Source organism: Azolla caroliniana, unplaced genomic scaffold, assembly GCF_043228905.1.
Source record: "Azolla caroliniana isolate FFs.n. ecotype wild unplaced genomic scaffold, voAzoCaro1.0.p SCAF_1, whole genome shotgun sequence".
Taxonomy (NCBI): domain Eukaryota; kingdom Viridiplantae; phylum Streptophyta; class Polypodiopsida; order Salviniales; family Salviniaceae; genus Azolla; species Azolla caroliniana.
In genome coordinates, this window is record NW_028230436.1 from 8,657,532 (window position 1) to 8,729,101 (window position 71,570).

Sequence of the window (71,570 nt, forward strand, 5' to 3'; positions counted from 1 at the left end):
AGCTCAGTTGGTATGGTTGCCCAATGGAGACCAGGTGGTCATGGGTTCAACCCCTACATTCCATAGTGGCATCTAGTGAATTAAGAGATATATAAGACGTATATAATAGACAGGTGAGGAACTTGGGTTTCGAACCCAGAACGCAATGCTTGTAGTGCTAACAACTTACCACTAGGGTAAGGTAATTACGATAAGAGAGAGAGACCGACTTGTTACTCCCTAGTAACACGGTCTAAGGTTGCCCAATGGAGACTAGGCATAAGTGGCTATGGGTTCAACCCCCTACATTCCACAATGGCATCTAGTGAAATAGAGAGATATATAAGAAGTATATAATAAAGAGGTGAGAAAGTTGGGTTTCGAACCCAAGACACAATGCTTGTAGCGTTATTGACTTACCATTAGGGTAAGCTAATTATGATAAAAGAGAGAGAGAGAGAGAGAGAGAGAGAGATGAGGGCAAACATTCCGTATTAGAGGCTCGGGCTCGGGCGGCAAATGTAGAAGAACGGGGAGTGTGGCATCCAACCCCTCGTGGAGCAACGAGGCTAGAGATACGTATGTATATACATAGATCCACGAGGCTAGAGATAAGTATATACATACATACATACATACATACATATTGATATATGTATACACTATGTATATATGTAAATTTGTAATAATGTATGTATGTATGTATGCTCGAGGAAGCGTGAAGAGTAATGAAACCCCCAGAGAGAGAGAGAGAGAGAGAGAGAGAGAGAGAGAGAGAGAGAGAGAGATGTGAGTGAGAAAGTATATTTCTTTTTACTCCCATTATTTTCCTTCTTTTTCCTTTATTTCCCTTTTTGTTCCTTCTCTCTCTCTCTCTCTCTGTGTTTCTGTGTGTCTGTGTCTCTTTACTTTTTTCTTTTTTTGCCACTTTCGTGTATCATTATTAGTATGTATGTATGTCGTCATGAGCAACAAAGTAGAGCTCTCTGAGTTTTCTTCCTCGTTCTTTTCGCCATCGCTGCTTCTAGATCGACTGTCGGTAAGTACACACACCCACCCACACACACCCACCCACACACACACACACACACACACACACACACACACACACACACACACACACACACACACACAGAGGAATTAAAGAACAAACAAACGAACAAAACACAGTTTCCTTTTCTTCCGTAATCAACAGAGCTTTTTTGAACCCCCCCCCCCCCCCCCCCTTCTTCTTCTTCTTCTATAATAACACCGTTCCGTTCTCCATCTTCGATTCAACAGTAAGAATCTTGGTGTGATATTCGGGTTCTACTTCAGATGCTGTATCCGTCAACATCTCCAACAGATTTCTTTGTATACAAATCCTGGTACAGATTTAGCTGTTTCTCAATTCCAGTTTCAGTTGGACTTCCTCTCATGTCTGATGAAGAAAGTGGTTAAAGCTCGTGGTGTACAGATTTAGCCTTATCCCTATCTATTTTTGAATGCATTCAGTTCCGATTAATAAAGTGGTTAAATCTCTTCGAGAAAAATCTAGAGGTAGCAATAATGAAGTAAAATTATTGAACCTCAGGACAAGTGGGAAGCATTAGGGTTGAAAGTTTAAAGTTTGCAACAACAAGAAGAAAGTGTTAGCTTTGCAGTGGCTGAAATCTTTGTGCAACTTACAAGGATTAGAGTTAACATCAATGAAGTGTTTTTCTTACAGTTTGGTACAAGTGCCGAGGATTAAATAAAGTTGGAATAGAGTTTTTGTTTAACAGTGATTGAATTCTCAGTACCAGTGTCTAATACCAGAGATTAGGGTTTCGTTTTTCTTCTAAAAGAAATATAGTAAATACAATGTGTATTTTATGCGTGGCATCGAGATGGTCACGCCGCATCATCACATTACTACCATGGCTAGTGATCCCGTTGATTATACTGTGGGCCCTATCACAACTATTACCACCTAGCTTTCGGTTTGAGATTACCTCACCAAGATTAGCTTGCCTTGCAGTGCTTCTAGTGAGCTTATGTTGGTATGAATTAGTAATGCCGAAGGTTTCATCTTGGAGAGACCGAAGAAGAGCTCTCTTGAGAGAAAGAAAGAGAATCGAAGCACAAGAAGTGGCAAAATGGAGGAAAGAAGCCATTCGCAGATGTCGGAATTGTTATATGCCTTATAAGGATCAGAAGACCCCTGGCAGTGGCCGATTTATGTGTACTTTTTGTGGTCATGTCTCGAAAAGACCTGTACTGGATGTACCTGATGGAAGCACACAACAAATGGGTGGGAACATGTTTTCAATGGCTGGATTTAATATGGGAGTTGTGAATAATGGTGGTGGAATTTCGGCTTCAAGAAGCTCAAGGATTTGGAATGGTAGAGTGTCACAAGATAGATCTAGAGGTTGGATTGAAGGGGTCAATTGGAGTATGAATAGTAACACATGGTTTGGGGGTCCTTGGCCAAGTAATTCCTTCTACTCAGGGACAACATCCGGTTGGACTGGTGCAGGGGCTTTTATCAGTATGGGTATTTTTGGACGAGAAAGATGCTCTGCAGGTGAATCATACTTTGGAATCTTTTGGTTCCTATTCAAAGTTATATCCCAATTGTCTTTTTTTTTGGTTTGTACATTTGGGAAGCTATGGAAGATGGGCTATGATGGAGATGATGATATCGATGAGGGTCATCAGTCTTACCATAACAGGGGATATGCTATTCCTTCTCCTGAAAGAAAATGGGAGAAAGCTCGTCGTAAGGCGGAAGAGAAAAGATTAGCTAGAATTGAGAAAGAACAAATGGAGGCCGAGGAAAGGAAGCAAAGAGAAGAAGTAGCTAGATTGGTGGAAGAGAGAAGGAGGCAACGGGATGAGAAGCTTGAAGTAGAGAAAGAAAGTGAAAGAGAAGCAGCTGCAGAAAGGGAGAGGGAAATGAGGCGTGAGAGAGAGGCAGAGAGGCGAAAGCAAGAGAAAGCCAAGGAAAAAGAGAAAGTAACGACGAAGGAAAAAGTGAAGGATCAAGAATTGGAAGAATCGAGAAAAAGAAAAGTTAAGGAAAATGAGAAGAAGACTGATGTAGACAGGAATGAAATTGAGGATTCTGTCAAACCTTTGAAACCAGCTAAGGTGGAATTGTGTAGCAAAGGAATTGAGAGTGGAACAAAAGCTTATCTTTTGAGTAAATCAGCTTGCACAAAGAACCTAAAAAATAGTACATTTACAGAGTCGAAGAATGTAGTATCTTCTACTAAGAGCACACCCTCTTTCTGGAGAAGAACCTTTTCATCGAGAAGCTCAAATAATGGGGGAAAAGCATCAAAGGCAGTAATATCTAGTACATCTTCATCTCTCACAACATCAAATTCATGCTTGACTTTGACTGGAAAATCTGAGGGTTCTAGTTCAGCATGGAATAAAATGCATTGGACAAACGTTTGGGGCAAGGCAACGAAAAATGTTGCAGATGATGTTCCCAACAATCCAAATAATAGTTGTGAGAATCTAAATTATGCTCCTAAGAAGATGAATGAAGGATCCAAGAATGTAGGTAATGGTTCTCAGAAGTTAAATGATGGTTCCAAGAAGTTTGTGATGGTTGAAAATACAGAGAAGATTGCTGATCCAGACAAGAGTGGAGGTGCCAAAGATCTCATTGATGGAACCATTGTATCAACTTCCATGGTAGAGATAAGCATCTATTATGATGAGTTTAATGCTTAAACTTTTGTTTCAAACTTAAAAGTTCTAATTTTATGTGATTTTCCACCTTAATTTTAAAAGTTAAAGTTAAACGATCCACCTCACGTGATTTTCCTGAAACATCAAAATCTTGTATGGCCTCTATTTGTGCATCAGAGATTTCAGTTCCGTCTTATCTGCATTATAATTGAAAGAAATCACTGTCTATCCCTGAACGAACTGGTATAAGACAAAAACGTCTTGAGAGTGAAAGAATCAAGTCAAGATTCATGTTTATTGTGGATAAATAAACATGCATAATCAATTGATTGTAAATGTATGATCAATGTGCGATAAAGTTTCTTGCATTTTGATCATATATTATGAAGACCATGCTGAATGTTAGAGAATTGGAAGTGATGGGGGCATTGACATCTGATTATAGTGGCATTTTGTTAATGATCAGTTCAGTGTACCGTGTCAAATAGGCAAACCATTCCTATGCAATGTACATTAGCCAGCATGCTAGAGAAAAAATGAATAGGTTCCTGCTCTCTTTTTTGTTTTACCCTTGTCATTGGAGATTTTAAAGTAATTCCAAAGTTCTAGAATATTAACCCTGATCATTGTCTGATTTCCATAAGGAGTGAGATTATTATAGCACACTTACATATAGTGCCAAGATTCTAAATGTTGTAATCCCTGTGTGGTTCCTGCAAAATGACTCAGTGGGCTCTAGTTATAGATGCTCGCTTATGAAGTGTCATGTTTACATTGACCAGCTCACACTTGCCAGTCGCATTTACTGCTAGTACCCATCCCTCCCTATGTCTTGAGACATAACAAGAAAGTTACGTATGGTTGAGTGGAGTGGCTCACTTTCGTGGTACACAAGTAGCTTTAATAGGGATGTAGGGTTCCTTGTAAGTCTGAGATAAAGAACAATATGCTAAATGTAGCCACATTATGAACATACTGGATTATTTTGTAAGTTTGTGGCTGTGTACCTTTAAAATGTAAAGAAAGAAACCAAGGAGAGAATATGAAGCAGGAGTATTCCTCATGTACTAATTTTCTGAAAAAAAGTTAATGATGCACAAGTAATTAAGAAGGTAATCAATTAAAAGAGGCACTAAAAAGAGAATTAATGAAACGGGCTTTTGGAACTTCTAAAGGGCATAAAACTCCAACTTACCTAAATGTCATTGGAGAATGCTTCCTCAAGTTTGGGCTCATTGAGACTTCATTTCACATCCAAGAAGCTGAATTGCTCCTGAACATGGAACAAGGAAGTTGACATCTTGTTGGCGCCAAGGTGGGTGCCCTTTTCAGTGTTTCCTTATTGATGATAAATAGAAGAGAATAATATAAGATAGAGCCCAAAGCTAACAAATACACCAACAGTTTACAACAATATTCAGCAAGTAAAATCCTACATATGTAGCTTCCAAGGTACTCTCGCTGAAAATTTTAGAAAAAGATAGAATCAGCTGCGAGACTGAAGGGTGTCAGCAGTCTAAATTGAATTCCATGTTCTACATAAAGTAAGAGGCTTGTTGGAATAAGGCAAGTCTTGGTCATGCCACAAATCAAAACCAAAACAGAAAATAAGTTTTTGTCAAGATCTTTAATGAGCTCTACCAAAGGTATCTGTGAATTTACCATGCTCACTAACTTATAATCTCAGCAGGGTATAGAAAGAAATATAAATTAACATCTTTTAAGAGGCCAAAATGGCCTATGTCATTGACCATGGTGTTATCTCAACAGTCATAAGGACCTTAATTTCTAAATTTTTACAAGGCCCTTATTACTCGCTGACTGACCTGTTGTCCAAATATTTGCCCCCCACATTTCGTCCCAGATTTGCTTCATGTCTTTGCTTTAAAATGCTAATTGCCATTTTTAATGAGAGAAGTGCTTGATCTACATTTGTACTTCAGGCCGAAGAGTTTCAATCTTTATGTTCTTTTCTTGTTCTTCGATCTTATGGATAATGTACATGTTTCTTGTCCTACTATGTATATTGGTGCATGGGTTCTTGCCCGCACATCTGTTACGCAATTAGTGATTGTCTTATACTTCTTTGAATATAATTGATTTTGCTCAAACTTTTATTTTCATGTTTAGCATCCACATAGGGTGAGATACATAATCCTCAATGTATGGGAGACAACATGCATCACCCTCCCATGCTTCTTGAGAGAAGAAAGAACAAAATATATATTAACATCTTTTATGAGGCCAAAATGGCCTATAAGACCAAACAAGATATTACATCTTAAAGTGTTGTCTTGTCTTTGAGAATAACAAACCAAAATAAATGTTACCAAGTAAATAAAGTAAATAAGATAAAAGGAGACTAAAGAATCTTGTTGAGAGAGAGAGAGAGAGAGAGAGAGAGAGAGAGAGAGAGAGAGAGAGCTTGAGATTTGCAGAGTAATGTCTCACAACAACCAATAGCACCTCCATCAAATCTTTCTGATTCATGGGATAATCTCTTCTCTGGGCCCATGTGCTTACCACCTGTGGAACTGCCCGTTGGTTCAGCATATCAAGAAATAATGAAATCTAGGATGGGATCCAACATCCATCAAGTTTCTTATGCTCCCTCATCATTACTATCTGCACAATCATATTTCGGAGATACTGCAGGATCACCTTGTACATATTCTAATTTGACTAATTCTGCTATATCATCTTCTCTTCCTCCAAGTGTCTCAAGTTCAATTAATATGTTTGATTTTTCTGGGGAGGAAATTCAGGATTCTCTTGATAACATTAGCTCAAATGTTGAACTGAACCCTCTCTCGGCCTTGAATCTTGCTAGCACATTGAACCCACCATTGCAATACTCTTTCAATAGAAACAAAGATGATCTTATGCACATGTTGAAACCGTGGGATGCATCTACATTCTTAGGTGAGAGCACAAATGGTGATTCAAATGATCCCAGATGGAATCATTGGAATGCACCTGTACCCCAGCGACAAGAAGTAAACTTTTTACAGACATCACAATGGGATCCATCATTTCAGAATAGAAATAACCAGATGCAATCGTTCTCGCCAAATTTAACGGAATCAGGTTTCAACGTGGTTCCACCACCTTCATCTAGTTTTTTCTCATGTTCACAAAATGACAACATAAATCCTTCCTACAGTGAATCCTCTTGTGCTCCAATGTTTGGTAACAAAAATTGGTCGAACATGTCAGCATCAAATTCAATGATGCATGCTTGGGAAGATGCAGATATGAACCAAATTATCCCTGCAGAATTTGTGGATTGTATTACATATTCAGTCATGCAAGATCCAGTAATTACTGCAGATGGTCATTCATATGAGCGGTCTGCAATTGAAGCATGGCTCAAGTAAGAGATTTGTTTGTTGTTTTCTGAACCTTTTTTTGAGAAAGTATCTTTGCTATATGTTTTGTTTTTACCATAAATGTTTTTGCCTTACGGGGTTAATAAGAAAATATCTAATCTTGAATATAAAGGATTCCATTACAAACTGAACATATACGAAAAATGTTTAATGGAATTCACAAAAAGTGAGAATGCTAAACATAAATAAGGTGGTTGGTGGTTTATTGTTAGGTCTCATGGGCCATTGTGACCTCTTATAAATCATAGTCACTCCCTGTCTAAGTTTTTTGCATTTCAGAAGTAGTTTTCTCTCATACGCAGAAGTGACCTCTCGTTGACATTAACGTAACTTTCTTTATTTCAGATAAAAAAATTATAATTCCAATAAACAGGGGAGTATCTAGTCTGCAATTGAGTTTTGGAGTTCTTCTGATTTTTGGAAACACCAGTACACCAAATAATAATCATAATTCATAAAGTGAAATACAGGCTTGCTTTACTACTAATATATACTAACAGTCAGCTTCTTTATATTTGTCAAGCTACAACACATTTATCACACAACCCTTCCAAAGTACTCCCCACGTTTTTTCAGATTCCAAGTCATCTTCTAGATGCATACACTTTTGAATCCTATTATTGATCTTAATCATGTCAGAGAATATTTTTTGCATGTCCCTTCCTATGCAATTAGCGTGAGCTAATCTGCTTCCCATCAAAACAGGTTTAACATATTAGATAAATAGCTTTAAGGTTGTCAGTTGTCATTGTCATACAAAATTAGGCACTAACACTATTAACCCTGAAGGGAGAATTTGGAGTTTCCAATTTGAAGTCATCTCTTAGAGATGTGTCATACACTTTTGAATCCTATTATTGATTTGAATGATTTTGGACAATCTTTTGTGCATGATCCTTTCTATACAATTAAATTAACATGAGTTAGACTGGTAACTCTAAGGTTGGCACTTATTCTATTATCCCTGAAGGGAAAATTCTGAGTGTCTATACATTAGAAATAGGTATCTTTTGTCGTGTGTAAGCTTCTACTGCATGGATACAATAGAAGTGAATAAATCAGAATTAATTTTACCGGAGGTGATACATAATTGGGCATGTGCACTAGGTAGATTGGGTATGTGATATGCTAATTATGAGTTCGAGATGCTTTAGTGCTGTTTGTTTGCAATTATGTTTTATTGGAATTTGGACATGTTTCTGAGTAGTCTCATATTAATAAAAACCGACATATTTATGCTGGCAGATTACATGATACCAGTCCTAAGACAGGTGAAATTTTACCACCCCCGCCTGGAGGTGATGGGACTGGTGTTGATAAAACATTGCGGCCAAATCATATTCTTCGAGGCCAGATTATTGAATTCATGGAACATTTAGCGCGAGGGTAAGGACTTTTAAAATACTTTATTTACACTGTTTTCTTCATATGGTTAATTAATATATACATTTTAAGAAGAAAAGGTATAATTGAAGCTGTAGGGAGATGTATAATGGTTTTTCATCCCTAGATTTCTAGTTGAAATATATCAAAAGGGCATAGTTCTTTGACCAGCAGTCCCTTCTCTTTGATACCTTGGAAGAGAGATTTCTTCATTATTCTGTCTTGCAATTTCTGACTGACTGATAGAACCTGGCATATTGTATTTCCAATGGTTCTGGTGGCTCCTTGAAGTGGCCCTTCAATGTCTGTTAATTGTGTACTCTTCCTGAGATAAACTTGCTGACTATGCTTTTTCTAGTTTGCGTCCTGCAGTCATAGTAATAGTTGCAGCTTTCAGGCCAGGGAATGATTCTGATGGATTAGAGTAAATAGAATATTATGCTGACTCTAATGAGGAGAAAGCACAAAGATGTGGTGATCACTTATGTAAATCTGCATTGGATGATTATCAGGTGATCATACTCAAATACCTGCAATGAAGTGCCTCCACATTATCCATCAGGAGCCAGACATAAGCATATCTATACACAGATAATAGTTTGCAGATCATGACAATTGAATTTTCCAACTATCATATACTTGATGAGACAATCTGTCATACTATTCAATTGATCATTTTCTAGTTAGTATTTGTTGATAGCTTGAGCGATCTTTGCCTTTTGTACTTCAGACCTTTGAAGATGTTAAAATAACCATGTTTTTCTGTCCCAGAAACATAAAAGCATCATATTTCTTAAATATTCTTGTAAAGTTTTCTGTATCTGGAATATCTGGGCTTTCCTATCAGGTGTATATCTGTGACAATGCTCGTATCTGCTGCCCAAAGTACTTGTAGATATTTTCTGCTGAGATGACTTACGACAAATACCTGACATAGGATACAAATTCCATGCATACGGACAGTGGCCGTACATTTATGAATATGACTGCAAGGGTTTCTGTCAGTCCTATCCGTGTATATATTAAGGAGGAATTTGCACATCAGTAAAAGCTACACACATTTGACTAGTAGATTACATTAGCAGTTAAGATATCATAATCAATCAAGCATGAATATGTTGTGGACTGTTGCCAATGACTACTTTTTTGCTTTCTTTCAGATGAAGTCTGTCTGACTTGTATTCCAAGGCATTATCCATTTTTTAGTTGCACCTCTTTTAAAACCATATTCAATGCATCATTTCCCTGGTGTGATGCATGCACCTTGCTGCAGTGGCTGTGTTGTATTTTTGGATGCTTTTTAACTTCCTATCTTTCTGCTGTATAATAACAGCATCAAGAAAAAAAAGAGAAATGAAAGAGATGTTGGAAATAATGTTTTGTTATGCAGGATTGGATCACATGGATTTAGAATGAATTCTGGTTGGAAGGGCAGTACTTCTGATGTAAATAGCTCTTTATGGTCAGAAACTGAAGGAGATAAACCGCACATGAGAGGCTTTTATCCAATGCCAGGGTCAGAATGTGTTTGGTCTTATGGTGAGAGAGGAATCTGAATGGCCTTTCCTTTGTACATCTCTATTTGACTTGTGTTCATCAGTTTCTTACGGGATGAACTTAAGCCTAATGAAAATCTTGTTTAATTTTCGTCACATCTAGAATCCAGCATTGTGTGTATGTGTCTCTCTAAATTGCATGCTCAGCGTGTAAGGTAAATATGTGTCATCCTCAGATTTCCACCAAGAAGGCTGAGCACATGTGCGTGCATTATTTCATTTCGAGAGTTTTTACTACAGAATAGCAACCCCCTTTCTAAGGAAGGAGGCACATACAAGATGATATGTTGATTTGGTCCCATAGGTCGAAATTGGCTTCATCATGGAGTATGAAATACACTCACTCTCTCGTAATTATCTTACCCTAGTGGTAAGTCATTTGCACTACTAGCGCTATATCTTGGGTTCGAAACCCAAATTTCTAACCTCTCTATTACAGTATATATATCTCTTATTTCACAAGATGCCACTGTGGCACTCACTCTCGTAATTAGCTTACCCTAATGGTAAGTCATTTGCACTACTAGCGCTATATCTTGGGTTCGAAACCCAATTTTCTCACCTCTCTATTACACTATATATATCTCTTCTTTCACTAGATGCCACTGTGGCACTCACTCTCTCTCTCTCTCTCTCGTAATTAGCTTACCCTAGTGGTAAGTCATTTGCACTTATGATACTAGTGCTATATCTTGGGTTCGAAACCCAAATTTCTCACCTCTCTATTACACTATATATCTCTTATTTCACTAGATGCCATTGTGGAATGTAGGGGTTGAACCCATGACCACCTGGTCTCCAATGGGCAACCTTACCAACTGAGCTATCCATCTGCTCTCTCTCTCTCTCTCAAGCACGCTTGTGAGGATGATAACAACGTACAAGATATCTATCTTTGACCCGTCACCAATGACACAAGGAATGTTCTTTGTTGGTTTATATCATCATAGAACAAAACCCATAGAAGATCCAATTAGCGAAAAATTAGGAAACATGTTTGGTTTTTCACTTTAGCCCTTGTTTTTAATTTTTGTTTTACTATTTTAAATTTGCCCACGCACATGGATAGGGATAGTGTTTTGTAATGAATGTTGCAATGGGTAATGGTTGCCCTTAGTCGACATCAATATTCATTGTCATCATCTCTCGCACTCTCTCTTGCCTCAATGTAGTCCCATAAATTGTTTTTGGACTTTGGTAGATGTGAATGATCTCTCGCACATTTGTATGCTGAAGTGTTTTAAACAAATAGGGACATTTTTTGTCTCGGGAATGTAGACACGAAACACATTTTCAACATATTGTTGGTGAAAAGGATCATGAGAGAAGTCATCTTTTATTTCCAAATAAAATATTTGCATAAGTGTCATATAGGCATATTGTTTAGTCTTGCATGAAGTATCGTTCCATGGATGTATCAAATAGAACTAATATGCTTCTTGACAAGATATGCTATAATGAAGTTCAAAAATATTTGTAGATAAATTGAATCACATCTTACAAGAGTTTCAAAAAGGGAATGTTTGTGACATGGCCTCCCTTTCTCTTTCTATAGGGAAATGGAATTATTCAACATAATAGCTACACATGCACAATTGTAATAAATGACTTGTGTTGTAGATTGTAACTAGACTATGAATAGTACATAATGTCTCTATATAAAGTTCATTGGTTGCATTTCTGTTCAATATAAAAGGCGTAATGAAAATGCCACAAAAATAGTCACAATACTATATTGCTAATCACAAATATAGATTCCCATGAAAACATCAAGCAATCACTTCTCATTACATATTGTTTCTTTAACAATTTACAACTCTTCTACCGGTTTTTTGTTTGATTCTTGTTTATGAATAAAAACATATGTACATCATATGTGTACAAATTTACATATTCCTCTTTCAACCACCTCATCCAACACACTCAAAACCACATCATGGAATTGTTTGACCCACCGATGATATATTTGTTATCTTATTCTATCCCCCTATTATCCGCTTCTTCCCATCTCATGCTTCGTTCATGTATCTTAATAGTTGCACTTACTATTTTCCATACCCTACTACTCCCTTATAAAGAACACTTAACAGTTCTCATGAGTATATCCTTTGACACTGACAATGAAAGTGACAATCATATTTTCCCAAAAATATATTCTCCCAAATAATTTGAACTCAAAATTTAGATCACCCAATATAAATAAACTCCTTAGCAACACAACTTAGACAATGCTAGATCTCAAGCTGATTGAAGGCACAAACACTTGTGAGGAATATGCATAAGTACAAATTGGCCACGTTTCTCATGTTAGAGATTCACTATTGGAATATGTGAGCAAACAAGATAATCTCTTGCTTCTATTGATTCCAATGAAATCTCATGTGTTCCCTACACATGTTTCCAAGGACCCAAGATAAACTCTGTGAAATAGTTGAACATCTTAGTGATCCTTATTAATCTGATCTGTTAATACAATGTGAGCAATATTCAAGTAGCTTTAATCATCTCCTAACCCGGCTACATTATCCCTTTTGCAGATTGCAAGAAGGAACCCAAAGAAATGGGTGGGTTTGATCTTAATTTGCAACGTAAAGAAATTTATATCACTCATAAAGCAAGTAAAACTCATGATTTTATAACGAGACTTATCTATTTCTTGAAATAACAAGTGTAAAATATGAGCTGCTCAAAAGGGTAATCCATTCATAAATGAAATGAAAATGATAAGAAATCCATAAAACCATTTAGCTATATAGAAATATAATGTGAAAACAAAAGATAAAATGTTCTTCACTTGGTTATGATTTAATCTATGTATACAATAACTTTAAACTTTTTTTGCCAACTCTGGTTTTTTTGAGGAGATATGGATGTTGGTGGCATGCTTCTCAGTCTGGCACATTTGGACCAGACGATGTATGTTTGTTTTCCAGCAACGAAATCTCCCAAGCGGTGAAGTGTTGCTAAACATTTGGTTCAAGCTTGTATCTTGGTTGCGGGGACAATACAACTCAATTGAAGGGAACTCGGATGAAGCAGAAAGGGCTTGGTCAAAGTTTTTGCTGAAATGGGGTCATTCTCCTATGATGGTAAATTCAGCGTCAAGGCCTAAATGGAACTACCAAGCTCCGAGATGGTTGTTTCCGTCATTGACTTCCATTAGTGGACAGAAGATGTAAATATGTGGTTACCATGTAAAAAGAGTTAGCGGGATACTTTTGTTGTAAATAGCAGGGTGGGGATTATGCTTAGTTTTGTGTGGAGTAGTGTGAGTTTTGTTGATTATGGCTGAACTTTGATGTAGTTCGTTTGCTAACTAATGGGAAGTAGTGTATTTTTTGGAAACAAAAAACTTTAAACTTTTTCCTTTATCATTACTTAAATTATTATTGATGCCTTAAGCTAGGCAAAGTCATATGGTATTAATTTTAAGACAATAGAGAATATGTTTAGTTAGCTAAATTTCCCAAATCTCAAAAGTAATTTAATTAATGTACGTATTATAATGTTTCCTCAAAATACATGTACTTTGATTTACTTTAGAGCATACAAATAGATTATAGTCATTTAATATATGTGAATCCCTTCATATCTAGGGTTCTAAGTTCTAACGGTTTAAACACTATTAAATACTCTAAAAAATCAGCTTCTATCAATCTTAATTTTAGTTTATGCATGCAATGGTTCATTATAAAACTATTATTATTATATACAAACATATTTCTAAAGAGAATGTTCTTTTGATAAATCTAACCTACAATCCCATTTTAATTAGGAACCCATTCCAATGGCAATATAAACCCTCTTCCTTAAAGTATCCACCGAGGATAATACCATGACCATAATCCTCCAACGAAAACACTTTAGCTCTAAAGGGCAGACACAAACACCATCCCATCCATGCCAAGCACATTGTAGCACTGCGGTATATGATCTTTCTAATTCTCCACACCCTCATAACCTTCTTCTACCACATAAACTTGTCAATAAATTTGTCTCTATCTGCCTATATAGATAGACACATCTACGAATTAGGCCAAGAATCTAAAACACTACAAAGAAAACAAAAACATATTGTACTAGATTCAAAATATCATCTCAAAGTAAGGTAGTTGATGGAAGAAGATAAGGTACCTTTTTTGTTGAAGTATGCAACATCAAACGAGATGATGTTGGGCCCGATCCCACCCAACAATTTTAGGTCATATGAGCGGAGCGGACGAAAAGAAGGCTCTATTTGTGTAGAGCCAAACCCACGAAGACAAAAGTGATAGTGGAAGTTAGTTTGGGTCTACTAGAATGATTGTATCAACAAATTGCTGGTTAAAAAGCAAATGAGTTCCTATGAGAATATAAAAAGCAATATGAACACTTGTTATATAAGAAGCCTTACATTGTACTTAAATCACATATCTTTTGCATTCACTCCTACCACCATTACCATAATTATTAGCTAATAGTCCTTAAATTATAAGCTAATAGTCCTCAAATTATCAATAGCACTTAATGATCACCGCGGCCGACTTCTATGAAGTCATCTCTGCCATGGTACCGCTCTACGTAGCGATGCTCCTCGGGTATGCTTCGGTCCGCTGGTGGAGCATATTCAGCGCGGTTCAATGCTCGGGGATCAACCGATTCGTGGCCGTGTTCGCCATTCCCGTGCTAAGCTTCACATTCATATCCCAGAACGATCCATACAAGATGGACGGCCGGTTCATACTGGCTGATTCCGCTTCGAAACTCGTGGTTCTGGTCTGCCTAGGCATTTGGACGACCCTTCGAAGTAGTGGCGGTAGTAGCGGTGGCGACAACAAGAACAACAGTAGTTTCGATTGGACGATCACGCTGTTCTCGGTGTCGACCCTACCCAACACCCTAGTGATGGGGATACCCCTCTTGCAGGCCATGTATGGTGAGCTCTATGGTGAGCTCATGGTCCAAGTAGTGGTGCTCCAGAGCATAATCTGGTACACCCTTCTATTGTTCATGTTCGAGTTCCGGGCGGCGCGGCTAGTGCTCATGGAGCAACGCGTGACCGAAGAATTCTACGTGACCGATTTCTACGTGCCGTCCTCGCCGGGGAGGCGGTCGGCCTCGGTGATGAACATGGATCTCTATGGAGGAGGGACGGGGGCCGGTGGGGCCTACTTGATCATGTCTCCTCGGAGATCCTCGGCAGCGGCGGCTAGCTACTACAATATGCAGGACATAGGTAAGCATGGCGGACGGTACAGCACGAATTCGCCGCGCCGATCTTCGGTCACGAGCACGGCCACACCCATAAGCATGGTATTGCCGCCACCGGGCCTCGAGCTCGAGCTTCTAGACCTCGGTATTGGTACTAGTAGTAGTACCCTTGGATTTACAAGCACCTTCACTGAGCCCGCCGCCCGGATGTCGTCGGCCTCCGCCTCGTCCGCATATATTCTCCGGAGTGCAAGTGCCGGTTTCCATAACTGTAGTGGTAATGACGATACGAGGAATCGTTCCTCTGTAGATCATAAGGCCGGAGAGGTGGCCCATCCCAATATGTTCAATGTCATTGCTGACCAGATCACTTCTAGTCCTGATGCCACCAATGTATTTGATAAGCACAAGAAGTCCAATGTATTTGTCCAACAGACAACAGCTCCTTATCATTATAGTGGTAGCCCTAATAATAAGTATGAAGGTAATGTAGTAGCAGGTATGAATTCATGTTACAATGCTACTAGTAGCAGTAGTGCGTTATTCGGTAGGAGAAGAGACATGGATTTGCCTCTAGATGTGGATGCACAGCTATATTTAGATGCCCCTGCTATCATTCCTTCTTCTTCTTCTACTTCTTCTTCTAATTTTGGTCGACAGCAGCTGCACCATACGATCCATACAGGTATGGATTCCTCAAATCCACCCTCTTTCTCCCTTCCATCTCAATTCTATCTCGTCTCATCTGCAGCACAATTTCGTAGTATAATTTTGAGCTGAATCTTATGACTGGAATAAGAAGCTGATTCAGAAAAAACCACCACTTTTAGATCAAATGTTGGTTTAACTAAATTAAAGGAAAAAAAATTTAACTATAAAAGCATGTGCATTTTTTTAAAAATTGGTTCACCTATTTGAGCTTTGATTATCATCACCATTTATTTATTTTTACTTGAGCGCCATATGATAATAATCCTTAAAAAATATCATCAACATGGTCTGCATAGCAGCAACAAATTATGTGCAGTACAAAATCCCAGCGAGCCCAACGCTCGCACCGATCAATGTGAGACGAGATTTTAGTTTCAGGAGCAAGAAGCAGCAATTATTGATTGATTCACAAGAAACAGGTACTAATCATAACATGGACAGATCAAAAAACAAAATGGATGGGGAGCTACACTCGATCGCTGGCATTGAAGACGTCAATCGAGATAATTCGCCGTCGAAAGTTACACAAACGATGACGAATACTGGCGAGTTGCAACTACACGATTCTGCGAATAATAATGAGCATGGTGATCACAAAGAGTTACCATTGAAGCCAATGCTACCTTCTTCCACAATCATGCTCAAGCTCATCCTCAAGATGGTATTCCACAAGCTCATTAGAAACCCCAACACTTATGCGAGCCTAATTGGTGTGGCTTGGTCTCTCATTGCATTCAGGTGACATCCATCCTTATGTGTTCCCCATGATTAATCTTCATGAATAACAGTTATTAGGTCAAATCTTAGCTACTTCTTTATGCACCACTATCATTGGTAGTACCCATAATATTGAAAGGATATCATGTTAGAGGCATTTATTTTGCATCATTCAACTGGCAGCCACCTACTAGTGAATATGTTGGACCCAATTTGCTTTCTCATATTCTTTCCTTTGTCATCTAAAGTGTCTAATAAGATTCAATACCTCCACTATATGATCTTAGTATTGATAATACAAAAATTAACTTGGCATTACGAGCAAAATTCCATCGCTAATAATGATTGGGATTCCAATGGAGTGGCGTTGTCATAAAACACAACAACGTATCATTGTTGATAGCTTCAAAACATCCATTAATAAATATGAGCTCATGTGTCTCTACTCCATTAATCCACATGATAAATGTCCTATATTCTTCTAATGATGAGTGATATAATTTATATTCTTACAATGTCCCTCCATATTTGTATAAATCATGTTTTAGTGGTAGGTGCTAGATTTCCCTAGGTACAAAGACACGCCACATGTATTTTAAGGTGCAGATTCTTTGTATACGTGTTCTAGGAGTCCCATGTTAAATCAACTAAGGAGTGTCAAGATCGTTAGTTTGAAAATTAGTTTCATAGGCAATGCATGCCATAAACCAACCCTAGTTGTTAATACTTTTGTGTAGTTATAGCATCAAAACACCTACAAGTGCATGATATAAAATCATGTCCACGTCTCAAGACATATCACTACATCTTCACATTGAACAAAGGTGATCATGAATTATCAATAATGCCCCCCATTATTTTTGCCAAGGTAGATATTTATAGTTCGGTTTTCTTGACTTAAACTATATCCTCCTTTGCTACTTTAAGTGGCCATTCAATTTATCAACACTTTCTAGTCTATGATATAGTATCACTATTTTTTTAGGCACCCCCAAATTCATCATGCTAGCAAAGACGCTTCGTTTTAATATATGACATCAAAAAAATAATTTTATTTCATAGGTATGGAATAACAATGCCTAAGATAATCTCGGAGTCCCTCAAGATATTATCACAAGCGGGCCTTGGAATGGCAATGTTTAGTTTAGGTATATATGTAGATTTTATCACATTTCCTATTGCTTACATTCCTAGTCTAAGATATATTTTGTTGATGACAGGCTTATTCATGGCTTTACAGCCTAAGATAATTGCATGTGGCACATCCTTGGCAATATTTGCAATGGTTGTAAGATTTCTTATAGGACCTACGATCATGGCAACAACATCAATTGTAGTTGGGTTGAGAGGGGTTCATCTACATGCTGCCATTGTTCAAGTATGTCTTATCAACCACACTAACAAAGCACCCTTGTTTCTCTGTCCCTTTGCTTTGTTGTAACTTGTTGCCTTTCTTTGACCCCTCCCAACTTTTAAGAATAAATTGCATGTTAGGAATAATAGCTATTGTAAAAATAGACAAGATTACATATGACATAAAAATCTTAACTAATTAGTGTACAATTTGCTTAGAAACCTCACATGGAGTGATTCAGCGTAATATGAGAAAAGCCATGTAGACTAGCTTTTAAATCCCACGTGAATAGTGTGTATCCTCATGAAACCACTTTCTTTTCTAAGATGGATTTTTTTTTTCCAAAAAAACACTACTTCCCATTAGTTAGCAAAAGAAGTACATCAAAGATCAGCCATAATCAAAACAGCATAATCCCCAATATACAATTACAATATACAATTACACTTCTAAGATATATTATTACAATATACAATTACAATTGTTGAAACTATGAAATGATATAAATCTGTTAGTATGAAGAGGGTTTAGTCATTGCATATCATTATCATGTGTAAATCTTTTTCTAGAGTCTAATATTTCTTCCATTCACAAAAAAAAATTCATTCTTCCCATTCATGAGCAACACACAAAGTTGTTAAATATTTTTCTTTTTAATTCACCTTCAATGTATCTATCGAGCTTATCTCCTAAGGGACAACTAACAACAAAGCTATTACCAACTTCCAAGGCACATGAGAATCAATTATATGCGAGAATACAAAAAAACAACACCAATCCATGTTGCATATCACAATTGTCTTTCATGTTTTGCATGTTTTGATAATGTTATGAAATAATATTGGTAACTTTTAAGTACACTTAGTGACAATAAAACAAACTAAAAAAGACAAAAGGGAATTTGGGGAGCCTTTTGAAGCAGATTAGTACATTATGAACATTTTCCACTTTTTCACATGTGGACCAGTTTGTGAATATAATCTTTGCAAAGATTAATGTAGTGTGTTTTAAAATTTCAGGCCGCACTTCCCCAAGGGATTGTTCCATTCGTATTTTCACGAGAGTATGACTTGCATCCTGATATTTTAAGCACAGCGTATGTGCTCCCCTCATCTACAAAATGTCAATTGTTTCTACGTCATCTCAAGTTTATTTACTTGTTCCTAACTAAATATGCATTTTTGTATTTTGGTAAGACAGGGTGATATTTGGCATGCTTGTTGCACTCCCGACCACTCTTTTATATTACATTCTTTTAGGGATATGATCTTTTTAGCATTATGCTACTAGCATATGAAAAACAAATCAATACATATAAGAAAAACAAGGTTCAAGACACATTTTCAAACACATGTTTCACCTCAAAGTGAGACTATTTTGAAGCTATATTCAAGTAGCCAATAGACTCACTCCACTTAAGTCTTTCGTGGGAACTTGCACCATCCCATAGCGTAATGGAATGATGCAAGTGTCAAGGACCAATGGTTGTTCCTCCAAAAGAGTACATCCATGAGTCAATCAAATGTTAATTTTTTGTTTGTGACTTATTTACAAATTATTGTCATTTGCAAAGAATATTGAGGTTACCAATCAAGAGACAACGATGATGATGAGATAGAGCGAGAGATGATGATGATATATTAACATCCAGAATGGGGCAGTATGAAGCATGGGACAAACAATTACATATTGCAAAAGCACTCTCCCCCATGTTTTCACTAAGATTGTTCCTGAATTTCACTATGCGGACCTAATTTCTTTAACTCATGTCAACAAGTGATAAACATGTTTAATGTCGTTGACGATGGTTTCGTCTTGGTTACAAGTTAATTAAAGCAATTCTTTAGTTTCTAGAACATTGAGGCAACATAAATCACTTTTCTACTTTTATTCTTAGTATTCAGAAAGTGTTATTTTCAAAGTGTATGAACATCTTTGCACCACTATAATGACAACTCTCATTCTCTTAATCATTGGTGTTTGAATGTGAGCTTAGCCATCAATCAACTACCCTTAGTAATTTTCACAATATCGTGTGTATCATTTGTATATGTTTCTTATGGTTGTTGAGATCGACATATGCCATGTTTTGCTCTATGATTATAATTGTGCAGTGTTAAGAAAACATACGATCTAAAGTATTTGAATACCACATGCATTAGTGTCAAAATATAGGGATGGTGTTTGTGTTTTCTTGTGTGTGTGTGTGTGTGTGTCGGGGGGGGGGGGGGGGGTTAAAAACCTATTTAACAAATAAGTCGATGTTAACATCATAATTAATCACCTTTAATGCACATAAGCTCATCAATTTTGTTTTATCATAACATATGCATGCCTATCATGTTCAACTTGTCTTAATACCTAAATAGTCACTCTCTTTTTAAAGTTCACACAATTAGCAACCATTGACAAGATTCTTGTGTTGTAGGATACAATTTCTTTACCAAGATGTACATGTTCCAATCCCCATCATGAGGCACGATGGATTAGAATGTATGTTTGTTATTGATTATTTATGAGTTCCGAACATCCACATGGCTATTGCCATTGCCTTTTAAGGGGTAATATTATCATTTTCATTCCTTCTCTTGTAGAAAAACACCAATGACGATCTTATAAAGCCATTCCTCTAGGAACAAACTCTTAATATGCATGGCCTCAAATAAAAATATGGACTTTAATTTGTCAACATCGTGCTTAGATATGTAAAGTCTCACATCTAAATTTGTATACTTCTCATATTGTATGTTGGCACACAGTTATTTATAGATTTAGTGTACTATGCATGCCACGTATTTATATACTGCATATTTCCCAAGCTATTCAATGTCCATCATCTAGTCAAGTATGCTTGTAGACCCCCCATGTACATTGCATCAACCTATACAATGATTCATCTAATTTGTGACACGCACACAAAAGAAACAATAAAATAATGAATATGTAGTTGTGTGAATGTCTTCATATGGTTCAAAAAATATTATGGGCGTGCCTCACAAATTTTGCCCATGCCATAGCATCATATCTTCATGTTCATTGCCAAAATTTATACGATGCGCCATCTTTTAACGCTTCAAGCAATAAAAAAATGCCAATTTATAAAGCCTAAACTTCATAGCAAAAGAAAGATACTTGTAAGGATCATGGATTTAGGAAACACCTCAATGTTATGAGATGGTTTATTCACAACATATTGAGGTAAAAAGAACTCTATGATGTGAGATTGAATTGTGGTTCAAATGTGCTTCAGAAACATCATGCACATCAACTTTTGTTAAAAATGACATAACTCATAAATGTTAGTGGTCATCAACTCACATTCACAATGTACTTGGACTACCATCTAAACAATGGAAACATGACAACCACATTCACTTAAGAAAAGATGCCAATGTGATAAAGATTTGAAGATATTGGGAGAAAATCCAATAGAAAAGATGGCAAAGCATTGTGACAATTACATTGCAATTGCATTTGCTTACAGATATAGCTCAATGACTTAATGTGAGTAAGATGTCCAAGATTGTGTGTTGTATGACAAAGTTGGAGGTCCTTGAAAGACAACACACTTTAATCGACGACCAATAGATATGTTTCGTCAACATTTGTCATACTTCCCTCTTTCAATTTCCTTACAATACAATCTTCTTGCACTGGTTCCAAAGGGATGGAATGCTCTTGAAAGACCAACAATACTTCTAATTTGTCATAATTCAATATAGATATTCTTTTCTACCCACATTTCAAGACCACTAATGTCACCTTATGTTGTTCCCTAGTTTTTTCCTCTCCACATAGGACACCATCTCTAACATGCAAGGAAATGCTATCAATAACCTATGTCATACATCCCTTTTCTCTTTTCTATCTAAATTGGTTTCCTTATCGCTATGATCTCCAATTCCCACTAAACAAAGACCACGAATGCTAAAACTAAGATGTTTTCGCCAGTCTATTTCAACCACCATCAGTCATTGTCCACTACTCCCCTCTTCCACCAAATTATTTTGCACGTGGTGATTCACAATCATGACGTTTGAGTACACATATCATATATGTTTGTCTAGATATGGCCTCTATCGCAACTAGTTCAAATACGATGAGGCGCAATACCCATGGCACAATACATGTGACTTCATGCTTAGCCACACACATTTTTGCTAGTAAATCAAAGATCTGGCCTCTCTTCTTTTTACGTCTTTCATCACTTCTTGTCATACATTAGCAAACAAGAGAGGACATGAGGGGATTCGGGGATCTAATCAAACATAAGGGGTACTAGAGAGGTTTTTGTGAGCGGGTTTTTTCTTATAAGTTATGTGACTTTGGAGTAGTCTCTCCTAGAGGGGAGGGGGTTTCCATGACCTGAGGTGATTGATATAAAAAAATAAAAATAAAAAAGGCATGAAGGGGAATTTGGACTTAAAGTTGAAGGAAGGGGCTATTTTTGTAGTTATGTGAAACTAAGGGTCTAATTTTGCAATCCTTTTGAGAATTGGGAGGGAGATGGGCATGGCAGTTCCTCCGAAGATGTAAGAGACTGAAGAGAAGAAGAAGAAGAAGAACATGGGGTCTCCACAAAACTCTGCGCGGTTCGCTGAACGTGCGATGCATCGCCTCGAACATGACAGGTATGATCTTTTTAATCTTGAGAGAGACACGACAGAGAGAGACAGACAGACAGAGAAGGAGAGTAGAGAGTGCCCTAATCGTGCAAAAATACAGAGTACCTGTTTTTATTCTCTGCCCCTTTCTCTCTCTATCTACCTCTCAGGCCTTTTGGTTCCTCGTTTCTTCTTGATTTCTTCCTATTTCCTATGCCTGCTTACCCTTGACATTTTGAATCCTGTGTTATCTTTCTATACATCAATCCCCTTTATACTTTTTTGATCACATACTAGATTATATGTAGAACTCTTAAAATCCATTTGCCATTTGTTGCTCAACCCAAATGTGCATACATATATACAATGGAGGGGAAATTAGAAGCACTTGTCCAGAAGCCTCTTCTCCTCATAGAGATTGTGAGGAAGGCCGCCGAAGAGACCGAGTTTTTCAAACAGGATTGTGTTGAGATAACCCAGAAGATTGAGACCCTTGCTGAGCTCTTACAGAACTTTTCACGCCTCTTCCAGACAAACAATGCGTCCAGTTTATATGAACGCCCTGCCCAACGCATCCTCACAGAAGTATCTATCACTCTTGAGAAAGCTCTTGTTATTTTGAAAAAATGCAAGAAGACTGAAATGATCAAGAGAATGGTCAATATCATGGCATCTGCAGATATGGGTAGAGTTAATAGTGCAATGGACTGTGCTATTGGTGATGTATCTTGGCTACTGAGGATGTTTGCTAATAGCCAAGGTGGAAAGAGGGGAGGGATGGAAGGTTTGCCACCAATTGCAAGTACTGATCCTATGCTTGCATGGGTATGGGGCCAAATAGCTCTTGTTCATATGGGTAGTCCGACAGAGAAGGAAGAAGGAGCAAGCTATTTGGCATCTATTGCATCTGATAAGGATCGGAACCGTGTGCTTGTGATTGAGGAAGGGGGGATCCCGCCATTGCTTAAGTTGCTTAAGCATGGGATTACCATCGGGGGTCGACTTGCTGCCCTTGATGCCCTCGGAGCATTAGGATCCAATAATGAATCAATGCAGCAAATCTATGAACAAGGAGCAATTCCTATATTCGCTCGAATCCTTCAAGATGGACCAACGAGAGTACAAGCAAAGGTAGCTTGGGCAATAGCTAAAATGGCCTCTCAAGCTCCTGATGCAACTGCATTCTCGACTGAGACTATCATCAAGCCCCTGGTTTCCCTCCTAGCCTTAGAGGCAATGGACACGGAGGCTCATAAGCTGAGTCGAGGCAATGCCATGTATTCTTCTGCAAGGATCAACACAATATTGAGAAGCTCCTCAGTTGTGGAGGAGAAAGTCGGGTGGAACCAGATGATGATGAGCACGGGTTCTGACACTGGAAAGCTCGATGATCAATGGGACACTAAGTCAACTCATTCTGATATCTTCATAGATAAGAAATATCATGGGCTTTCAAGGAATCTCAGCCTAAGTACCTCAACACAAGATCTTACTTCCCAACATCCTCGCCATACTCGAGGTTTTAGTGACTCATACGACTTCCATGGGTTATCAAGACGAGAGCGCCAAAAAAAAGGATGGGAGAATGAAGACCCTGAGATCAAGAAAGAGCTCAAGATTCAAGTTACTTCGGCTTTGTGGAAACTGGCAGAGAACAATGTAAAAAATTGCAGGAAGATTGTTGAAACCAAGGCCCTTATTTGTTTTGCTAAGTTAATGGGAAAGGAGACTGATGAAGCCCTGAGGAAATCCGTGATGGCCGTAATGGAGATCACGGCGGCGGCTGAGAGAGATGTGGAATTCAGGCGGTTTGCCTTCAAGAAAAACTCCTTGTCTTCAAAAGCCATCATAGATCAGCTACTTAGGCTTATACAAAGTGGGCCAGCAGATGTGCAAGTTCCATGCTTGAAAGCTATCGGATCCTTGTCACGAATTTTTCCGGACAAGGAAACAAAGGTAATTCATCCTCTGGTACACCAGTTAGGAAATGCAGACCCTGAAGTGGCTGCCGAAGCTGCTCGTGCTCTTGAAAAATTTGCACATACCAGTAATTTTTTGCATCTAGAGCATTCCAAGGCCATTGTGGATGCAAACGCAGTCCCTCTCCTTGTTCAACTCGTCGGCTCAGATCATGACAAAGATATCCAAGTGCCGGCCCTGATTCTACTATCCTATCTAGCAATGCATGTGGGGGATACTGATGTTTTTCGTGAGTGTTTTATACTTAAAACACTCAAGAATCTTGCTCGCACCAACGTAGCTCAAATACAATCAGTCCATGATGTGCTTTCTAATGCAATACAACAACTTGAGCTCTATTAAGGAGCATCGAATTGATTGACTGCATCATACTCTTTGATATGGACATGTTAATTTACTCCAATAGTTGTAATAGGAGATGTCCAAGCATTTTGTTAGATTATAAGATTTCAGATGCCACATAAATATGTTTATGTTTGCATTTATAGTATATTAATTCACAATGATGGTCGGTGCTTAACTGGAGCACCAGTGTTGTGAAGGATGCTAATCTGCGTCTATCTTGTGAAGCTAGTCAGTATTCTTCCATTGTATGGATTGTATACGGAACAAGATTCCAATTTCTTAAAGCAACAAACCCATGATCACTAGGACAAGTTTCAGTGAGAGAACTCTTCTTATCTATTATCTTTACCTAAAAAAGAAATCTGTCTCCTAAGTTAATGGATAAAAAGCTGTCCATTTCAAGTCATTTGTTGAGTGCTCATCCAATCTAAGCACATCTTATTGTATCATGTTGAATAATGTATATTGTTCTATAGTTTAAAAAAGAAATCTATGCCCTAAGTTAAAGGATAAAAAGATGTCCATTTCAAGTCATTTTGTAGTGCTCCTCCAATCAAAGCAGATCTTGTCATATCATGTTGAATGATGCATTTTGTTCTGTAGTTTGACGTGCATTTATTGGGTCCTTTGTGATAACATACTGTGGCTGCAAAAAGGTTTGAAAGTTTTGTGGGAATAAGTTGACATATGTGAAATTGGCTGGAGAGAGTATACAAAAAAGCCGTAGTTTTGGAAAATATGCTTGATATATTTGGGAGTGGAGACTAAGAAGAGAGAAAGAAAGATATAGCAACGTCTCTTAGGAGGAAAAAATGGCCTATAAGACCAAACAAGAGATTACATCTTAAAATGTTGAGAGAAAGAAAGTTCTATTAACATCCATGGGAATGCAAATCAGACTGATCGTATCAGTCTTGAATCGAGGACAGTATATGTGCACTAAAATTGCTGCAATTCATATATATGTTAGAGCAATGAAAAGTAAAAAGCAATATTCTTGATGAGGGTACCATAAATTATCATGTGTACTCTCATATATATGGCTACATTACAATGATACACTGCCCAGTAACCTTGTTTTCTGCCTTCATAGACTTTTGACAAATCTTGCTTTCTATTTTTTAATTGTTCCACATCTCTACACTTATATGTCTTGAAGAGACTGTGTTGCTTCACTCGTTTGATTTTTTTCTTGTAGGTTGTATAATATTATCTGTTTCCTCTCGAGTCCTGACACCTGCAAGGGGATCACCTATGTCTATACCTATTCTTCAGGTGAAAGCAATTTATGGGTAAAGATGTTAATCACAGAGCACAGAGCACAGAAATGCACCATCATGGAGATGGCTCAAGCAATGCCATCCATCGCTGTATTGGATGTTCCGGCCTGAGGCTTCCTTCAAAATAGGCAACATCCAGAACTGATGGTCTGCCTCTGCCGTAAAAAATATTCTTTTGGATGCCAATCCACATACCCAAGGAGCAACAACAAAGGCTAGCTGCAAAGGTTGATTTTACTCAGGTATGGTGTGGAATCAAAAGGTTTCCGCCTTCATGATCTGGAAATGACATTAAGAATGGTAAGTCGTGATTTTATCTTCATTGAATCATGTCTCTCAGCCTCTGTTGATGGGAGCCATTTTCCATGAACACATCTATGCGTATTCCTCTGCCTTTTCTGATTATGACATCCCATCTCATCATCCTCTGTAAGGAGATACAAATTCATCATGGGATTATTCCTTTGTATCTTCGTCAGCTGGAGTTCATGAAATCAAAAACAGGATTGAAGTCAGTTCACTACTCTCAGCATGCAGAGGAGCAACAAATCTTTGAGGGGGGGCAATTTGTTAACTTTCCCCCGATGACCTGCATTTATCTACAGCAACCAAGCCTGCTTCAATGGATGAGGCATGAGATACTATGCAGGCAGGCTTGGAGGCAAATAATAGCAACGATTATTGTGAGGTAGTACATTGGCCTTCCAAGTTCAAGCTAATTGGTGTAATGTGTCTTTACAAAACCAAATACAGAGTCCACAAAGCATTGGGTAAGATTCAAGCACCTTGTGATAACAGGGCTATTCTCAACAGTGTGTGTGGATTTTGATGAAGACCTTTAATTACACAGATAATACCCAATCACAACATCTTATCTCTTGCTGCTAGTCATGGATGCCTGTGTTTCAGATGAATGTCAAAGCATGTCTTTCTCAATGGAGTTCTCAGGCAGGGATTATATGTGAGAACCATTACTTGGTTTCTCCATACGTGTTAATGAGGATTGTATGCTATTGGGTGTCAGCTAAGCTCTACATCAATTGAAAGTGGTGTGAGTCTTCAATTCAAGAGAAAGCGTCAAAAGTTTTTAAACACATAAGCTGGAACCAAAACCTTATTCTTGTGAACCTTGAAACTAGCTCAAAACTGAGAAAAGCGTATTCAAGATCCACCTTGGTGAGGTAAAAATAAAGCCTCAGCATGGTTAGGCTTCCTTGTTCAGTGGAAGTTAAACCTTACTAGTTTTGTCAGGTAAAAGACAACAGATGCAGAGCGTTGCTTTCAACTGCCAAATGACATGAGTGATATCTGAAGAATGAAATGTCAATATGTCATTGAACATATCCATCTGTATCGATGTGAACGATCCCAGAGTACACTCTCAGATTTGTCATTTGATCTCCTATCATCAAGTTAATGAAATTGCTTGTGTGTTCTCAATATCATTTGGACCTATAGAAGTAAGCTATGTTTGTTGTTTATATGGACAACTTTAAGTTAACACTTCTTTGTTCAACTCATCGGATATCTAATGAGAATATTCTTAAAAGAAATTTTAACCGATGTGATTGTGCCTTGTATTGCTGAGTCATCTAATCAATTTGTTTTTGTTCTGTTAGTGTAGAGCGCTGTTGGGTGCCTTTCCACCTTTAATGTAGATTGTACTAAAGAGTGATTAAGAGAAAATTGCATGATACATGCATATTTTGTACAGAGACTTGTGTGGGAATAATCTCTCCTTTGTTACACCATAAATCATGTGGACAATTACCTCTAACTACAATATAATTGGTATAGAAGCAAATGTGCAACAAAAGAGTAAAAGGCAAATTTGATGAAATACACGGAGGATGACCATATGTTTGAAAGCATACAAATATAGATTATAGATATTGTTAAGGTTACTACCTTGAAAAAATTAGTGCTTATAAACAATTCTATATATCAGTACTTTAACCATTCTATAATTTCACATTATACTATTATAGATTTAGATATTTACTTACATGTACATACATGGACAGCTGTCTGTAGTAGTGGAGTCACTTTAGATGTTCTTCTAGCATCTAAGTGGTCACTTGACATAGAGGCATTGGGCCATGTACATACATCTTTGTGCATTGTGCCACTCCAACTCAACAAGTTTTTTTTTCTCCAGATCTTATTGATATAAGGGTATAACTGTGAGAGCTTATGCATGTGACAAGTATCAAAAAGGTGAGGCAATCAATTATCAAACGTACATCACTGAATTGTATACCACATTAAGTTTCCCACTCATGGCTAGTTGCCAAATCTTAGTGCCAATATCTGGGAAGATCCAAGGTGTTTTAGGTAAAGGATGCCTATGAGACATCCCAATGATCATGGTTACTAGCAACCTCTCCATTGATCTCAAAACATCATAGGAACACTCAAATCAATTTTGGTGATCTAGGACAAGACCTTGCATTTGAATTCCATATCAACAAACCAGAACTTAATGTGGATCATGAAACTATGGCATGCCTCCTTATTAGCCCACCAAATCTTTACATATCCTAGTCTATTTATCCGCGGCCAATTTTCCCAAGCTTAGCAATTAGCCCATTGTACTTGTATCCACATGTTTCAGCATGCCCCACAAATTCTGCTGAAAGTACACACTGGCCACTAAGTAGTCTTTATGATCACAACATTAATACAATCTATACAAAATGCCAAAAGTAGTGAATTTCAAATTTACAGTGAGGTTACATTCTAGCCTTCTACCGCCACCAAATTGAGGTAGTAGTTATCGTATAATGTTCGTTCACCCTTCACAAGCACACCACAAGAAGGAAAAAAGGCATATATTTCCTCAGGTGAATCAAGTGAGTGACGTGCAAACCATTTAAAAGAAACTTGTTATCACCCTTAAAAAAAGTGTACTACAGAAAAAAAAACACTATTGCCAAGTCATCTGCTTGAAGCCAGGTCTATTATATTGGTCGAACCCGCCATCGGGATCTTTTCTTTTCAATACACCACCACCTGATGATAATGATGATGTCGATGATGATGACGACGATGATGATCCAGGTTGTGGGTAAGGAAATTGAATATTACATCCGCCATCTCTGGTACGCACATCAGGGCCAGCATTTAAGTCTAGGTTAGGTCTTACCCAAGAAGCAACACCCAAATCTCCTCCTTGAGTTTCTCCACCCATGCTGCTTATAAGGTAAGGCCGTACATAGTGTGAAACCTGGGCTGGACCACCTGTCGGAAAAGGAAGCATCATTGAAGAGGTGACGACATGGGGTGCTGTAATAGTAGCAGCGCTTCCATTGTTGTATGTAGATGTTCCATTGTTGTATGTAGAGGTTACATTGTTGTATGTAGAGGTTACATTGTATGAAGAAGCAGAAGGAGGAAATCCGACCCCAAAAGGAAAGCCGCCATATGAGAAAGTGGGTGGAATTGTCGTGGTGTAAGAGATACCTGAAGTAGCACTAGCTGGATATATGCCACCAGTATTGTGAGGCCCAAGGCTTTGGGCTGTGGTGAAAATAGGCCTTGAACTCTGTATAGAGTATACGGGGTCTGTTCTATGGGTAGAAAATGAAGGAACCATCATCGTTGAAGGAACAGAGCTCGCCGGATAATAATACCGGCTTGCATCTGCTTGATTCTGAATCAAGCCCACAACGCCAACGCCAGAAGCTGGCATTCTAGCATTATCAACATCCTTATGCTGCCGATGATACAGAGTAGCCTCTTCTTGATCCAAACCAGGCCCATCATTCAAATCAAAGTCAAGAATCACTCGAGGAGCACCACCATTACTCTCTGGAACTGTGTTTGGAAAAGAGACCATGCTCTCTTCACTTTCATCTACCTGATTCAGATCCAACTCCGGCCTTAATGATGTCAAAGGAACATTGTTAGATGAATCTTCCATGCCTCTTTCATCCACAATATTAAGGTCGATATCCAGGAACCGATTTGCTTGTTTAGCACTCTGGCAAGAATCAGCTGTCGTTGTATTGGTTGCATTAGTATCCAGAGCAAGTTGCCAAGTTTCGGCAGTACGGCGTGGCTCAGCAGGTCGAAATGCACTTGTAGCAGCAGATCCTTTCCAGCCTAGATCTCCATTCATTCTGACAAGATCAGATGGAGGTATGAAAGCCCCTTTGGTGGCTGAAACAGTGGCAACCAAGGCTGCAATTGAGTTAGTCTGAATAGATAGGTTTGATATAGGGGGGTCAGAGGACATTACAACAGGACTTGAACTTGGCTGCTCATTGTTATCAAGAGTGGCCTCTTCTGTATCAAACCCTTCATTCAGATCAAATACTGGTCTATCCACATCTTTGCTTCCAAGCTTTTTAGTACCAACGGATAATGAAGCAACCTCACCATCTATTGCAGCTTCCTCCACAGGGGGAAGCTCTGAATCTATAGATTCCACAGGTACTGTGGACACATCAATATTGCTTATCTCCTTGTTATCAGAGCCACAACCACAATCAAGTACATTTTCTAGATCTGACCTCATGTTCTCTTTATCGCTACAGTGTGAAAAAGATTCTTCTACTTCATTTTCGCTTACTGCCGTTTGAATCTTATCCATATCAGCCTCTCTTTTTTGTGGACGGCTTTCTAAGTCCACTGCACTAGCATCAGCATCTGATGCATCATCACTAAGAGGTCTTTCAATTCCTTTGTCTTCAACACTTACATCAGTGCCAGCATGAACAGTCAGACGATTTTTCATTTCCTCACAGGCAGGTTCCTCTTCATGTTCATCTTCGGAAGGCCTGGTTTGTCCCTCAAACTCTCTTTCATCTTTGCAAGGGCTAGTTGAGACATCATCATGTACCTTGGAGTTGTTTGTGCCTTTGACTTCCTGTTTGACTTCTTTCGCTGCCTGTCTGGATATCTCAAGAGGATCTTCTTCCGACTGTTCTGAGGGGTTAATCATGCCAGCATTTGTGAAAGCTAAAGCTTCTGCTGTAAAGGTATCCAAAATAGGTGATATTGGTCTTGCACCCTTTAAAGACGATGTTTGTGCATCATCAGGATTTTCACCCATAGATCTCTCACTATCAAAAGTGGTTGTGGTAGTTACTGTCAAAGTTCTCCCACTACCAAATGCAGTTACAGTGTTTTGTTTCAACGATCTCCTGCTATCAAAAGCGGTAGTGGTGGTTTGTGACAAGGATTTCTCACCATCAAAAGCGGATGACATCTTACGTCCCAAAGATCTCTCACTGTCAGAAGTGGTTGTTGTAGTTTGTGGTACTTCCATCAAAGAGTTAACATTACCCATATCAGTAGACAATACTGGTATGTTCGCTTCACTACCAGCTTCTCTTGTCAAAACTTCTGGTTGAATATTATGAACACAAGATTCCATCATTATAGACTGATCACACACTTCTTTGCCAGTTGGTGAAATTGAATTCTTGATGTCTGCTACGTCTTTTATCAATTTTTCGTTGCCTAACTCCGAACTATTTAGCATCCCTTGGGGGTCTACTACTAATTCGACAGCCTCTTGAGGTGTTGACACTTTCTCAGATGTAGCATTAGACTCCAAGGATCCATTTATGGTATCTTCTTCCTTGCTTTTCACACCTAAAAACATAAGACAATCAAATATCAGAATACATAGAAGCATAGTATGAACCATACATGCATTCGCATTCGAGTATGGTAAACACCCTCGAAGTATGATAAATACCATACTTTTGCATTTCTTATTTGCTATAAGGTAAAACCTTTTTTAAGGTAAAAAAGTGAAAAAAACATAAGTATGTTTTCATAACATACACACTTGTTTGCAAATGTTTGAGCAGAAGAATGTGAATATTACGTTTTATACATTGAAGTAATTATAATAGTAAAAGCAACAGACAATGCAATATATACCATCGTTCTGTTCTAGGTTGTCGCATGCTGGTTCAGTTGAAACCATCGCTTGCATTGTGGACTCCATTTCAAGGTGAGAACGCCCTTCTCTACCAACAGAGACTTTCTCATGTTCAGGCCCTTCTGATGTTGCTACACTTGCTAATAAACCAATCCCACCTTCCATAGTGTCAGTGGAATGTCTCTCGAGGCTTGGGTTAGAAGTATTCGGGATATCAGTAATGAGTTTAGAAATTGGGGGTACACTTTTTATAATTTCCGCATGTGCACTCTTTATTGTTACCATGTGTGCATCTGATGAACCTTTGCCACTAGTCTGTTCCCTGGGTTTTTTCTCAACACCAAATGATCTGCAATGGCCCTCATCCAGTGTATCAGTCTCTGACCTATCTATTTCTTCTTTACAATCAGCCTTAGAGCTCCTCCTATTGGTATAATTGCTACTGCCACCACATTTGGCATCCCCACTAGTGTCTGGAGAATGAACAGGAGCTTTGCTACTTACATTAACAGAATCATGTTTATCTATTGAACCTGGTGAAGACAACCTATTGTTGGCTACACCAGTTGTATCAACAAAAGAGCCACCATTAACACTATGAGCTGGACTTCGTGCTGGATTTGGGATCCGTACTATTAACCTTTGACTATTATTTGTTTCGGCTCGGCCTCCTCCATCACCCATTCCTTTATCCACCACTGTAGAACTGGCCTTATCCGTTGTAGAGGCTTTGTGCCTGCCACTTGTATCTCTTTGAAGTCTTGGAGAAAGAGTTGTATGACTCTTGCTAGAATGGCTATGGCCGGTGCGCACAGATGTGGCAGAGGATCGATTAGCCAAAGATGAAACGGGGGTCTTCGCTTCTTCCTTCAAGGACCCGACTCCTTTTCCCGAGCCACTACACCAAGACTGGCTATTAGTATGTGATTGGCTAGAGCTGCAGCTTTTCTCTTCCTTAATAGGAGCTAGCACTTCATTTGTCACACTAGTGTGTGGCTTCACAGCATTATCTTTAGGTGTGAGATGTGGAGATGGATTAGACTTCGTATCTACAGTAGAACCACAGCCATTTAAGGACAGTTTCATGGTTGGATTGGTCTTTGCTGATCGCCCTTTTATATTCTGAGTCTCATTAGCAGCCTTAGAAGACCAAGTTGTTGTGGTATTCAATCCAGACTTGCCCTCATCTGAAGAGTTCATCTCTGATTCAACTCGCTTTTTCCATGTGTCAACAAGTTTCCTTGCTTTCTTTTGGATTTCAGTATTCTTGTAGCTCTTGAGGTTATTAACAGACTTTCCAACCAAGCATGTTTTCAATGCATCCAAATCCACTGGCAATTTATCTAGTGCACGAAGTAAGGTCAACAACAGATCCTCTAATCCTTTGTCGCTCTCTTTGGGACTTCCATCTCCGAGCTTTCCCTTATGAGCTTCTTGCAACCAGTCATCTAGTACAGAAAGAGCTCCTAGTTGGACGAGGTGAGTGAGGCAGTCTTCCCTCTCTGTTGCCGCAATAATTCTTGCCAGCAATACTCTACGAGAAACAACATCAGCCATCTTTTTATTACCTTCGCTCCGTTCCTGGATCATCACTTGAACGAGCTGTTCCACTAATGATGTGTTAGAAAGGCCTCTTTCCTTATCCTTATCAGCAAAAGCTGCAAAATCCTCGAATCGCATCATGATGTTTTCTCTTTTCGAATCAGTTTCCTGCACCTTGACAAGCTTATCACGCTTTCCTGAATCCACATTCTGATCATTTCTGTCTCTCTTCTTTCCTCTCCCTTGATTAGAAAGAGCCACATCAGCTTTCGATGAAGTGGGTGTATTTGAAGCCTTCTGAGAGATCCCTTGTGAATGTGTACTCGTTTGCATCTCGTGTTTGGTTTTATCCAACAATTGGTCTACTTCTGCCTGATGTTCCTGTGGTATATTGAATAGTATAACAAATGTTGAGCATTTTTTGCTCACATCATGTTTGAATAATTCTAAGATACAGGTCTGGACTACTTACATCTGTATAGTCTTGCTCGGTGAGCCAATACAAGCACTTATTTGCAGTATCATAAACCCGCCTACATATGAATGAAGGAAGACCCGGAGGAAGGTCAATGCCCTTTCGAAGGAATGCGACTTTGCAAGGGTGAAGCAAATATGCTGCCGATATCTCATCCTTGTGAAAGGAATAGAAGATTTCGTTCGGTGCCGCCTCAACTGAAGCACCTTTGCCTAGTTTGAGTTCACTGGGTCTATATAGCCAATTCACACAAAGCTTCAAGTTTCCCTCTTTATCTGTTCTAAGCTTTCTAATTATCCCAATAAAAGGGGGAGCATTTTCAGCCTGAAACAGTGCACAATCTCCAACAGAAATCTTACGACCAGCCTGTTAATCAACATAAAAAATTAGATATCAAAGGCAACAGGCTTTGTTCAGAGTCGAAGACCCATTATCAAAACATGAAAAAAGTACATATAACAAAGATAAGTCTTTAGTCTCTTATGAATAATGCCTAAAAGGCGACGTAGATAGATCGCTCAACACAATAGAACATAATTTTCTTTTGTATGCAGTTAACCCAGAGATGAATATGCAAATATGAAAGACAGTTGCTTTTAAAATATTCAAAACATCCCAACTTTGTTACTATAATATCTGTTGCAACTTAAAGAAGTAACATTGGACCACTTATTAGCCCACTAATATATTGGGCTTTTGTAGCTTTGTTTTATAGGAAATAAATAAAGTAGTCATTAAATTTCATGAATCATGTTTGAGTGATTTATCTGTGCTTATTCTATGGCGATAAACACAACTAGTGTCAGCTAGCATCCAGACCATGAAGAAATTTACATCTCTTCAAAATCCAAAGACTGTTCAGATTTTTCATGATTACTGCAATTGAGACGGGGGCAACATCCAAGTTATGGTAAAGAGATTAATTAGGGCTACTAAATTTCAAACTAAAAAGAAGTGGATTCCTCCAACAGATAACCCTAAAAAATTTGGTATGGAGACAAGTTAGGCCTACTAAATTTCAAATTTAATAGGAGCTTTGATTAGGAATTTCATATTCAGCAATGAGCCTTTAACTACTTGCTATAGAAAGAATTTTGTAATCCTCATTAATCATAATTTCTATAATACATGAATAGAAACTCCTATCGATTCTTTCTATTTCACTCAATAACTGATTAATCGAATTGGAGCTCTGCTCCACTTTCTTGCCGTTGATCCACACCAAGATTAAACGTCAATTCCCATCCAGGATATTACGACTTAAAATCCTACCTTGGAGTTTACAAATTAAATTTTAATTTGAGAGGGCACATATTCCACCATTGGATGTTAGCTATATACATCAGTCATAAGTTTACACATTAGCTTCGCATAAATCATAAGTTTCCCCGTTGTTTATGCATCAATCACACATGTTTTTCCTAAATAAATCATAGTTTTTGTGTTTTCGTACATTAATCATATGTTTAAATGTTAGAAATACATCAATCATATGTTTATGTGCTGGATATTGCATCAAACTTTTATTTGCATCAATGATAAGACTACATGGTAGTTATGCATCAATCACCTAGTTGATATATTATACATAAATCACATGTTTATATGAGGTAAATTACGAAACAAATTATGAGAAGAATACTCACTTTAGAGAAAGAATTCAGTTGAGTAGAATCATAGTGTGCAGTAGAAAGAGCAGGAGGAGAGGAGAGCAATGGCTCAGACCACATGTGCCACTTCTGCTGCTTATCTTCACGGCGCTGCCCATGCATATCATTCCCTCAATTTCCTTCTTATCTTTTTCTTTATCTTTTCTTCATATATCTGTCAATATCTATGTATATGTATCACAACGCAAGATGGAATCTCTATCTTGATCTCGAAAGGCAGAATCTTGAACATGAAAAAAACACAGAGTCTTGTAGATCTGAGGATGGATTCTCCAGTACAAGAAAACAGAATCCCGGGCCAAAAAAGAACTTTAACTGGGCAAGATAGATGGAACCTCAACACGATTCTTGACCACTGGAATCTGAACCAGGCACACTAGATAAGACGGAATAATGGCCACAAAATCCGGAATCTCGCTGGCTGGGCGATGTCGAAATCTTACTGGGTCATAATAGAATCTTGCTCGGTGAAGATGGGATCTTCTTCAACCACAGGACTTTCTAAAACATTGAGGAAGCTTGTAAGATGATGACAGAAACTTGAGCACGGCTAAATCTTGTTGGTTCACAACCTCGGCAGAACCTCATTGGGTGGTCACAACGAAATCTTGATCTCTGAAAGCAACGCATAAGCATCAACGAGATAGAGTATATATCATCTGAGAAACTATTTCTTTAGCAGGATGACGAGGGGGGGAAATTAACTTGGTAAGCCAAAACAAAATGACAGATCGAAGAGGTAGTAATTCAAATATACGTATCGATCTGGACTACTATCTTAAATCAAGATGAAAAAGAATAGCAGAGAGGGAGAGAGAAAGAGAGATCTGGTCTGATAGTTATTGCACAGATCTGCACGAAGAAGATAAAAGGAAGAGGAATTCGTCAGACCAGAAAATACTTTCAGAAAGGCAAAGCTCTGTTTCTGCACGCCTCGTTTCGAGTTATCTGATTAAACGGGGAAGAGAACCAGAGAGAGAGAGAGAGAGAGAGAGAGAGAGAGATCCTATATCAAGAGTTAATGGCTTTCTTTTAAGAGAAGCGTTTTCTTCTTCTGCTGCTGCTGCTGCTTTCTTCTTCTTTCGACCGATAGCTGGCAATGGGTCGGTAGTCTGCAAACAGAGAGCTTCTGCACAGAGCGATCTAGAGAGAGAGAGAGATTAGGGTTTGTGAAAAAAAAGCACAGAGCAATTGGGTAGGGTGCAGGGGAAAGAGAGCGGATGAGAGAGAAACGAAGGGAGAGAGAGAAGAAGAGCGAATGGATGAATGAACAAAAACTTAGAGAGAGAGTGAGAGAGAGTGTGTGTGTGGGGGGGGGGGTGTGTGGGTGTGTGTGTGTGTGTGAGAGAGAGAGATTGTTGGTGTGGGTGTGTGTGTGGATTAGATTAGAATTTAGAAGAAGGGAGGGAGTGATTCTTCTTGCCAAGAGAGAGAGAGAGGGTGAATGGTGGGACTCGTCAGGGCGAATGAAATGGGTCTGGTCCGGCTTTCGCACGCATCTCTGCATATTTTTTTGTCCGCCCACTCTTCTCCCACATCAACGAACACGGCTCGAAAAACTTTGCAGGCTCACCAGCCCGACTACTCCCCGCCTTCAATGGATGCACTCAACCATTTTTATCTCGTTTTTGTCAACGAGCTTGTGTTGATTTCCCTGGAAGGAGCAGATCCCATGGCATTCCCTCCGTTAGCAGGCACTAATTTCTCTTCCTCAGCAATATGTCCACGCCAACTTGAATATATATACACACGCACGCACACATTTGGTGCAATTAGTGCTTATAACTTATATTCAATCCTCCGTATCCTTGATTTATTGACCAATGAAGCAGTTGGATAACTTCGTGGTTGATTTCCTTCAATTCGTTTGGCAGACAAAACACATGGAAAAGTCCTTACCTTGTGTAACATCATGTGTCGGGAATGGGCAAGTTTCTAACGACGTTGAGTATAAAAGTTCTATCTATGCATTGGCTTGAAAAAGTAACTCCACTCCTCTAAAGTTGTGACTATGAGGCTTGAAATTATCCATTGGAATGACTCGTTGGCCGGATTGATGGCTAGTATTGTTTGTTCTCTGTCTCAGTACATGTGTAAAGACCATGGTGAGTAGTGAGTAAAAGCCATAAGATTGATTGGGCCATAGATTCAAACAACTTATTTGGGATCCTATCCTCGTGCCTCCATTACTAGATGGAACGTGTGTTTGATTTCAACTCATGGTTGGCCTATACATAGTCAATTGCCCAAATATTTATGTATGAGATTGCAACATGAACCATGACTAGATATATTTTATAATGATGCATGCATGGCATTATGGAAAAATCATTGATGTTTTGGGAACATTAAGACTCAAAGGTTTTTAGGATAATTCATTGCCTCCAATGCAACATTTGTTTCCATGACCATGTTTACGTTAATCCTTCATTTTGATATGTTGTTACAAGCAATGGACGTTTACTTGATCACACTTGTTGGAGTGTAGATGAGCATGTGAAGCATTTCTTCGTTTACTCTCGGTTCATCGTTGTACAATACTTTAGTGGACATACTCACAACCTAGTTTTTTAAAGATTCTAGTGTCAACATATTGTAAAAGTTCTTTGTGGGATTTTATCTTGAACTGAGCGTTCCCACCAATAATATAATGCTCAACTAAAAAAAGTGGAAGTGTGTAGATAAATAGATGGTCAATAATGGGGAGTTGTTTGGTGATTGTATGTTGTGACTTTTAGTGCAAGAACTATAGAATGATTCAAACAGAAAGATGAATTCATCCTCATCTTGGCGATATGTTAACTCTAAAGAAAAACAAGACCAATTTGCTTTTTTTAATTAGGGATCATTCTCATGCTCAAATGACAATATATTATGGATCACTCATGGTTACATGGGTCGTCGTTAGTCTGGAAGAAGAGTAACAAGCAACTTATTGTCTAAGGATACTTTGCATGCTCATGTGGCAATTTATTATTCAACTCATTTTTTTTGAAGTGAATGGATCGTGCCACATGGTATTTGGACCTCAAATAGAGAAAATGACATTGTTGTTTTTTAGGCTCATATAATGGCACTCACACATATAATTGCCTTCATAAATTGCAACCATGATTTGGTTATGACCATGTTCTTGACCAAATGTGGAGGAAGGGTATTGATTTAGTCCCATCATCCCCATGGCACACACGTCCATCCAATCAATTGAGCCTCCCCCTTACACACACACAAATACGTAGCAACATGGCTCCACGTGTCATTAATATACCTCACCGTTCAGTCTAATAAGATCGATTGTCTTTGCTTACCAAGCTTTTCTTGTGTTTAGGTAGATCCCATTTTACTAGGATCTTTATTGATGATATTGCTTTGGCGTACTTTTATTTTCTTCATTTTAATTACCTCTTGAATTCGATTCATTGTGTTGCTCTTATAGGTGACCTAATGCAATAGGTCAATGGCCAATAAACATCACAAAATGTAGCAAATAAATATGGAGGCAACCCATAAAGTTAAGCGTTATTCAATGACCATGTCAACATTGTGATTATCAATTTACCTTGAACACTGTCATTTGAGCCACTAAAAGTTAATCATATAGTAAAACATCTTTGATTGACCATTGGTCATTCATATAGGTATTGTTATTTTGAAATTATGTCATGTTGGTAAACTCCACCTCCCTAACTCACCAACCTACAATATTTTCAAAAATGTTGTTATCCAATAGGGTTAAGTCGTAAGTCCTGGAAAAGGTGGGGAATCATGTGACATTATTAGATAAAAAGTTTGTTTGACTAAAATGACCCATACAAATTAGCAAATTCTCTACCATTATTGTGCCTAGAGTGTTTCATGGGATGCCTTATTTAGGTTGCAACAAAGCCATTTTTTATTCTCGTGGGAAAGTGCAATTATATGCGGAGATAAGCATGCATGTGAGAGAGAGAGAGAGAGAGAGAGAGAGAGAGAGAGAGTCAATTGTGGTGGGTCGCTAGGATATTGCATCCTGTCTATTGTAGTTATGTAATTCATGATTCATACATTACTGTTTATGTGAAAAGACAACATGATTGTCCTATGAAAAAAGAGTCACATTTGCTATCAATTTATGTAAAAGATGACGGCAAAAGGCAAGTTTCCACCTAGAGGTAGCAAGAAAGTGAGAATTTTTCCGTCAGAAATGTGAATTGATCAAACACTACCCTCTCTAGTTTAGAGACTACAAAATTTCATCGTTTATATATAAACAACCTCATGCTACAAGCATAAATCTATACATCCATGCCAATAGGTATAAAATTAATGTGGAAAAGACATTGATAGATACGGAAACATGACATGCAAATGTTTATGTCGTCGAGGAAGTGGATATGACCAACAAGATGGAATTAGTATTGTTCCAAATTTGCAAGTCTTAGGTATAACGAATGCTGAAATCAACTAAAAGATTGTGCACCAGGTTTCAAAGTCAATATTCATATTTACCACCATCAAAGTTGATTGATTATCTTATATTGTAAAAATATTGGCATATAGCAACCATGCCCTAGCTCTTGTTTAAATATGGGGGTTCTTACACTTAGAATAGAGAAATTATGATACACAAGTTACTTGTACACGTCACGTAAATTGACTACTATCATCATCACAATTGAGAGTCCATCGAAATATGATGAATGAACAATAAACAAATGAAAAATAATTTAGTCCATAAAAACGAAACATGCATTAGATGTAAATGTATCCAAACTCAATGTGATGTGATATGTATGTGCTTGTTTCATTGACATGCAATTTTTTCTTCTTCATTAGTTAAATATGTCCTTTTGTACACAAATTTAGTCCCCTTATCGGGTAGTCCTTGCCAAAATTATCCTATCATTCTCAGCTACTATATACCATGTGTTGGTTGTACAAAAGCTCGCCACCAGACGTCTACTTACATTTGGATGACATCTCATATTTATCTTACACCCACTTTCCATACACATCATTTGTATTCAATAGTCCACATGTATGTTCTCTATGTATCTCATCTCATTCACGCCCCTCTTTCAACTAATGGGACGGGGGAACAACCAACTGGGTACCATGTACTGACATCGTATATCCATTCCCTTTTCTGCAACGGTACCATCGATGTAGTACACCAATGTTTTCTAAAATTCAACCTCATTAGTTATGAAGCATCATCAGTTCCATCAATCCGCTCATACGCCTTCAATGTAGTTATCAGTGCACGCTATATTAGGTTAATAGATTCAATAGGACTATATTAGCTTAATAGATTTAGTAGGAGATTGCTTGTTTGCTGAAATTACCCTAGTACATCTTGTCATCCATATGCACCATATGACAATGGGTGCAAGCAACATCCATAGATCTCCAAATTTTTGCTTCTGTGCAATAACTACAGACACCATGTTATCAGTGATCAATTGAATAGTTCCATTCTCGCCTTTGTATATTACTTTGCATGTGCTATCATATTTCTCCATGTCATCATCAAGACAATTCAAGCAAGCATTTCCCCATTTGAGGGTAAATGAGTTGGAGGCATGTCATAGCAATCGTAACACCCTTCACCATACAACTGCTGCTCGCGACATTCCCATAGACAATGGGGAATGCTTTCCAACTGTCCACATGCACTACATCTAGGGTCTACATTGGGGTATTTGCCCCACGTCCCTACTAGCAAGGCTCTATGCATAATACACCATAAGCACATCATTATCTTGCGATCACCACTGCCATATCATTTTCCACAATTGAACTAATTGCTTTTCACTAATGCCCTCAAATATCCAATATTTTTGTGCTTTAATCTTTTTATGTTCTTGTTCCAGAATAATTTGCCTCCTGATTTTCGTGTTGTACCGGAAAAACTAAACCAACTTTGCACCCCTAGTTCGTCCTTCAGTTCTCCAGAAATACATCGTTGGGTCCCATGACAGTTGTTGAATGAGCAAGCTCAACTAGATCCGGATTGGTTGGATAAGCCAGAACCGGATCGTATCTGGATCGATGTCCGAATAGTATCTGGATCCATGTCTGAATAGTATCCGGAACGAATAGCCGGATCGGAGAGCCAGACCCACGTGTATATCGGTAGGCCGTTTAGAGGTCTACGATTCTAGACTACTAGGTAGTCATGGTCCTCGTAGTTAGTGTCAGCCGTTCGTATGAGCATTGAAGTACATAGTACTTTTGTCAGTTCCTTGTGGACTTGTATAAAAAGTGCTCACTGAGCACATCCTATAAACAAAGTGTAATTGTTTTGAATTTAGTTTTATGCTTTCTGCTCTCTCTGTCTCTTATGTGTATTCTTTGTTCTCAAGCTTCCATTAAACCTTCATTCTGTGTTTTCTGTTGCTATCTAGATAAACTGGTTTGTCAAAGCTTCCGCATATTAACTTTGACATGGTATTAGAGTGCGAGGGTTGAGAACCTCTGCTGCTGACAAGCATTTTTTTTGAAGACAAACCCTAACCACCGGTAAAAGAATAGACTGAAAAGAGAAGGTATGGACAGAAGCATGGCGAGCTCGCTTCCAACAGAAAAGGTCAACCAAAGCAACTATGTGTCCTGGTTGTATAAAATGCACCACCTGCTGGGGCATGGATACTAGAGCTACGTGGAAGGAGCAAATGAAGCAACGTCGGACTCTGAAGAGAAATGTGCGGAATATCCCTCGGCCACAACCGAGTAGTAAATCACTTCTATAAGAATCAAACACAGAAATGGGAAATGGGGAGTACAAAAGAAAAATGACACAAGATGTTTACGTGGAAAACCGTAGTAGGGGAAAACCACGGGAGCCCACAGACTCCGAACTATCACTATGAAGAGAAGGGGTACAATCAAAGACTCGGAGGCAACGACCTTGAGCTCTGTTTCTTCGCCCAGTGGCGGTTATAACAGAGTATCACTCTGTATCTCTCTCTCTCTCTGTCTCTCTCTCTCTCTCTCTGTACAATAGTTACAACAATATGACAACAACACCCTCATCACTATAAAGTGATTGCCCTAAGTCATATTTATAGTTATATGAACTTAGGGCTATTTACAAAGATAGCCTCAATGGGCTTGTTCAAGACATATTTACAAATCTGTCTTCTCTTCCGGTTCTCACCGGGTCCATCGATCCGGTTTCCGGATCTTTCCGGTTCTCACCAGGTCCTCTTTATTCATCACCGGATCCCATCCGGAGAGACCAATTTCCCAACAGATTCAGCACATAAGGACTTCTCGATTTGGGAGCAAGGAGCGAGTGGGGTGTTGTACTGCCTTGCTTCCTGTGTGCACGACTAGATGCTTGGGTACATTAGAGATGCAAAGTCACTAATCGAGGCCTAGGAAAATCTTCGGAAGATTTTCGCCACAAGTACCACGGCTCGGAAGTTGCAACTCTGGCAAGAGCTCAACAATATCTGGCAATGGGACATGTCGATTACCGACTACACCACCAAGATCACGGAGATCTGCGACGCGCTCGGTTCCATCAATGTGACGGTGGACGAGGATGAGATGGTCCAGATTTGCCTCGATGGTCTAGCACAACGGTACAGGCCAATCCGGAGGCGATCTGTACTCGGAAGAAACCACCGTCCTTCTTCGACTTGCAATCAATGTTGATGGTCGAAGAAAACCATGCGAGTGGGTTGAGGACTACTCAATTAGACAACCAAATGTTGTACACAGAGGCAAATCGGCCCCATGGGCGTGGGGGACGAAGTGGGTTGGCATGCAATGCAGGCGGCTGACAAGAGCAGAACCGGAGGCATAGAGATAGTGCCAATAGCAGTTGCGGACCCTCCACTAGCAGGGGGAGTCAAAGCGACGTCGAAAACCGGCAAGGGAAAACCGACACGGAATGTTGGTATTGTGGCAAGAAAGGCCACCGAGAAAGTGAGTGTTGGAAGAAGCGCGCCGGATCTGGCAAGGTCGGACAAGGGAACCGACAAAACTTGCACTACATAGAAGGATCAGATGGATCTAGAACTGGTAAGACCGGAAAAGGGTTAGCCTTTGTGATGAAGCACAAGGCGAACTCGATGAAGAAGACCACTTTCAGATCGGAGGAAGTGTGGTACGTTGACTCCGGAGCATCAAACCATATGATGAACCACAAAGAGTGGTTCTCCTTCTTGGAGAAACCAGAACAACCGTGAGTTGTCGAAACCGGAGACGCCACTCCTCACCCAATCGTGCATGTCGGAGAAGTTCCCCTGAGCCACCTCGGACAGAGGGGGAAGCTAATGAACGTATTACACATTCCGACTATCACGAAGAACCTGGTGTCGGTCGGACAGATCGTCGACTAGGGAATGCAGGTGCGGTTTACGCACCTCGGGTGCTTCATCAAGGAGGAGGGCCAAATTATCGCGCAAGGGGGCAGAGATGGGAGGATGTTCATCCTTGACACCAATGACGTCGGCACCACCTTGTTCGCCAAAGGACAGAAGGTCGAATCGGACATCGACCTGTGGCACAAGCGGATCGGCCACGTCAATTACCGAAGGCTTCAAGACTTGCAGACGAAACAAGTTGTTTTTGGTTTGCCAAAGTTTAGTGGCCGGAAGGCCCAAGTATGTGAAGCCTGCCAACTTGGGAAGCAACACCGGCTTCCATTCCCCGCCGAACAAAACCGTAGCCGTAACAAGCTCGACCCTATTCATTCGGATGTATGGGGACCGGCACAAAACGCGAGTCTTGGCGGGAGTCGATACTTCATCTCCTTCATCGACGACTATAGTCGGCACACATGGATCTACCTCATTGAGCGGAAGAGCGAAGTCTTCAACTGTTTCTGGAACCTCCAGAGCATGGTGGAACGGGAATCGGAGAGGAAGATCAAGTGCCTGCGGTCAGATGGTGGAAAAGAATATTTTTCTGGCCAATTCAACAACTATCTACATTAAACAGGAATTCGGAGAGAGTTCAGCTGCAGATACACACTGGAGCAAAATGGTGTGGCCGAAAGGAAGAACCGGTCGCTTGTCGACGCGGCAAGGGCAATGCTGGAAGAGAAGAGCATGCCCCATTTCTACAAGGCGGAGGCGGTCCGGATGACCGTCTACATCCAAAACCGGATCGGTGACAAGGTGTCCGCGCGTGAGCTATATTTCGGGTGCAAGCCGAATTTGAGACACCTTCGGATTTTCGGCAGCATAGCATATGTGCATGTGCCGGATGAGAAGCGGAGGAAGCTGGATGCAAAATTGGAGAAGTGCATCCTCGTCGGCTACTCACATGAGCAAAAGGGGTATAAGTGTTATAACCCCCGGACGAAGCAGGTCCAAGTTAGTCGCGATGTTGAATTTGATGAGACGGCATCATGGTATGCCTTATAAGCTCCGACTTTTGACGCCGACCCGATACCGGAGGATGAGGCTAGTGAGCCTGAACCGGTCTAGATAGAAGATGATGAATCGGGGACTCAAGAAGAGAGTCCGGAATCGTTTCGGTTGAGTGGGCCGAACGAGAGACTGGTCAATCCGACCAGTCGGATGAGGAACCGACGAGTAATGAAGACTCTATCGTGCTCTCCCCGCGCAAGGAACCGAGGAGATGGTTCACGCGCAAAGAGACGGGGAAGAAGAAGATGCCAAATTATGAAACCAGTAATGATGAGTCAGATTAGAGTGGATCCGACTCTAGAAAGGAAAATGACGGTTCTTCGGCACCGAAGACCGAACCGGCCAAGAAGGGCCTCAAACCGGGTAATGGTGGGTTACGTCGGTCAACCCGCCAAAAGGAACCTGTTAAGCGGTACGGGTACAATGAATACATGGCACATCACTATGCGTATATGACCAAGGTGGCGGAAGTGCGTGCGCCGGAGAGCTACGCAGAAGCGGCAAAGGACGCACATTGGCGTGCCGCTATGGAAGGAGAGATGTGGGCACTTGATGCCAACGATACATGGGACCTGGTTGACCCTCCCCATCACAGTAAACTGTTCGGATGCAAGTGGGTGTACAAGGTAAAGTACAACGCCGACGGTTCAGTTAACCGGTACAAGGCCCGATTAGTGGCGAAGGGATACGCACAGGCCCACATAATCGACTATGACGAGACCTTCGCTCCAGTAGCGAAGATGACGACGGTTCGTGTGGTTCTGGCGGTTGTTGCGGCAAGGGGGAGGCATCTTCACTAGATGGATGTGAAGAATGCATTTCTTCAAGGAGATCTTGAAGAAGAGGTCTTTATGATACAACCCCCCGGTTTCTAGACGGAGATGAACAAGTGGGCGGTATGCCGGTTGAAGAAGTCACTTTATGGCCTGAAGCAAGCCCCCCGAGCTTGGAATGCGAAGATCACGCACCGGTTGTGTAAGATGGAGTTTGCGGCCTCTCCAAGTCCGACTCTTCGTTGTTCATCCGGCAAGGTTCGGACGGTCCGGTTTGCATCTTGTTGTATGTTGATGATCTGGTCATCACCAGACCCGGACTCAATGAAATCAGCCGAGTCAAGTCCCAGTTGTCAGATGCACTTGAGATGAAGGACCTGGGGGACCTTCATTATTTTCTTGGGATCGAGGTGATCCGAACCCCCGATGGCATATTGCTCTCACAGAGGCACCATGTGTTGAATATGTTGTACAAGTTCGGCATGACAGAATGCCGACCTGTCTCTACACCCTTGGACTGGAACCAGAAGCTCTATCCCAACTCTGGACCGGCCTGCGATGAGAAACGGTTCCGACAAATTGTCGGAAGCCTTATATATTTGACCATCACCCGACTCGACATAAGCTATCCGGTCGGTGTGATTAGCCAATTCATGCAGAAGCCGACCGTAGAGCATCTTCAGTGCGCGCACCGAATACTGCGGTATGTGAGCAGCATGAAGGACCGAGGACTGTTATACCGACGAGGTATAACCGAAGAGTTGGTCTGTTACACAGATGCTGACTGGGTCGGCGATGCATCAGATCGCCGATCAACCTCTGGTTATATGTTTTCCCTAGGTAGCACGGCTGTTGCGTGGGGCAGCAAAAAGCAGCCAACAATTGCTCTATCGAGCACTGAGGCTGAGTATCGGGGTGCTACCGTTGCCACCTATGAAGCCATTTGGCTTCGGCGACTACTGCAAGACCTACGGCTCGAGGTACCGACCCCGATTCTAATCTACTGCGACAACATAAGCAACGTGCAGCTCGCCAAGAACCCCGTATTCCATGCTCGCACAAAGCACATAGAAGTGCACTATCACTTCGTGTGTGAGCGTGTCATGAGCGGTGAGGTCGAACGTCGCTATGTTCATACGGATCGGCTAGTTGCCGACATCTTCACCAAACCACTCGGATCGGACAAGTTGCAACACTTCACCAAAATGCTTGGTGTTCAACATCTCGATGTGCCACACTTGAGGGGGAGAACGGGCAAAAACACCAGAACGGGCAAAGGCAAAGAGACTGCCGAATGTCGCTATGTTCATACGGATCGGCTAGTTGCCGACATCTTCACCAAACCACTCGGATCGGACAAGTTGCAACACTTCACCAAAATGCTTGGTGTTCAACATCTCGATGTGCCACACTTGAGGGGGAGAACGGGCAAAAACACCGGAACGGGCAAAGGCAAAGAGACTGCCGAATGCGCTGGTGAGGGAAGAAGCGATAAAGGGAGAGACAAGAAGAAGAAATTTGCCGAGTCGACAAAGGAAGTCAACACATCCTAACAAGTCGAAACAAGTGGCAACGGCGACAGAGTCAAGAAGGACAGAGCCGACCGAAGGAAGAAAGCCAAGACCCGGACATGGTCCGATGTGGTGAAGGGCCTCAAATCGGAAGACGAATCGGGAGCGACCGATTTGGACAAGAACTGGAACGAATCGGAGACAGTCGATTCGGTTCAACAGAAAGATTCGGAAGGACCGGATCAATTCAAGGCCAAGAGGACGAGAAGGCAGCGAAAGTCAACGCCAACACAAAGGAATCAACAAACCAGCATATGCCGAAGTCACAGTAGTGAGGGAGTTGAATTGGGCTTGTTGAGTAGACAAGCCGACCGAGGAGGTCGAGGTGCGTAGAACAAGAGGGGTCGCGGCAAATAGAATCGGACCGGACAAGGAGCGCGAGCAAGGCGGAGTGATGCAAAAAGGAGCCAGGCAGAAGGACCGGTTGCCACAGACGTTGACACTACGACCGGACCTCAAGTTGAGCTTGAGGGGGAGTGTTGAGCAACAAGCTCAATTGGAGTCGGATTGGCTGAATAAGCCTGAGCCGGTGAGCGAGACAGATCGGTGAGCCGGTGAGCCGGATCCATCAGTAATCGGAAGCCTAGTAGCAGCTAGACTACTAGGGAGTTAATACCCTCGTAGTTAGTGTCAGACGCTCGAGTGAGCATTGAAGTACACCGTACTTCTGTCAGTCCATATGGACTTGTATAAAAGTGTTCGCTGAACACATACTATGTATAGAGTGTTGATATAATTTTTGAATAGTGATTCTTGTTCTGCTCTCTCTGTCTCTCTTGCGTACTGTTAAGCTCTCCACTAAACCCGTTCTCTGTTTTCTGTTTTCTATTGCTTCTGCACGTTATTTGTTTTTACACTTTTCATATTCAATATTTCGTAAGAAGCAAACATATAAAAACCGTGGGCACAAAACCATTGTTTTAGCCCATGGTTTTTGCATGAAGAGACCTATAAAAGCCTATAGTGGGGCTTGTGTAAGGGGACAAGTGATGTAAGTAAAACTTTTAATCAAAGATCTGAGTTATCCTAATGGTGATGTATCTTGTCTCGTAAAACTAAAGTCAAGGGTTCGATCTCTCTCTCTCTCTCTCTCTCTCTCTCTCTTCATCCATCTATCTGTCTGCAATACTTTCTCGCTTACGTTGTAAAAACTTCAAATCCTTCCGAACCAGGACCCCGGTGGTCCCGCTTCATTTCGTGAACACGTGAGGATTTCCTCGACAACGGTGTGGCCGAAAGAAAGAATCGATCAATTGTGGGGGTGGTACGGGCAATGCTAGAAGAGGAGAGCATGCCCAAGTTCTACTGGGCCGAAGCCATCTGCACGATTGTCTACATCCAAAACTGGATCGAGGATAAGGTGTCAACACACGAGCTGTATTCCGGGCGGATGCCGAATTTAAGGCACCTTAAGATATTCGGTAGCATAGCCTATGTGCATGTACCGGATGAGAAGTGGAGGAAGTTGGGCCAAAGTCGGAGAAATGCATATTAGTCGGCTACTCTCATGAGCAGAAGGGGTATAAGTACTATAACCCCCGGACAAAGACAATCCGAGTGAGCCGAGATGTCAAATTTGATGATGAGCTGGTGAGCAACGAAGACTCGATTGTGCTCTCCCCGTGTAAGGAACTAATGAGACGGTTCACACGCAAGGAAAAGGGGAAGAAGAAGATGCCGGAATACGCCACCGACAGAGACGAGTCGGATTGAAGGGAATCCGACTCCGGACGGAACGAAGTCCCAGTCAGCTAAGAGGGCCTCGCAATTGCCGAATGCGAAGTTACGCTAATCGATCCACTAGACGAACACCGTCAAAAGGTACAGATTAATGAGTACATGGCGCATCACCACGCGTACATGATGAAAGTGACGGAAGTGCGTGAGCCGGAAAGCTACGCAGAGTGGCAAAAGACGCGAATTGGCGTGCCGCAATGGAAGAAGAAATGCGGGCACTAGATGCCAACGACACATGGGACCTGGTTGACCCTCCCCGACATTGCAAACCGTTCGGTTGCAAGTGGGTGTACAAAGTCAAGTATAATGTTGACGGTTCGATCAACTGGTACAAGGCCTGGTTAGTGGCAAAGGGATACACGCAGACCCACAGAATCGACTACGATGAGACCTTCGCTTCGGTAGCGAAGATGACAACGGTCTGTGTGGTGCTAGCGGTTGCTACGGCAAGGGGGTGGCATCTTCATCAGATGGATGTGAAGAATGTGTTTCTTCAAGGTGTTCTTGAAGAACAGGTCTACATGGTCCAACCCCCCGAATTTCAGTCAGAGATGAAAAAGTCGGTAGTGTGCCAATTCAAGAAGTCGCTTTACAGTCTAAAGCAAGCCCTTCGAGCTTGGAATGCGAAAATCACGCACAGGTTGCGTAAGATGGGTTTTGCGACCTCAAAATTCAACTCCTCACTGTTCATCCAGAAAGGTCTGGACGGCACGGTATGTATCTTGCTATATGTAGATGATCTAGTGATCACCAGACCCGGGCTCAATGAAAATCGGCCGAGTGAAGTCCCAGCTGTTGAATGAAATGAAGGACCTGGGGGACCTTCATTATTTTCTAGGGATTGAGGTGATCCATACCCCCGACAGTATATTCCTCTCACAACGACATTATGTGCTGAAAAGGTTGTACAAGTTCGGCATGACGGATTGCCAACCGATCTCCACACCCTTGGACCGGAACCTAAAGCTTCGTCCCAACTCCGGAGCTGCCTACAACAAGACACGTTTCCGACAAATCCGTTATCCGGCATGAGTTAACAATCACCTACTTGACATCAGTTATCCAGTCGGAGTGATTAGCCAATTCATGCAAAGGCCGACCGTGGAGCACCTTCGGTGCGCACATCGTATACTACGGTATGTTAGTGGCACTAAGCATAAGGGTCTGTTATACCGACATGGTATAGCTGAAAAGCTAGTCGGATATACAGATGTCGATTGGGCTGGTGATGCATCGGATCGCCGGTCCACCTTCGGATACATGTTTTCTCTGGGTAGCGCGACTGTTGCGTGGAGTAGTAAAAAGCAACCAACAGTGGTTCTGTTTAGCATTAAAGTTGAGTATCGGTGCACTACCATTTCCACCTGTGAAGCTATATGGCTTCGGCGACTGCTGCAAGACCATCGGGTCGAGGTACCGACCTTGATCCTGATCTATTGTGACAACATCATATAGCTCGCTAAGAACCCCGTATTTCATGCTCGGACAAAGCACATAGAAGTGCTTTATCACTTTGTGCGTGAGCGAGTCCTAAGTGGTGAAGTTGAACTTCGCTATGTTCACATGGATCGGCAGGTTGCCGACATCTTCACCAAGCCGCTCGGATCAGACAAGTTGCAACACTTCTCGGAGATGCTCGGTCTCCACCATCTCGACGTGCCGCACTTGAGGGGGAGAATGGAGATAGGTAATGGCATCAGACAAGGAGCCGGAGAGAAAGAGAGAACCAAGACACGGGGAGATAAGAAGAAAATGGAAGCCGAGTCGACCAAAGGAGTCGGCACATCCGAACAAGTCAGAGAAAGTGATGACGACATCAAAGTCAAGAGAGAGAGAGCTGACTGGAATAAGAAGGCCAAGACCCGGACATGGTCCGATGTTGTGAAGGGCCTGAAAACGGAAGACGAGTTGGAGACTACCAACTCGGACAAGAGCTGGAACGAATTGGAGAAAACCGATTCAATTCAACAATTTGATTCGGAAGAGCCGAATCTGTTGAAGGCCAAGCGAACTAGAGGGCAGTGAAGATGACACTAGAGTCATAGCAACGAAGGAGCTAAGATGGGCTTGTTGAGCAGACAAGCCGATTGTTGAGAGACAAGCTCAACATTGGGTGATGCGTAAATGGGTACGTAACCTAGTGTGTTGACTGGGTGCGTAAAACCGTATGCAAAATATGGCCGTGGCGGTGTTTGAACCGAGAGGCCGTTAGAGTGTTATTCCTCGTAAGGAATAATTTTGGGAGTAAGTGTAGGGTGCTCGTTTATGAGCGTTAAGTACTGTAAGTACTTGTGTCAGCCCAATAGTCAGGGCTTGTATAAAAGGTGCTCACTGAGCACGAAGTATGTACAGAGAACATAGAGAGAACATACCGAGAATTATTTTGAATATAGTTTTGTATTTTCTACTTTCTCTCTCTCTCTCTCCCTCTCTTCCTTTGTGGTCTCTGTGTTCTATCGAATTGTCGTACTACTGAACCGTGTACTCTGTGTTCTTACGCATACGCTTCCGCACACGTATTCTTTTACATGGTATCAGAGGGTGAGGGTTGAGACTCCTCTGCAGCCGACAGAAAAGCTTGCGATAAAACATAGTTAAGTTGTTATCGGAAAGGATAAGACAACAATATGGATAGAGGAATGGGAAGCTCGACAGGAGCAACTACGCATCTTGGTCGTACAAGATGCACCAGTACCTGCTTGGTCATGGCTATTGGAGTTATGTCGAAGGAGTTAATGATACAACACCCGAATCGACACACATATATTTTTCGGCTTGGGAACAAGCGGCAAACAAAGTTCTTTATTGCTTCGCGTCCTGTGTGAGCGATCAGCTCTTGAGCTACATTCGGGATGCTAAGACGCCAAAGGACGCGTGGGCGAATCTCAAGAGGATTTTCGCCGCTAGCACAACGGCCAGGAAGCTGCAGCTCAGGTAGGAGTTCAGCAATGTCCGACAGAAAGATCTGTTTGTGGCTGATTACACGGCCTGAATCAAGGAGATCTGCAACTCTCTCGCCTCCGTCAACGTGAACGTTGAGGAGGACGAAATGGTGCAGGTTTGCCTTGGTGTGTTAGCGTCAAAGTTCGGAGCGTTCCGAACGGCGGTCTGCACAAGAGAGATTACGCCCTCGTTCTTCAAGCTTCAGTCAATGTTGCTCGTCGAGAAAAATCACGTGAGTGCGTCGACGAGTACACACACAGACAACAAGATGTTGTACACGGAGGAAGATAGGCCCGTTGTCGTGGCGGATTGGCGCGCAATGGAGGTGGCCGAAAAGAGTAGAACATGCGGCATAATCGAAATGCCAGAAGCAGGGGGAGTCATAGCGGTGCTGGAAGCCGGCAAGAGAAGGCCACGACGGAATGCTGGTACTGTGGCAAGAAAGGCCACAGTGAGAGAGAGTGCTGGAAGAAGAGAGCCGATTCGGACAAAGCCGAATCGAGCGGAAGAGACGCAGGAAGGTGTCAGAAATCACACTATGTCGAAGGCTCCGAATGAGGCGGAAATGGATTGGGCCTAGCCTTTGTAATGAAGCACAAGGCCATTTCGATGGCCGTGAACACCTCGAAATCGGGGGAGGTGTGGTATGTTGATTCCGGAGTGTCAAATCATATGACGAGTCATGAGGAATGGTTCTTGTACTTGGAGAAACCGGAAAAACAAGGAGTGGTCGAAACGGGAGACGACACTCCGCATACCATCGAACATGTCAGAGAAGTTCTTCTCAGGCACATCGGGTAGAAAGGGAAACTTATGAACGTGTTGCACGTCCCGACAATAATCAAGAACCTGGTGTCGGTCGGACAGATCGTCGACCAAGGGTTACAAGTTCGATTCACGCACCTCGGGTGCTACATCGAAGAGGAAGCCAAAGTTATTGTGCAAGCGCGCCATGAAGGGAGGATGTTTATCCTTGACACCAATCAAGCCGGAACCGTGTTGTTCGAGAAAGGACAAAAGGTCGAGTCAGATATCAACATGTGGCACAAGCGGTTTGGCCACGTTAACTTCCCACAACTTCGTGAAATGTAGACGAAGAACATTGTTTTCGGCTTGCCGAAATTTCGGGGCCATAATGGCCAAGTTTGCGAAACCTGTCAACTCGGGAAGCAGCACCACCTTCCATTCCCCAATGAGCATAATCATAGTCAAAATTCGTTGGATTTGATCCATTCGGATGTGTGGGAACCGACACAGAACGTGAGTCTCGGTGGAAGCCGTTACTTCGTAACCTTCATCAATGACTTCACTCGGCACACCTGGGGGTGCTTGATCATGAAAAAGAGCGAAGTCTTCGTGTGGTTCCTGAAGGTGAAGAACCTTGCGGAAAGGGAAACATGGCGTAAGATCAAGTGCCTACGGTCTGATGGCGGGAAGGAGTACTTCTCCAACTAGTTCATGAGTTATGTACAGAAGGAGGGAATTCGATGCAAATTCTCGTGTAGATATACGCCGGAGTAGAACGACATAGACGAGCGGAAGAATTGGACAATCGACGAAGCCGCTAGGGCAATGCTTGAAGAGAAGCATATGCCGATGTTTTACTAGGCTGAAGCCGTAAGGATGGCTGTTTAATTGCAGAATTGGACCTCTGCTAATGGAGGAGTGTCGCCACATGAGTTGTATTACGGCAAGAAGCCAAACTTGGCACACTTGAGGATTTTCGGCAACATTACGTATGTGCATGTGCCGAATGAAATGAGGAGGAAGTTGGATGCCAAAGCCGAGAAGTGTATATTGGTCGGCTATTCAGACGAGCAGAAGGGGTAGAAGTGTTATAACCCCAGACAAAGGAAGTTCGCATAAGTCGAGATGTCGTATTTGACAAGTTCACTTCGTGGTACTTGCCTTCACCTCCAATACCTCATGACTCCATTCCGAGTTCTGAAGAAGAGATCAGCGAGGTTGAGATGCCTCTGCGTGATGAGGATATTGGAGCTCTGACAGAGAGTCCGATCTCATTTCGGCTAAGTGGGCAGAATGAGGGGTTGGGCCGAGATGGCCGACCAAATGAAGAGCCAACGAGTAGTGGAGACTCGGCCGTGTTGTCCCCGCATAAAGAATCGAGGAGACGATGTTGTGGAGAAAACCGTCCCTAGGCGGAATCGGAGAATGATGTGCGCGAACCGGCCCTTACACACGGGTACACGTTTTGTTGTAATATACATATTTAGGTACAAGTCGGCTGATGTGAATATCCTAGGTCGCACGAATTTGATAGGTAGGAAATCGAGGCATATCTCTGTCCGAAAGGACAAAGAATAAAGAGGATGTAACAAGTTGTAACGGCCTCCCTCCTTGGGCTATAAAAGAGAGGGAGAGGAATCGTAAAAGGGCTCGCTTTTGTCGAGGACGAAGCACTGTCAGATTGGGACCGAGCTCTTCTCCTCTGTCTGTCTCTGTACTTGCTCTGTGCAGGTTTTCGGGAGGCTGACTCTGCTCCACGGAATGCCCGAGTGCTTCCGACAGAGTCTCCATCTCGCTCTTCTGTGTGCGTGTGTGTAGGCGTAGGAGATCTGTCGCTCACTAGCTTGCCGGTTGTAACCCCTTTTTCATCAGAATATATATATATACTTATACGCATTCGTCTCATTTCCGTTGTTTCATTCGGTCGCGGTTTCTGTGTTTCTGTGTGTGTGCGTGTGTGGAAGCACAACCGTTGTCTTTCTTGCTCCCACTCCTGATCGGTTGTTCCTCGGTCCAAGGCCCCCGTGGTCCCGCCTCGTTCTACACGCACGTGCGTAACAACGTGACAACGGTTTATGCGTAAAGAAAAGGGGAAGAAGAAAATGTCGGAGTACAATTTCGACAGTGCCGAGTCAGATCAGAGCGAATCTGACTTCAGGCCAATTGAGAAGGAACCTCCAAGGAAGGGGTCAAAATCGACCGAAAAGGTTGTGAAATCGGGTAATCACGAGTTACGTCGATCTACCCGCCTAAAGAACCCCGTAAAGAGGTATGGGTATAATGAGTACATGGCGCATCATTATGCGTACATGACATGCATGGCAGAAGTGCGTGAGTCGGAGAGCTATGCAGAAGCGGCGGAAGACGCAAATTGGTGTGGTACGATGGAGGAAGAGATGCGCACATTATCAGACAACGAGACTTGGGACCTAGTTGACGCACCTAAAGGTGTTAAACCGATCGAATGCAGATGGGTGTTTAAGGTGAAATACAACACAGACGGCTCGGTCAACCGATATAAGGCCCGTTTGGTTGCGAAAGGCTACGCACAGAAGCACGACGTAGATTACGACGAGACCTTCGCACCAGTTGCGAAGATGACTACCGTGCGAGTTCTGCTAGTCGTAGCTGCGGCGAATGGGTGGCATCTACATTAGATGGATCAGATGCAGATGGGTGTTTAAGGTGAAATACAACACAGACGGCTCGATCAACCGATATAAGGCCCGTTTGGTTGCGAAAGGCTATGTTGTCGCGTTACTACGCGCGTGCGTGGAGAAACGAGGCGGGACCACCGGGGTCTTGAACCGAAGAGCAGGTGATAGGAGGGGAAAGACAAAGAGAGAGACGACCGGTTACGTATGAGCAAAGAAACACAGGGACACGGCCCGTCAACGCAGAAAGCGCAAATGGACATTGAGACAGAGAGACACGAATGTTTGTATATTAACAAATGACACAAAACAACGGAGCACGCGAGCGGTTACAACCGAACAGGCCGGCGAACAGATGCCGATGCCTGTTCGTCTACGCACGAAAGGGGATAGGATGGAGGTGCTGCCGGAAGCACACAGGCGTTCCTCGAAGCAGCGCGAGCCTCCCGAAATCCTGTAGAGAAGAGCGATGGAGAATGAATAGAGGAGAAGCGTTCGGTTACGGTCCGACAACACTTCGTCCTCCTCAATGCGCGATCCCTTCTCCCCGCGTCTCCCTCTCCTTTATAGCTTCAAGAAGGGAGTCGTTTCCCTCATTAACTTTCTACCTACCGAATCTAACTACCTAGGATATACCTTTGTACCTAATCCTTTATTATATACATTAGAGGGCGCGCACGCGTGAAGAGCCGGTTCGCGCACGCTATACACCGATTGCGCTAAGGGACGGTTTTCTTCACGACATCCGCCCCCACCTAACCGCGCATCCACCGGTATGCGCCAAAATTGGGTTCTGGTTGGAGAAAACCGGTCCGGGTTCCGGTTCCTCGTTCATCGGCTCGTCCTCTGTTTCAGACTGTTCATCGTCGCTGTCCAGGCCTCTTACATCCGGTTTGCCGTCGTGGCGCTTCTTGAACGCCTTGATCCGCTTCCCTGCTACCGGTACCGCCATCCTTGTACCGTCGAGTTCTGCTAGGTGATACGTCCCATTGTCGTTGGCGCTCGTTACCACGTAAGGCCCGAACCACCGCTTTGCAAACTTCCGTGTTGCCCGGTGCTGGTTGTCGAGGCTGTTGTCGTAGACTAGCACCCAATCGCCTTCCTCGATTTTCTTTGGTCGGAGCCGGTGTGTTCGGTCGAACCGGGCTTTGTTCCTCATCCTCGCCGTCCGAAGCCTCTCCGCCGTTTGTTCCACGTCCCCTGGCCTCCGCTCGAGCTGCCGTATACGCGCCGCTAGCAGTTCTTCCCGGCTCATCTCGTCTCTCCAGTCCACCGTCGCCCAAGAGGAGATCGTCTGTTCCATCGGTATGATCGGCTTCTGTCCGAACATGAGCTCTGACGGCATGAACCCGGTTACCGAACTGTGCGTTGTCCGGTCCACCCACAAGGCATAAGGTAATAGTCGTGGCCAGTTCCCGACCTGGCCTCCGCATGCCCGGACTAGCGCTTTGACGATCGGTCCGTGTCCGCGCTCCACCTTCCCGTTCGCCTCCGGATTGTACGTTATGGTGAGCGAGAGCTTGACCCCTAACCGATTGAACAGCTCCTCGGCCTCTTCGGCGTCCAATTCCCCGCGGTCAGCCACGATCTTCCCGACGCACCCGTACCGGCATATCACGTCCTCGATCAGGAACCGACACACGGCCGCGGTCGTTTTGTTCTGTAGGGCTCGGCCTTCCACCTAGTTCGTCAGGTCCTCCCGGGCCAGCACCAGATATCACATCTGCCCTACGCCCATCGACATCGTCACCAACTCTACCATCCATTTGAAGTGGATGGCCGGAGGGTATGTAGGGTGAAGCTCGTCCCGATGTCAAACTATGGAGTGTATCTGACAGCTCTCACAAGTTGTCACGAACCGATGCACGTCCCGGTACAGTCCCGGCCACCAGTACTTCCCCTTTAGTTTCTCGAACGTGGCCCATGTCCCACGGTGTCCAGCCCAGGGGCTGTCGTGGTAGGCCTTCAACAACTCCTCCTGTTCCTCCTTCATCGCCACTACTCGGAGCAGGATGCCGTTCCTCTTCTTCGGGTGCTTCCACAAGTATCCTGTTGGAGACGAGGTCGTCTATGCGGAAGATCAAGAAGCATTCGATTGGTGTTTGAATACCTGCGTATGCCAGTTTCTAGGTCGTTGCACAGAGAGAGAGAGAGAGAGAGAGAGAGAGGCACAAAAGACTTTCTATTCAATAGAAACAATAATACAACACCCAACCTTACAAGAAGGTTACAAGGTCACTATATATAGTGACCGACTTAGGGCAACTACCATTTATGCTAATTACACAAATGGCCCGAAGGGATAGTGTGAGTACGTCCATTATACACTTGTATTCGACACTCCCCCGTAATGGGCGTATACATGGGTTATCTAAGATTACAGGTATAAACTTAGGTTCTCGGACATATCAGTTTTTGTTCGAGTCGGCAGGGTCCAAAGGCAGAAGACCGAACTGGTCGGGTCGGAAGAGTTGAAGCCGATCATTAAGGAACTGATGTCGGTTGTCGGAAACCATCCTGCGCTGTGTCCGGCTCTAACCGGACTGGTTTGTCGTTACGCCCATCTGATGCCGAAGAGACCGAAAGCGGTCTGCCGAAAGACACTTGGTCATTCCATCTGCGACATTGTCGGTTGTGGATATTTTCTCTAGACCGATTTTCCCTGAGATGACGCAGTCTCGAACGAAGTGATATCGAACGTCGATATGTTTGGAGGCGTTGTGGTGAACCGGATTTTTCGACAAGGCAACAACACCTTGACTGTCGCTATAGACAACTGGGGCCGAGTCATGATCGACTTGCCGAAACGTGTGCGCCAGCCGACCGAGCCATAAGGCTTCTTTTGCTGCGTCGGACGCAGCTACATATTCTGCTTCGGTCGTTGAGGTCGCTGTGCACTCCTGAAGTTTCGACTTCCACGAAATTGCTCCATTGCCGAATTTGAAGCAGTATCCGGTTGTTGATTTCCGACTGTCTATACAGCCGGCGAAGTCCGAGTCGGTGTAACCGACTACGCCTGAGGTTCGGTTCGGACCGAAAAGAATGCCATGGTCTTTTGTGCCAGCCAGATATCTGAACACATGCTTGACTGCGTTCCAATGCGATCGGCCAGGATTGTGCATAAATCTGCTAACGACTCCTACGGCGTGAGAAATATCAGGCCGTGTCGCGACCATCAGGTACATAAGGGAGCCGACTGCCGGTGCATACGGTACCGACTTCATATCTTCCCCCTCCGGGCCGGATGTCGGGCAGTCTCGCTGAGAGAGCCGAAGATTCATTGGGAGCGGGGTTGAAGCAGATTTGGCTGATTGCATGTTGAAGCGTTCCAAGACACGTCGGATATAGTCGGTCTGAGACAAAAAAAGATGTCGTTTATCGCGATGCCGACTAATCTTTATGCCGAGTATGTGTCGTGCCGGACCGAGGTCCTTCATGGCAAACTTCAACCGCAGTTGCCGAATGAGATCGGCAAGTTCGCCCGCGTGGCGTCCAGAGATTAGCATGTCGTCCACGTAAATGATGAGGAAGATGGGTGATCCATCTTGAGCTGTGTTGGTGAAGAGACAATGGTCCTCATCGCTTTTTGAGAAGCCGATCGATTGGATGAAGTCGTCGAACTTCTTGTACCATTGTCGTGGTGCCTGTTTGAGGCCGTATAGACTCTTCCTGAGTCGGCAGACTAGATGTTCTTGGCCAGTAGCAACGAAGCCTTTTGGCTGCTCCATATAAATTTCCTCTTCAAGATCACCATGGAGGAATGCTGTTTTGACATCTAGCTGAATCAGCTCCAGGTTGTCGGCTGCCACTACGCCGAGTAGAAAACGAAGGGTTGTCATTTTCACCACTGGTGAAAAAATCTCGTCGAAGTCGACGCCATATTCTTGTCGGAAGCCCTTCGCAACTAATCTGGCCTTGTACTTTGGGGTGGTCGAATCAGACGTCTCTTTTAGTCGATAGACCCACTTGCAAGGAAGAGCACGTCGGTTCCTAGGTAATTCGACCAGATCCCAAGTCTTGTTTGCCCGAATGGAGTGCATTTCCGACTCCATCGCCAGATGCCAGGTGGCGGAATCGACAGATGTCGATGCTTCTTCGTAAGACGTCGGTTCGCCGGCGTCGGTGAAGAAAATTCCAGGAGAATACCTCTCCGGAGGTTGCGACAGTCTCTCGGATCGTCGAGGTATGATTGGACTGGTCGCATCGGGTATCGAGGTCGGATGGTCCGAAAGCGGATTGTTCTGCTGTGCCGAGTCGGAGTTGTCCGAGTCGGTAGTGTAAGGTTCAGCTACCCGTGAAGCTGACCGTGTGTTGAGAGCGGGGCCTTCTTGAAGGGTCGGCACATCGGAAAATGTTACCCTTCGGACTTCGATCGGTTTTTCGACTGATGGATTCATAGCCGACTCGTTGAACACAACGTCCGAACTTCGGACGATTTGTCTGCGTTCGGGATCCCAGAGTCGGTATCCCATTTCGCCGTCGGATCCATATCCGAGGAAAATGCATTTCCTGGACCGAGGTGCAAGTTTTCGGCGATCATCTTTCGGAATAAGGGCGTACGCCTCGTATCCGAAGATCCTCAGCTTGTCGTAATTCGGCTTACTGCCGATCCATAGTTCCTGAGGAATTTGAAGTCCTAGAGGTCTACTTGGCGACATATTGATTATGTGTACTGCCGTGAGTAGAGCCTCTGCCCAGAAGCCATCCGACAGTCCGGAGTGTTGGAGCATGGAAACTATCCGTTCTTGGATTGTCCGATTCATTCGCTCTGCAATCCCGTTTTGCTCCGGACTGTGTGGTGCCGTAAACTCACGTCGGATGCCGCGTTGTCGGCAGAATTTGACGAATTCTTCGGATTTGAACTCTCCCCCATTGTCGGTCCGAAAGCATTTCAGTTTTCGGTCGGTTTGATTTTCTACCATAGCGAGCCAATCTGAGAAGGTCGAGAAGACCCGATCTTTGGTGCGAATCGGATAAGCCCACACCTTGCGAGTCGAATCGTCAATAAAAGTGACGAAGTAAGAGGCACCGCCTAGAGACTGATGCGGCATTGGGCCACAGACGTCCGAATGGACCAAATCGAGAGGTCTCGTTTCTCTTGGTGCTGATGTCGGGTGTGATGCGGCTGCTTGTTTGCCATACTGGCAATGCTCGCAGAATTGATGGTCGGAGAAGGATAGTTTAGGGATGTATCCGGCTCTAGATAGATGCGTAATGCCGGCCTTGCTGAGGTGTCCTAATCTTCTGTGCCATAGTGATGACACAGGAATATCCACCAAAAACAGGTTACCCTCTCTGAGCGTAACATGTAACGGATATAGTGAGTGTATCTTGGGTCCTCTAGCAAGCAGGAGGTTCCCCCTGTGGAGTGTCCACCCTCCCGAAGAAAAACCGGCACGAATGCCGTCTTCATCTAGTTGTCCGACTGAGATCAATGGCCTTGAGAGCTCGGGTACATGTCGGACATTGTGGAGTACAAGTGTAGAGCCACCTGCAAGGTTGAGCTCTACTGTGCCGATTCCGATGATGTCACAGTGTTGTGAGTTGCCGACTCGAACTGAGTCGGAGTGACGGATCGTATATTGCCGAAATTGGGATCGATGAGGAGTCACGTGAAATGACGCGCCCGAATCTAAGAGCCATGTGCTCGACTCTTCAGTCGTGAGTAGGACTTCTGATCTGACTGGATTTTCGATTGATAGTATATTCGGGTCGTCTGGTAGCACATCAGCTGAGAAGCTGACGTAATTGATCTCCTCATGCCGGCCACTCTTCTTGTTGTTCTTGTTCTTGAGTGCGCGGCAGTCGGCTTTGATGTGTCCGGGTTTCTTGCAATAGTTGCAGATTCGGTTATCCCGTGACTGGCTCCGTCTTCGCGGATTGTTCGGCGGCCGTGAGGAATCTCTTCCTCGTATGTTCGATCGGTCTGTCGAACCTTGTACTACATAAGCGTCGTCTGTTGAGTCTTTGGCGAAAGACTTTCTCCGAGCTGCTTCGGTCAGGATTGCGCTCGTGACTTCGGAGTATTTAACAGCCGTGGTTCACGCGTTGCACACGGTTGTGACAAAAGTTTCCCATGATGAGGGAAGGCTACTCATGAGTATCATTGCTCTGAGTTCATCCTCGATTGCCGTCCCCTGTGACGAGATTTGGGAGCTTATGCTTTCGTACTCATTGAGGTGTGCTTGAACCGAGTCGGATTCTTTCATCCGCAAGTTGTAGAGGCGCCGGATCAGAAACATCTTTGTTGCGGCGACCTTCTTTTCGTAAGTGTCCGACAGTGTTTTCCACAGTTCGAATGCTGTCGTACACGATTGCACCGTAAAGTATACCGATTCCGATAGGTGCATCCGAATCGTGGGGCGGACGATTCTGTCCAGCTTCTGCCACTCAATTGGTTTGTATCCTTCTGGAGGTTCTTCATTTTCGATGGGATCGATTTGCCCCTTGACTATGAGATAGTCCTGCATTTGTTCCTTCCAGAAGTTGAAGTTCGATCCATCGAACTTGCGTAGACTCATTTCTGACGAGCCGGATGTTGATGCCATCAAATTTGGTTTCGGTTGACGGAGCTCGGTTCGGAGTTGACTACGAACCTTGTTGGAGTGCAGCCGGTTGGCTCACCCGATATTGTTCTAGTCGGATTTGAACCCGAGTCGGTTCGGCTTCGGAACTTGCTCGAATTGACTCCGGTAGCTTGAGGGACAGAACCGACTGGTCTTCCCGAATGTTGCCGAGTCGGAGTGAGCCCGGTTCGTTTCGGATATATATGCCGAATACCGATTATTGAAACCGATTATCTGGACCGATTCTGCTTCGGTTGACTGCAGCAACGAGAGAGACGGATCCAACTGATCCTCCCGAATGTCGATCAGCCAGATGAAGCACGAATTTGGGGTTGTTGTCTTAAGACCGATCTGCACCGAGTGGTTACAATGAGCGGCGTTTGATTACCTCTTCGGATGCCGTTTAACCGGGTGGAGCACGATCGTGTCAATGTTGCACAAGGGGATTTCACCTCGAGCGGTTACGATCACAAGGGACAGAGTACAACCTGCTGGCTTACTCCAAGCGAAGATGATCTAACGCGATGAGATGCAAGCCTCGTTTCTCTTCTTCTTCTCTCTTCTTCGAATGACGCAGGAAACCGAATGCTGTGCAGGCTGAGACGACGGCCGACAGCAGATTGAAGGACCGACTACTGTGCAGGCTCTGATACCAGATGTTGGAGACGAGGTCGTCTATGCGGAAGATCAAGAAGCATTCGATTGGTGTTTGAATACCTGCGTATGCCAGTTTCTAGGTCGTTGCACAGAGAGAGAGAGAGAGAGAGAGAGAGGCACAAAAGACTTTCTATTCAATAGAAACAATAATACAACACCCAACCTTACAAGAAGGTTACAAGGTCACTATATATAGTGACCGACTTAGGGCAACTACCATTTATGCTAATTACACAAATGGCCCGAAGGGATAGTGTGAGTACGTCCATTATACACTTGTATTCGACATATCCATCCCGGAGAAAGAATCGGTACGCTTTCTTCCGGATCCGGTTGGCATCGTTCTTTGTCCATGACGCGTCCGACGTCATGGTCCTTAAGAATCCCCCAATCTGCAGCCACTCCTCGTCGTACTTGCTCTCGTTGAAATCGTTAAGCGCCGGAGTGCTCCCCCCCTCGGTTGTTACGTAAGCCGCCTCGAAGAAGTCCACGCCGACTTCCTCATCCTCCGAAACCATGCCGCCCTCATCGTCGAATCGCGCCCTCGAAAGCATGTCGGCCATGGCATTGTCTTTCCCGGAAATGTGTCGTATTTCCGGGCACAGGGACTTGATGTACACTATCCACCTGAGCATTGCCAGGTCTGGGGTTGCGCATCTGGAAACCATGCCGAGAATCGGCAGGCAGTCCGTCTCGATAATCACTTCTGTCCCGATCAGATAGTCTTTATCGACCTTCACCGCCGAAACGATACCCCAGAGTTCGCGTTTAACCTGGGCGTATCCTCGCTGTCGCTCGCCGAGGACCTTCGCGCCAAACCGGATTGGGAACCGAATGCCATCCTCATCTTCTTGGTTGACGACCCATCCGATCCCGGTCGGACTCGTATCTACCGTCATGTAGATGGGAGTACCTTTCTTGTAGACAACCTTCCGGAGTGCCGGAGCTGCAACAAGAGCCTCCTTCATCTTTCGGACCGACTCCGTATGCTCGTCCCGCCACTCGAATTTTCGCCCCTTTTTCAGCAACCCCTATAGCGGCTCGGCAACGTGGGCGTAATGCGGGATCCATATGTGGTAGAAAGCGCATGCTCCCAAGAACCTCCGTACCTCCGTGACCGAGTTACAGTCGGGCTTCATTGCGGAGATGGCTTCTACCTTAGCCGGAGATGGTTTCCGGCCATACGGTCCGCATAGATGTCCGATGACCATGATCTCCGATTGCCCGAAGGCCGATTTCTCCCCGGAGAAGGTGAGCCTCACGTCCTCTAGCCTCCGCAGCACCCTCTCGCAGTCGTCAATGTGTGTCGCCACGAATTTCCGGCATCCGTCTGGTCCGATCGTTTCGTCCCTTTTCTCCACCGGACATCCCTTGATCGGGATGTCGTCCAAGAATGGCATGGTGATGTCCGGGATACAATCCCTCAGCACCTTGTTCATCGCATTCACGATCTGGGCCACCGAGTTCGTCCCTCCTTGTGGCAGGGTACACATCCACACTAGGCCGAGAGGAGTCCGCATCATCGTAATGTCTCTGCTCTCTACGGCTAGTTGGAACTGATCGTACCCTGAGTACAGATCACCGACCAAGTAGATCGACCTTCCGGCGAAGGCCTCCGCGAACTTGTCTATCGTTGGTCCGATTCCTGCATTCCAAATGGTCACTCTGTTGACCGGTTGCAGGTCTTGAATGAAGCGCAACGTCCCGTTCTTCTTCGGTACGGTAAACCACCGGTTCGAGTACGGGGCACTCGACGGTTTGAGGATGCCCATATCGACTTTCTGTCTCAATAGCTCCATCAGCTCCGGGATGTGAGCTCTTGGTACCAGAATTGGTTTGAGATTCCATGGCACATGCGGTACCGTGAATATCACCATCGGCTTCACGACTGTCGGGTCCACGCACCCGATCTCTTCCGGTGAGAATGCGAAGGCTTTCCCGTGCCTTCCGAGCATTCTCCGAAACCGGTCTTCTTCCACTGGCAGTAGGAAACCGCCCCCACCTATTTTGAGCTCCCGTAGCGTTCTGTCGGTGAAGGTGTGTCCTATGCAGGTCGGATCTCGTAAACTGGGGTCCGACGCGACCCCCTTGATTCGCAACTCGCTGCCCTCCGGTAAGGGTGCCGCGACTGGCCTTACCTTCCGGTCCACAGTCTTGTACTTCGTGTTAACCCGGGCCGTCCAATCCGACTCGAGCCCCCGACTGAAGTCCGCGATGACTTTGTACATCTCTTCTGAACAAACCGGTATTGTCCGGTCCTCTTTAAGGCCTTCTCCGACCACCTCTCGCAGTATTCCCAAGGTATTGTCGAAGGAGACCGCCTCCACGGCTCCGTTGATTTCCTCGCTGGGCCCAAGAACTCCGCACGCCCGAAGTCGCTCTTCCGCCCTTGTCTTTTCTCGGCCAACGACGCCGACTATCGTACACCCTCCGTTGTCGGAGAAACAAAACTTCCTACTTATGGTACAAGGTTTCTTCGGTTTTGCCTCTATCGTACATTTGTGGGGTTTTCCCGGAGTGTCCGGACTGTTGCGGCCCCACGCCTTGACAACCCTCTCTAAAAATCCTCTCGGTTCTCGCCATCGAGGGACTCGTGGTTTCGCTCGTGGTTCGGTCGCACCGTCAGGAACTGGACCGAATGCCCATCCTGACTCTTGACCCTCACGTAAGCCGACCTGTTGTCCAACACCTTGGTCTCCATCCGCGCTGCCGTAATGTACGGTTCTCCCAGTATGACCGGGTGCGAGGACGTCTCCTGCACAAAGAAGTGTTGATCTATCTCGACGTCGCCGATCTTGACTCGCACGTTTGGGTAGGCCCCGTGTAGTTCCTCGGTGGCGCGCTGTCGTGAAGAAAACCGTCCATAGGCGGAATCGGCGCACCAAGGCGTGGGAACCGGTTCTTCACGCGCGCACGCTCCGAGTTGTACATAGAAACGAATTGAGAGGATAATCGGCAGGAACGGGCCCTAACTCAAGTGGAGACAAAGACCGCGCGAACAGTCTTTTCGGTCGCGCGCGCGAACTGTACGAGTCGGCGGCGTAACTACGCGGATCTGTGAAAAACGGAGCGGATCCCTGTCCAAAAGGGACAGGGAATAAAGCTGACACGACGGCCTGTTCGTCGGCCTATATAAGGAGCGGGAAAGAGCTGTTGCAGGGATCGGGCGCGGAGAGGACGAAGTGCTGTCGGACCGTTTCTGGACGCTTCGCTCTCTCCGTTTCCTTCCTTCTTGAGCTCCAAAGCTTTCTGTGCAGGGTTCCGGGGAGGCTCGCGCTGTTTCGAGGAACGCCCGAGTGCTTCCGGCAGCACCTCCGACCTGCTACCCCCCCCATTTCCCCGTTTGTGCGTCAAAGCGAACAGGCATCGGCATCTGTTCGCCGGCCTGTTCGGTTGCAACCAACCTGTGCCCCATCGGGGGTTGTAGTCGTGTTAGCCATTTTGTTAATACACATATTTAGTCATTCGCATCCGTCTGTGTCGGTGTCTGTTCGCGTTCTCCGTGCTGAAGGGCCGTGTCCCTGTGTATCCCCGGTCCTGCGTAGCCGGTTCTCTCTCTTTCTCCTCCCTCGCTTGCTCTTTGGTTCGAGACCCCCGCGGTCCCGCCTCTATTCCGCACGCACTTGCGTAATATCTCGACATCTTTGGTGAACCCGACGTGAAAGAGGCGGCAGAAGAGCAGAAGATGAGGGGGTCGGATCTCGCAGAGGCCATGGCTTCGGCCGTGGATCGGATCGTAAACGCGCGCGAGGGTACCGGTGCCCTCGACAGAGCTATTGAGGCGGTCGTCGGCACGATCGGCCGGTTCGATGGGAGGGATGCCACGAAGTATCTGGCGTCCTACGGTGCAGAAATGTTGATGCGGGACATTCCGGAAGAAAGGCGTCTTGCCGGTTTTCCCCGAGTGGCAATGCCGAGCATCCATGCGGAGGTGCTCGAGGTGCGGGCGGAGAGCCGTACCTGGGAGGAGTTCGAAGGTCGGCTCCTAGAGAAATACGGGCTGGACGACGCGCTCCGGCTTTCGAAGCGAAGGTTCATGGAATGGGTGGAGTCCCCGGGGAAGGGAAGAAACGCGTCGGCACTCCTCCGGGAGTTCGAGGAAAACTTTGCGCGCCTTTCGGCGCTCGACCGAACCATCCTGGACACGAGCCGGGTCTTGCTGTTTGTCAAGTCGGTCGACGAGCGGGATCGGGAGCAAGTGGGCCTCTTGCTGGAAACCGAAGACGGGCTCACTACCGACTGGGCGGCTGTCAGGAAGGTCTGTGGCCGTTTCGACAAACGGCGAGAATGGGCGGATAACGGGGCGACTGGGTCGGGCTCGGTCGCAGCAAGGAAGCTCGAACCAGCGCCACAGGTGCGCAAGGAAGAGACCCGGGAGTGGTTGGAAACCGGTTCGGCTTCGACCGGCGTAGTCAGAGGCTCAACCGGAGGAGCGGCGCTGGAGGAATTGACGAAGGCGATAAAGGACCTCCAAATCGCGCAGGCCCGAAGGGAAGGAGGCGAACCGGCTCGTGACCGACGACCGGCGGCAGGAAACAGGTGCATGTGGTGCGATGAAGTCGGCCACGTTCGGAAGGACTGCGGCGACTTCGCGGAGGCGCTGAGGGACCGGGTGGTGTACCTGTGGGAAGGACGGGTGCATGCCAGCGACACCCGAAGGGCCCTGAGCCGAAACGACGGAAAGGGTGGTATGAAAAGGTTGATGGAAGAGGCGGCGGCCCGACACGCGGAAACCGTCCACTACTCGGCGTCGGCCGGCATTCGAGTCGGGGGCGGCGAGGCCCGAAAGGAAAGCAAAGCCGGATTCTGGCCGACGATGCTGGAAGGCCTTGCCGGTGCAGGGCTTAAAAGGGAGGAATCGGACCGTGCGGAGAAACGGGTACGGGAGATGACCGGGTGGAGCGACCCGGTCGAGGAAAGGACGGGCTTCGTGGAAGCCGCTTGCCGGAACTACGAGGCTCTGGTAGAAGAGAAGCGGGTGGGAAAACCCGGGACGACCGGGCCCTCACAACGATACGAGACCCGGTCCGGGCCACGACGGGACGAAGCCGGCAGGGCCGGTACGCAAGATAAACCCCAGAAGGGCGGGTACCGTCTGGGGACGGAGATAGAAAGAACCACGGACTTACGAAAGGTCCTGGAGGAACGGATCCTCGACAGCAAGGTGGAGCTGTCGCTACGGGAGGTGCTTGGAATCGCCAAGAAGGAGTTCCACGACTCCATCGTGGACTTGGTGAAACGGAAGAGGCTGTCAACGGAGACAGAACCGGAAAGACCGGTGGAAGTGCGGACGACGCACCTAGACGACATGGCGCTGGGAGACGAGTGGGCGGAAAGCCACTATTCGAGACCGCACTGGGCCCGAGCGACCACGGAAACCCCGGTGAAGATCGGCGATGTCCAGGAACCGGTGATAGCTTTGGTGGACCACGGATCGGAGATCAATTTGATGTCCATGGACTTCTATAAGAAGGGCAAATGGCCGATCAACACCAAGCACGGGTGGAAAATAAGGGCAGCAACGCGCGCCACCGAGGAACTGCACGGGGCCTGTCCGAATGTGCGAGTCAAGATCGGCGACGTCGAGATTGACCAGCACTTCTTCGTGCAGGAGACGTCTTCGCATCCGGTCATACTGGGAGAGCCGTACATCACGGCGGCGCGAATGGAGACCAAGGTGCTGGACAATGGTTCGGCCTATGCGCGGGTCAAGAGCCAGGACGGCCGCCATTCGGTCCAGTTTTTGACGGTTAGGCCGAACCACGAGCGTAACCGCGACTCCCTCGGTTCCGATAACCGAGAGGATTTTTAGAGAGGGCTGCCAAGGCGTGGGGCCGCGACAGTCCGGACACCCCGGGAAAACCCCACACCTGTACGATAAAACCGAAGAAACCTTGTACCATAGGTAGGGAATTTTTGTTCTCCGACAACGGAGCGTGTGCGATGGTCGGCATCGCCGGCCGAGAGAAAACAAAGACGGAGGCGAGACTTCGAGCGTGCGGAGTTCTCGGCCCGGACGAGGAAATCAACGGAGCCGTGGAGGCGGTCTCATTCGACGACACCTTGGGAATGCTGGGAAAGGTAGTCGAAGAAGGCCTTAACGACGACCGGACGATACCGGTGTGTTCCGAGGAGATGTACGAAGTCATCGCGGACTTCGGTCGAGGGCTCGAGTCAGTTCGGACGGCCCACGTAAACACCAAGTACAAGACTGTGGACCGGAAGGTAAGGCCAGTAGCGGCACCCTTACCGGAGGACAGCGCGTCGAGAATCAAAGGGGTTGCATCAGACCCTAGTCTACGAGATCCGGCCTGCATAGGGCACACCTTCACTGACGAGACGCTCCGAGAGCTCAAAATCGGTGGGGGCGGGTTCCTACTGCCGGCGGAGGAAGACCGGTTTCGGAGGATGCTCGGAAGGCACGGGAAAGCCTTCGCATTCTCGCCGGAGGAAATCGGGTGCGTTGACCCGACGATCGTGGAGCCGATGGTGATATTCACGGTACCGCATGTACCATGGAATCTCAAGCCAATCCCGGTTCCGAGAGCTCACATCCTGAAGTTGATGGAGCTGCTGAGGCAGAAAGTTGATATGGGAATTCTCGAGCCGTCGAGCGCCCCATATTCGAATCGATGGTTTACCGTACCGAAGAAAAACAGTTCGCTGCGCTTCATCCAGGACCTGCAGCCGGTCAATCGAGTGACCATTCGGAACGCAGGAATCGGACCGACCATAGACGAGTTCGCGGAGGCCTTCGCCGGAAGGTCAATTTACTCGGTCGGGGATCTATACTCAGGGTACGACCAGTTCCAGCTGGCCGTGGAGAGCAGAGACCTTACGACGATGCGAACTCCCCTCGGCCTAGTTCGGATGTGTACACTGCCGCAAGGAGGGACCAACTCGGTGGCCCACATGGTGAATGCGATGAACAAGGTTCTGAGGGACTGTGTCCCGGACATTACCATGCCGTTTCTGGACGACATCCCGATCAAGGGATGCCCGGTGGAAGAAAAGGACGAGACGATCGGGCCGGACGGATGCCGGCGATTCGTGGCGACGCACGTCGACGATTGCGAGAAGGTGCTGCAAAGGCTAGAGGATGCGAGACTCACCTTCTCCGGGGAGAAGTCGGCCTTCGGGCAGTCAGAAATCATGGTGGTCGGACACCTGTGCGGACCATATGGCCGGAAACCGTCTCCGGCGAAGGTAGAAGCCATCTCCGCGATGAAGCCCGACTGCAGCTCGGTCACGGAAGTACGGAGATTCCTGGGGGCATGCGCGTTCTACCACATATGGATCCCGCATTACGCACACGTCGCGGAGCCACTGTACGGGTTGCTGAAAAAGGGGCGAAGGTTCGAATGGCTAGACAAGCACGCGGAATCGGTCCGGAAGCTGAAAGAGGCCCTTGCAGCGGCACCGGCACTCCGGAAGGCGGTTTACGGGAAGGGTACCCCGGTATTCATAACGGTGGATACCAGTCCGACCGGGATCGGATGGGTCGTGAACCAGGAAGACGAGGACGGCAATCGGTTTCCGATCCGATTCGGCGCGAAAGTCCTCAGTGAACGGCAGCGAGGATACGCCCAGGTTAAACGCGAACTCTGGGGTATTGTTTCGGCGGTTAAGGCCGACAAAGACTACCTGATAGGGACGGAAGTGATCATCGAGACGGATTGCCTGCCGATTCTCGGTATGGTTTCCGGATGCGCGACTCCGGACCTGGCGATGCTCAGGTGGATAGCGTACATCAAGTCCCTGGACCCGGAAATACGACACATTTCCGGGAAAGACAACGCCATGGCCGACATGCTTTCGAGGGCGAGGTTCGACGACGAGGGCGGCATGGTTTCGGAAGACGAAGAAGTCGGCGTGGATTTCTTCGAGGCGGCATACATAACGACCGACGGGATGAGCACTCCGGCGCTTAACGAGTTCGACGCGAGCAAGTACGACGGGGAATGGCTGCAGATCGGCGGGTTTTTGAAGACGATGACGCCCGATGCGTCATGGACGAAGGACGAGGCCAACCGGATCCGGAAGAAAGCATATCGATTCTTTCTCCGAGATGGGCATCTATGGAAGCACCCGAAGAAGAGGGACGGCGTCCCGCTCCGAGTGGTGGCGATGAAGGAAGAACAGGAGGAACTGCTGACGGCCTACCACGACAGCCCTTGGGCTGGACACCGTGGAACATGGGCTACGTTTGAGAAACTAAAGGGGAAGTATTGGTGGCCGGGGCAGTACCGGGACGTGCATCGGTTCGTGACAACTTGCAGGAGCTGTCAGATGCACTCCATAGTCCGACATCGGGACGAGCTTCACCCCACGTACCCTCCGACCATCCACTTCAAATGGATGGTAGATCTGGTGACGATGCCAATGGGGGTAGGACAGATGCGGTACCTGGTCCTAGCGCGGGAGGATCTGACGAACCAAGTGGAAGGCCGGGCCCTTCCAAACAAAACGACCGCGGCCGTATGCCGGTTCCTAATCGAGGACGTGATATGCCGGTACGGGTGCGTCGGGAAGATCGTGGCTGACCGAGGGGAGTTGGACGCCGAAGAAGCCGCGGAGCTGTTCGACCGGCTGGGAGTCCAGCTCTCGCTCACCACTGCGTACAATCCGGAGGCGAATGGAAAGGTGGAGCGCGGACACGGACCGATCGTCAAGGCGTTGGTTCGGGCATGCGGAGGCCGAGCCGGTGACTGGCCGCGGCTGCTACCTTATGCTTTGTGGGCAGACCGGACCACGCACAGTTCGGTAACCGGGTACATGCCGACGGAGCTCATGTTCGGCCAGACGCCGATCATGCCGATT

At 44.2% G+C, this 71,570-nt stretch overlaps 4 protein-coding genes and 1 long non-coding RNA gene across 7 annotated transcripts; 4 read left to right on the forward strand and 1 right to left on the reverse strand.

The window, feature by feature from the left end:
* Window positions 1-933: 933 nt before the first annotated feature.
* On the forward strand, window positions 934-10,069 carry LOC147868833 (uncharacterized). Its single transcript, XM_087323882.1, has 5 exons — window positions 934-1,018; window positions 1,261-3,648; window positions 6,084-7,018; window positions 8,280-8,420; window positions 9,808-10,069. Exons 2-5 carry the CDS (start codon window positions 1,822-1,824, stop codon window positions 9,971-9,973), a joined length of 3,069 nt encoding a protein of 1,022 aa, XP_087180008.1. The 5' UTR covers window positions 934-1,018; window positions 1,261-1,821; the 3' UTR covers window positions 9,974-10,069.
* On the forward strand, window positions 3,655-5,974 carry LOC147868834 (uncharacterized). Its single transcript, XR_015530156.1, has 2 exons — window positions 3,655-4,456; window positions 4,553-5,974. It is a non-coding gene; the product is annotated as an uncharacterized LOC147868834 (long non-coding RNA).
* A 4,333-nt stretch (window positions 10,070-14,402) lies between the features above and the next one.
* Window positions 14,403-19,915, forward strand: LOC147868835 (putative auxin efflux carrier component 1b). Of its 2 annotated transcripts, none has more exons than XM_087323893.1 (6): window positions 14,403-15,848; window positions 16,171-16,612; window positions 17,654-17,739; window positions 17,812-17,969; window positions 18,965-19,041; window positions 19,146-19,915. In XM_087323893.1, exons 1-6 carry the CDS (start codon window positions 14,480-14,482, stop codon window positions 19,210-19,212), a joined length of 2,199 nt encoding a protein of 732 aa, XP_087180019.1. In that variant the 5' UTR covers window positions 14,403-14,479; the 3' UTR covers window positions 19,213-19,915. The 2 variants fall into 2 exon arrangements, with proteins under 2 accessions (XP_087180019.1, XP_087180024.1); XM_087323898.1 differs by having other exon boundaries at window positions 16,174-16,612.
* Window positions 19,916-22,477: 2,562 nt separating this feature from the next.
* Window positions 22,478-25,348, forward strand: LOC147868836 (uncharacterized). Of its 2 annotated transcripts, XM_087323907.1 has the most exons (2): window positions 22,478-22,576; window positions 23,009-25,348. In XM_087323907.1, exon 2 carries the CDS (start codon window positions 23,192-23,194, stop codon window positions 24,869-24,871), a length of 1,680 nt encoding a protein of 559 aa, XP_087180033.1. In that variant the 5' UTR covers window positions 22,478-22,576; window positions 23,009-23,191; the 3' UTR covers window positions 24,872-25,348. The 2 variants fall into 2 exon arrangements, with proteins under 2 accessions (XP_087180033.1, XP_087180028.1); XM_087323902.1 differs by lacking the exon at window positions 22,478-22,576 and having other exon boundaries at window positions 22,716-25,348.
* A 3,496-nt stretch (window positions 25,349-28,844) lies between these two features.
* Window positions 28,845-36,935, reverse strand: LOC147868837 (uncharacterized). The gene is made up of 4 exons (XM_087323918.1): window positions 35,714-36,935; window positions 34,065-34,433; window positions 32,050-33,973; window positions 28,845-31,755 (listed from the first exon to the last, which is right to left on the reverse strand). The coding sequence occupies exons 1-4, from the start codon at window positions 35,837-35,839 to the stop codon at window positions 29,081-29,083; spliced, it is 5,094 nt and encodes a 1,697-aa protein (XP_087180044.1). The 5' UTR covers window positions 35,840-36,935; the 3' UTR covers window positions 28,845-29,080.
* Window positions 36,936-71,570: the final 34,635 nt, after the last annotated feature.

What these genes read in the sequence shown, in the direction of transcription:
- LOC147868833 (XM_087323882.1), top strand. Translation starts at nt 1,822, where the DNA reads ATGTGTATTTTATGCGTGGCATCGAGATGGTCACGCCGCATCATCACA. An exon ending in CCATTGTATCAACTTCCATG is followed by an intron (nt 3,649 to 6,083) that starts GTAGAGATAAGC and finishes TGAGATTTGCAG; the next exon opens with AGTAATGTCTCACAACAACC. An exon ending in ATGGAACATTTAGCGCGAGG is followed by an intron (nt 8,421 to 9,807) that starts GTAAGGACTTTT and finishes TTTGTTATGCAG; the next exon opens with GATTGGATCACATGGATTTA.
- LOC147868835 (XM_087323893.1), top strand. Translation starts at nt 14,480, where the DNA reads ATGATCACCGCGGCCGACTTCTATGAAGTCATCTCTGCCATGGTACCG. An exon ending in GCACCATACGATCCATACAG is followed by an intron (nt 15,849 to 16,170) that starts GTATGGATTCCT and finishes TGGTCTGCATAG; the next exon opens with CAGCAACAAATTATGTGCAG. An exon ending in CCTGATATTTTAAGCACAGC is followed by an intron (nt 19,042 to 19,145) that starts GTATGTGCTCCC and finishes TTGGTAAGACAG; the next exon opens with GGTGATATTTGGCATGCTTG.
- LOC147868836 (XM_087323902.1), top strand. Translation starts at nt 22,916, where the DNA reads ATGGAGGGGAAATTAGAAGCACTTGTCCAGAAGCCTCTTCTCCTCATA.
- LOC147868837 (XM_087323918.1), bottom strand. Translation starts at nt 35,839, where the DNA reads ATGCATGGGCAGCGCCGTGAAGATAAGCAGCAGAAGTGGCACATGTGG. An exon ending in AACTGAATTCTTTCTCTAAA is followed by an intron (nt 34,434 to 35,713) that starts GTGAGTATTCTT and finishes GTTGATTAACAG; the next exon opens with GCTGGTCGTAAGATTTCTGT. An exon ending in CAACCTAGAACAGAACGATG is followed by an intron (nt 31,756 to 32,049) that starts GTATATATTGCA and finishes TTATGTTTTTAG; the next exon opens with GTGTGAAAAGCAAGGAAGAA.